General features: G+C 45.2%; 1 protein-coding gene and 1 non-coding gene across 3 annotated transcripts; one reads left to right on the top strand and one right to left on the bottom strand.

Moving 5' to 3' along the window:
• Positions 1-28,532: 28,532 nt before the first annotated feature.
• Positions 28,533-34,376, bottom strand: HLX (H2.0 like homeobox). 2 transcript variants are annotated; one of them, XR_006344975.1, is made up of 5 exons: positions 33,156-34,376; positions 32,200-32,379; positions 31,254-31,438; positions 28,812-29,413; positions 28,533-28,748 (listed from the first exon to the last, which is right to left on the bottom strand). XR_006344975.1 is itself a non-coding variant. In XM_043924038.1 (4 exons), exons 1-4 carry the CDS (start codon positions 33,745-33,747, stop codon positions 28,916-28,918), a joined length of 1,455 nt encoding a protein of 484 aa, XP_043779973.1. In that variant the 5' UTR covers positions 33,748-34,376; the 3' UTR covers positions 28,533-28,915. The 2 variants fall into 2 exon arrangements, 1 of the variants encoding a protein (XP_043779973.1); XM_043924038.1 differs by having other exon boundaries at positions 28,533-29,413.
• A 12,980-nt stretch (positions 34,377-47,356) lies between these two features.
• On the top strand, positions 47,357-47,428 carry TRNAW-CCA. Its single transcript has one exon. It is a non-coding gene; the product is annotated as a tRNA-Trp (tRNA).
• Positions 47,429-71,933: the final 24,505 nt, after the last annotated feature.

Genomic DNA, 71,933 nt, shown 5'->3' with positions numbered 1-71,933 from the left:
GATGCCCATCTTCAACCCTGCACACACCCAGCTCAAACCCCTGTGAACTGAGAAGGCTCTGGAGCTGCCCACCATCTTCTGTGATGACAGCTCGTAATTTATTACCCACAGCATTTCTCTTCAGGACGTGACCACTGCCTGTGTTGGAAGGGGACAGCTGAAGGCCCATTAATCTTCACCCTGGTGGGGAAGAGACTGATGGCAATTTTAATTTAACTGGATGTGTGAGGTAGATAGAAAAGACCACAAGGTAAAAATGACAAGATTATTAACTGCGCCCAGAGCCGTCTGTTTACCAAGCTGCCTCAGTAAATGGAAGCAGGTTGGTGAAACGTGGACCAAGGTTCAAGCAAGGTTTACAGAGGGGAGTTTCTGGCAGATGTGGGTAATGGCAAGCCTCCACATTTCCAGGGAGAAAGCAAAGGACTTTTGTGGTTAGAAGAGGAACTTGGGCTTCAACCAGCTTAGCAGGCAGGCTAAAGTTTAAAAGGTCAGGGCAAATTCAGAAATATTTCTCTCCCACACCCACAAAAAGGAAACGGTTGAACTTAATCACCAAGGTCCCCCTTCAAGTCCTCCCCTGACCGACCTCCCATTCCAGCTAACTCAATTTTTCCTCCTGTCCAGGTTGTTTAGAAAGGCTGAGCTACAGCTCCTTGCCTGAGAGAAGCGCGTCTTCTCCCACCACCTCTGTCCACCTGTGGAAGGAACGACTACCCCAGGCACCCTGAGGGGCTTTCTCCTCACTAGCCCACTGTCCTCCCAAAAGACAAAACATCAGGTAAAGGCGTGTGAATTCCTCTCTGTCAGCATCCACCATGGGTTCCCTCTGGAAGACATTTTCTAGGTGTCTGCCTTCCCACACTGGAGTCTAAGAAACCCCAGCATCAAAAAGCACTGCCCCCAAACACAGACCACAGTAAGAGGGGAAAGCCTTTGTTCTCCCAGGTCCTGGTCTGGCTCAGGCTCTGCGCACAGACACGTAACAAGGAGCTTTCAAACCCTCCTCACTGTCCCAGCTTTAGGCCTGAACTGACCCTGGTCCCAGCTTCCTTGAGGCCCTGCCCTCTGTCCCACCTCCAGGCCCAAACTGACTATGCCGAAGTATCCCTCAGCAGAACCACAGAGGTGGCCCCGAACAAGGACAACATTCATACTGAAAAACCAACAGGTAAGGACTTCCCTGCTGATCCAGGGGCTAAGACTCCTCACTCTAAATGCAGGGGGCCTGGGTTCCATCCCTGGTCACGGACCCAGATCCCACATGTAGCAACTAAGAGTTCTCACGCCGCAACTGAAGACTCAGCACAGCCAAATAAATAAATATCTTTTTAAAGCAATAGGTATTTAATACTATCTGGTTTACAAAGCACTCATCTAGAACATGATTCTCACATAGCTCTGGATGTGGGCAAGGCAAGTATTCCCTTCTCCATTTTATAGATGAGAAAACTGAGTCTCAGAGAGGTTTGGTTTGCTAAGGTCGTAAAAAGATACTAGAATACTTCTACTAGCGCTTATTTCACTTTAGTATATATATAGATATATACACACATACTCACATGTGTATAAGTGACTGTTCTTCTGGGCAGACACTATTGCCCAGATGCTCAAAAGTGATTGTTCCCTCTTTCCTTATTCACAGAACAAGAATTTTTTGCTTGGCACTGGTTGGAGATGCCTTGGTCTCCAGAAGTGGATCCAGCTTCTGGTCTGAGGATGAAATGTGCCCTATTTCTGACCCAGGAGATGAAAGAAGTCTGCTAGACACTTTCTGGAAAGACTTTTCTTCCTGAAAAGAAAGGGACATCTTGAGAGGTAGCTTTCCTGCCCCACATTGCCCATTTTCTCTGCTTTTGAACATGGACAGGTGAGGGCAAAATGATTTGAGCAGCTGCAACATTTTTGTGACCATGAGGAAGAAGGCCAAGCACCGCAAAGAGATGACATCCCAGAACCCTGATGTCTTTAAGCTACTAAACCAGCCTCAGTAAGTGCATATCACCACACTTCTAATATAAGACATTTTTAGCTGAGTATTTTGTTTACTGGAGCTAAAAGCCATTCCCAGCTAATATGCTCTCTGACCAGATGATGAGAAACTCAAGGACAGAGACCATATTTATGTTTGAGTCTTCTTTGGAATCTAACCCAGAAATAGTCACTTAACAATGCTTGCTAGGAGAAGAAAAGAAGGAAGAAAAGAGTATACTCCAAAGAGACATACTTTGATGTGATGAACTTAATGAAACCAATGAAGTAGAACTTTGAATTTTTACTTGGAGATAACCACTTGGTTCTATATTACTATTACTACCAGCATTATTCTTCCTTTTTTCCCAGAACAGTTCTCACTCTTTCCATACACCTTGACAATTAAAAATATGTTTTTTTTTTCATAAAACTGAACAAGTAAGTTATGCAGTTCTGCAATGAAGATAATTTTCCTATTTAAAAATAGAATCACTAAAAGGTATATTTCAAGGCAGTGAGGGAAAGATAATTATTCAATGAGTGATAATAATCTAATAATTATTTGAAAAGAAAATAAGATTCTCGGTAAAACACACCAAATTAAATTTCAGAGGAATGACAGTCTACTAATTACAAAATAAATAATTACTGAATCCATAAAAATATCTGAAGAACACATCAATGAACATTTACCTATAATGTCAACTTTGGAAGAATTTTGTAAGGCAGAACATAAAGGGAAAAATGCTTGAGTACATAAAAATTTACATTTTCTGAATATAAAAAACTACCATTTAAAAATTAAGAGAGTGACACTGGAAAAATATTTGCATTCAGAAAGTTACTGTCTTAATCTGTATAGGAATTTTAAAAGCATTCATGAAAGAAAAGAAAGCCAAACAAAATATGTACAGAGGGCATTAACCCAAAGATGTTTAAGGGAAAAATACCAATAATCCATAAACATATTCAAATATAAAAACTCACTGGTAACAAAAGATATTCAAATTGAAATGAGATCCACTTTGCCATTTTTTGCCTACCATATTGGCAAAAATGTTTTTCATTTTATCAAGTGTTTGGAAGAGGTTAGAAAATCATGCTACTCATAAGCTCCTATTGGTACCAGAAAACAGAAAACAAGACTTCACAGAAAAAAGGAAAGAACAAACCAGTAAACCTTTGATTCATAGTATTATTTTAAAAATTTATCCTAAGGATATATTTCTATGATGAATACAAAGCTTTGCATAAATATGCTTAGTGGGGCATTGTGTATAAGAATTAAAATTGGAGTTTTTAAATTGAACTTAAATTGGAACCTAAATGGATATGAAATACTAGTGTATCCGTGAGTGTTATTACAGAGCAAATATTGTTACAAGGACAAGCTCCCCACAATTATTAAGGAAAACAAACAGAGCAAGCCTATCATGGAATCAGAAAAGCATCTTGTTATAAAATGGAAGTTGTAATAAGGTAATGGCAACTTGTAATTATTATTTTATCTATTCTGAAATTTCCAAGTTTTTCTGTGAATTATATGTATGATAAACAAAAGCAGTTATTTTTGCATGAGAGAAATACTCAGGACTTCTCTTGTTCCAACATCAGAAGCCCAGGAGTGTGCTGTTTCCAGCAGCAATTCAAGTCATACGCCTTAGCTCCTCATCACATTACAGAATGGGCACAGGCACGCCTCACCAAGATGGAACATTAACAAAATAATTCATATGATCAATAATAATTTTTTAACGAAAATTCTGTTCATGAAATGGCAAGTTTTTCATATCCATAACCCTCTATACAGACATGACCTCATACTGCGTGGGCCAAAAAGTTCATTAAACTCAAACAAACTTTGGGCCAGCCCAATATAACCATCCATGAACCCTCTGAGGGACAGATGGGCAAACTGAGACCAGAGTGTCTAAGTGATCGGTCCAAGGAGGAAGTAATAGCCGCTAGGTTTCTGACTTCACGGCACACTTTCGCCCCTCTCTCAAGACCAAGTCTGAAGCGTGTGCTTGTGAGTCCTGTTGACTCAAGCACAGTGACCCTGAGAACCAGAAACCTGAGCACCTACTCCAGCCACTGCACAGCCTCAATTCCCAGCTCTCTTGGGCCCCTGAAGGCTTCTCCTGCGTCCTGTTGGCCTCTGCTTGAAGCTAACACCCGCCCCGCCTCCTCCTACGAAAGGTTGGACACTTGAAGCAGCATCCATAGACAGCCCAGGATGGGGCAGGGCTGAGGACAGTTTGACACAAAGCCTCACGGAAGAGCCAAGCCAGGCAGGGGGTTGTAGCTCAGCCAGAACTGACAAATTGGCCCCTCTCTGCCATTTCATCACCTGGGAGTCCTTCTCCTTCAGGCTATGCCAGGGACCAGCAAGGGGACCTGAAAATACAGCTATTACATGCTCAATCAATATTTCTTCTCTGATTGATGTCTAATTATACAGAATGATCTTAGAAACCCCTTTTGATAGAAAATAAAACAGGTTCATAATATACATCTATTTTTGTTCCATCTACTATCAAGACAGAGACACCTGAACTCTAAGCCCCAGGTTTTAATCATATGTCCCAGGTAAACTACACACCTTTTCTCCACGTTACCCACCCAGTCAATAGTGCCTGGCGTCCTCTGGGGCCCAGAGCCAAGGCTGCCCCCCTGAAGCCATCATTGTCCTGCCTGCTTCCCCACAGACCACTTGGATTCCACTGCCCCTTGGCAGAGCTCCTAGGGTGCACACTCACTACATACACTCCCATGGCACTTACGGACTGTGTTACGATCTGCTGTCTGTTCACACATCTCGTCCACTGTGCTCTGAGCACCACGTCCATTTCATCTCACTTCCTGCACCTGACACGGAGGCTGGTACACCATCACTGCAGAGGTCCTCCAGTGAGGTAGTTGCTGCTCCTCGGTTCTTTCAGGAATCCCAGCGAAAACTCCAGCAAGTAGGACCTCACAGCCAATGACAGGGAAGAATGAGAAATCATAGACATTCCTGCTTCAAGATGGAGCACATAACTGCAAAAAATGAATGAATGAATGAATGAATATATGCAAACATGCATGCATACATACATCTATGTGCATGCTAAGTCACTTCAGTCGTGTCTGACTCTTTGTGAACCCATGAACTATAGGCCACCAGGCTCCTCTGTCCATGGGACTTCCAAGGCAAGAATAAAGGAGTGGGTGGCCATGCCCTCCTCCAGGAGATCTTCCCGATCCAGGGATCGAATCCAGGTCTCCTGCATTGCAGGCAGGATTCTTTTCCACTGAGCCACCTGGGAAGCTCCACGTACATTTATATGCATGTGTGTTAGTTGCTCAGTCGTGTCTGACTCCATGTGACCCCATGGACTGTAGCCCGTCAGGCTCCTCTGTCCATGGAATTCTCCAGGCAAGCATACTGGAGTGGGTTGCCATTCCCTTCCCCACATACATCTATGCACACACAAATACATGCATACATACACATACGCATACATACATGTTTATACATATATATCTGTAGTCTGGGAAGAACCAAAGACAAGAGGAAGGTGTTCACGAGAGAAAGGACACAATTTGTTCATGAAACATGGTGCAAGAGCTGGGAATGGGCGAGACAACCCAGGTAGGCTATCCATAAAATTATGTTTAACTGTGATGCAAGTTCCACCAGAACAAGCTGGATTATTCTCATTTTTGAAGCACTGTATGAACCAACCCAGAAAAGGCAATGCCTGGTGGTGGCAGAGATTTGTTGAATGCATTGAACAGAAGCCATAGCATAGCCAAGTACGCAGAGGAGGAGTGAAAGAGCCTCCCCTTCTTTCACACAGGAGAGAACTGAAACCCAGAGGGGAAAAGAGATATACTTTGAGGAGTGTTTCCCATTAGCTGAAGAGCTGGGTCTAGAATCCAAGTCTCCTAGCTCTCAAGTCATTACACAAGGTAATCCCTCCCTCAAAAAAAAAGTGATATGGTAAATTAGGGGGAAAAAAATAGAAATTTCAGAGAACTAGGCTTTATATGTATATTGTGTATATTGATGGGGAGTATGCATTTTGGGAATATTAGACACTTCAAAGGATTTCCCAGGTGGCTCAGTGGTAAAGATTCTGCCTGCCAAGCAGGATGTGGTTTCAATCTGGGTCAAGAAGATGAATCCTGGAGAAGGAAATGGCAACCGATTGCAGTATTATTGCCTGGAGAATCCCATGGACAGAGGAGCCTGGTGGGCTACAGTCTATAGGGTCCAAAGAGTTGGACATGACTGAAGCGACCTAGCATACACACACACAAATACACTTCAGAAGCACTTATTTTGTTGCTGCTGAAGCTTTTCTATCTGGCATGTACAGTAAAGGAAAAGAGGGGCAAATTTAAAAAGAAGAAGGTAGCCTCTCACAGCCTCCCTCCTGCTCTCCCTCTCCCTGCCCTGCACCCAGCCTCTCTGCCCCAGGGAGTCTGAGCTCTGATCACCTGTCACAACCACTAGACTGCAGGGCAAAAAATGAAATCACTTCCCTATAACCCTGAGAGCAGAGGAGTGTCTGTGTTGCCCTTTCCTCTGCCTTCTTCCTAGAATCTCCACTTTGACTTTAGAGACTAAGTGATCTCTTTCCTCTGCCTTGAATGAAATCCTGAAACCCTGGGCTTACCCCTAAGCCTTGGAATCCACCCCCCATCACATCCTAGCCCCCAAACCTTTTACCATCTCTGACCCGTTGGACCACAAGACCTAAAGTCCTAACTGGGCCCTTTCCCAAACCTCTCCAAGTCTCAACAGCACATAAAGGCCTTCCTAGAGCTCTCAGCATATCATCCAAACACCTAAATTGGAAATAATAGGCAAGAGGGGAAAAAGTGGTCAGTGCTGAGAAGTATTGTCCAAGCTGGTTTTTTTACACATCTGGATTATTGCAATAATAACAAGAATTACCGAGGAAGATACCAAATTATCCCTGAGGTGCTGTTAAGAGCAGTTGCTTTTAAGTGGTTGATTTCATTATTATTTTCATAGTTGAGTAGAGATCTACATGTTTCATCTTAACCACCAAACTGGAGAGATCAAGCCCAGATATCAGTTCCAGCTTCACCACAAAAGATCGTGTGAGTTTAGGGAAGTTACTTTACTTCTCCCAGAATCCAGCTTCCTTAACTGAAAGAATGAAAATAACATACACCTCCTGTACATTACTTCCTATGATTAAATCAGCTACGGTACAAAGGCCTGGCACATAGTAGGTACTCGATTAAAAACTAAGTCTCCCCTTCAATCTTCCTCTCCTGCAAATTATTCAGAATGTATAATCAGAGCACGAGGAAACTACCACCACCTGGTGTACGGGCCTCAAAACTGCATAAGCAGAGTAACAAAGGTGGAAATACAACCCCAGCCCAGGAAAGGGCAAGCTAAAATGCAGAATAGTTGGAAAGCCCCAAACTTAAAATACATCAGTTATATATGGAGAGAGGTGATTGGAGATGCCAGGATGATGGACAGAGTTAATCAGGGCAAGCTTCCTGGAAAAGGTACATCTTATTTTGAAATGTAAGGGGGAAAAGGAAAAAGGATGTGGACTGATTTAAAAGAAAGAAAAAAATTCCCTGAGAGAGTGGCAGGCAAAATCTTTGAAGCAAAAGAGAAAGATCTTGGAGACCTCAGGGTGGCAAATGATGTCAAGTGGAGACTTTGGCACAGTCCACCCTTTTAAGCCTTTGAGCTTTTTAGTCCCTCAGTCGTGTCCAACTCTTTGAAACCCCATGGACCGTAGCTCTCCAGGCTCCTCTGTCCATGGAATTTCCCAGGCAAGAATACTGGAATAGGTTGCCATTGCCTACTCCAGGGGATCTTCCCGACCCAGGGATCAAAACTGCATCTCTTGCTTCTCCTGCATTGGCAGGCAGGTTCTTTACCACTGAGCCACCTGGGAAACTTTAGGCCTTTAGGACCTTTGAGCACAGAAGAAAAAAAGAGAACGTGGATGGCTGGGTGTAAGTCATCACACTGCAGGTACCTAGCCCAGAACAACCAGCCATGAGGACTCAAGCAGAGTATCTCTAGCCCGTGGATGTCTTCCTTTTGAGGTGGGACTTGCTCTCATGGGCTGAATACTCTGGAAGCAGCCATGTAAGACCATTGTGACAAACAGCCTTAGCAAAGGGTGGAAATCTGTTCCTCCTTAGGCACAGAGGTCACAGGCAGAGGAAATACCTTGAAGACAGCAGTTGTGCCTTGCCCATCTGGTGTCCCCACAGTTCCAAGCTCACGGCCAGTCCTGGAAGGAGCTCCCTACATCCTGTGCAGGTGGCCTCCCCACCTGGCAGGGACTGGAGGCTGGACTGTGCAGCAAAGTTCCTACCCGACTCTCCACTCCACTCCACACCGCTTTCTCTACACTTTATCCACGCATGTTCTAAGACAGGCAACACCCTCTTTCTCCTAGATCTTTGAGGATAATTCTCCTTCTGCCTGAAAAGCACCTCAAGGGTCCCATTTGAGACAAAACTTCTCCCAAAAAGCCTTCTGTGACCCCACTCAAGCACCCCAAAATCCTCTATCCTAGCAAGTGCCACAACATCAAAGTTCCTTGTCTTCACACCTGCATCTGCTTTTGACTCTAAGTTCCATGGAAGCAGAAACAGTGTTTCTTTTGTTCATCGCCATTTCCCCAGGGCCTAATACAGTGCCTGGCACCTCTAAGGTCCACAAGAAATATTTAAGGTGAAATTAAAAGAATATCCAGAAGCCACCATCCAGATAGCTTTGAATTGCCTAGAAATGAAGAAACTCAGGACAAGAGAGACTTCCCTTGAATTTCCCATCTCAGCTGCCCAGAAGCCTGCCCTTGACACTCCTTTGGTCCTGGCTAGTGCCACCTTGGCAGGCTGAGTTTGGTCAGTGTAAACCCATCTCCTCTCCTCATACCCAGGCTTCAGGCATCCAAATTAACCTGCCCCACATTTTACAGTGAATAGCCAGAATATACTGCCATGTTTGACCAGCCTTGCAACTGAACTGAATATGGTGCTTCAATCACATAGCTGGCCAAGACAAACCAAGGCCATAGACAATTGTCTCAGAAGACTTGATTTCTGAAATGAGAGGAGAGCTCACCCTGATTCTCTAACTTCAACAAAAAGAAGCCAAACCACAAAGGACTCAAGCTCTAACCTTAGGAGGACTCAGAGCCTAGACCATCACAAAGTACCCTTCCCAATGCTCCAGGTGACACCAGGTTAAAAGAAATATCTGGATGGGAAAGAAGACACATGTGGGCAACCTTTGGAAGAAAGGAGGGTTGAAAGCAAGAGGAGATGAGTACCCAGTCGTGGAAAGCAGGCAATGTGGGCCAACTATATGTATGCAACCCCAGGGATTTCTAGCACCAGCTGCCCAAATAACTTCCTCCTCCTTCACAGCAGCTGCCTTCGTGATCACTGCCCAGTGGAAGCAGCATAGGGGTACCCCCAGAGCAGAGAGCCCAGCATGCTCTGGGGAGGTGCCCTAGAAACATCCTGAACACAAGGACTTTCTTATGTCCTCACCCACTTCTCCCTGCTACCAGCATCACAAATAAAGAATCCTACCTCCCCAAATCTAGAGGGGCATGACAGTGTCTCTACTCTACTCTTCTGCAGAGCATGAAAGGTCACGGGCAAGGGCAGAGACAGGAGGGCTGGAATACAAAAGTCAGTTTCAGAGCAGTGGCCCCTCCCAATGGTAGACTTCAAAGTCAACCTTGATTCTGCATGAAGACACCAATATTTTTCTCTCCAAAGAGCACATCCTTCCCTTCAGCCAAATGTGACCATTTCTGCCAGGAGACCTCCCAAACAATTAAACCACTCATCCTTTGCAGGCACCAACAATATTATGCAATTCCGATGCCTCTTCCATCCGAACAGCCGTATGTGGTGGCTGCTGACTACTGCAGTATGAGGATTCGGCGAGGGCTGGCTGCTATCAGAGTTCAATCCTCTTGAATTCCACACCCCCCCATACTCTCATCCTTTATAATCCCCAACCCCTCAACTCCAGATGTTGCCTTCAAACATGGACCGTGACCTTGGCGGAGCTCTGCCTCACAGACTGATTATGACATAATTACCCCCGCCCTGTGACCATGGGTCTAGCCAAGCCTGACCCTCACTCTATCGATTCGCCCTGAGTCATTTATCAACAGGGTGGCTGATTCCCCATGTCTGAGTTAGCGGGAGAGGTATTTCATCAAGACATCTGACACCTCCCTTTGAAGGGTGAACGACAGAACATATGAATGCCTCTGATTAACATCTAAAGGCAGCCTGGCCGCCCTGAAATTGCCTCTCCATGAAGGGGGCTCTCCTTAAATCCAGCTGACTCTCCCGAAAGGGACCTCTACCATTTCAACTCATTTATCAGCAATTCCATCTGCTGCATTTGGGGGCATTCCATGTGTCCATGGTTCTGTCAATGTGGGGCCAGGGGCTGCTCCCTCAAGAGTGGCTGGCCTCCACGAAAGGCCGAATCCAGGCCTGTCATCTTGCCCAGTGATAGCTGGAGCAGCTGTTGTTTCTTCCTCCATCCTGCGGTGGATGCCACAGAGCCTCAGGGGCCCGCCACCTGATTGCCATGCTTGGAACTAAATCTGTGTGTGCATGATCTTTCCTTGAATCTGTTGGAGGGAACGATGCCCCTCTACCTTTTACACCAAATTGATTTAATGTCTTCTCGAGGAGTGATGAGCTCATCCTTGCTCCCATTCGACTTCAAAAGACCAACTGTCTCATTAACCTAATTGCCCGACTTTAAGTAACTAGCTTAAATTACCAACTAACGGATGGCATTTTCTGTCCAAACAAGACATTCTAAAACATTCCTACTGAAAAGAAATCGCTTTTAACCATGACGGATGAATGTCTCCTTTAGAGGATTATTACCATAATTATGGTAGACACACTTCTAAGCCCTGAGAAATTTTGAAAAGAAAGATACAAGTGGCAAATTTGTATAGATTACTGACTGTGGAATCCTTTCTAGGAGATGGCATTTTGAAAAGTTGGTCATTCACACAATCCATGCTAAATATAAAGACAATTAAATGGCAGTACTATAGAACATTTGTCCTTTGGGGAGAAAAAAGAAATCCCTCAGGAAAAAGAATACTGAAACTATTGGTAGCCCCTGTTGGTTACATTAAACCTAATAAAATTACTAATGATAAATTTCTCATCAATGAGTGTTCCCTACTGTGCCGACTTCAGTCCCAGTGAACGAGGCAGGGAAGTTGAATTATTGGTTAGACTCATTTTATTGGCTTGGGCTTTGGGGGGTGCAGTGGGTTATACGGGAGATTCTTTTCACGTTTTGCTTTTTTCTCCTCAAGAAGCAGCTGGTTTTGTCTTTAGTTTCAAATGTCCAAAAAAAAAAAAATCAAGGTGATCATTAGAAGGCAGGAATTTGTACATGGGAGCTTCCCAAAACACCTAATGTCAATCTCAGCCCTTGTGCCTGGAAGGACTGCCCAGGTCTCAGCTGAGGAAACAGTGGGGGAGGAGAAAAAGGCAGAATTGCTGTCATGAGCCTGACTGATGGGTGGATCCTGGCAGAGGAAGGGAGGGGGGAGCCTGTTAAGAATGGTAAAGGGAGAGAGGGGGCTTCCCAGTGGCGCTAGTGGTAAAGAACCCGCCTGCCAATGCAGGATATGCAACAGACACCAGTTTGAACCCTGAGTGGAGAAGATCCCTAACCCACTCCAGGGTTCTTGCCTGGAGAATTCCATGGACAGAGGAGCCTGGTGGGCTACAGTCCATGGGATCACAAAGAGTTGGACATGACAGAAGCACGCACGCAAAGGCTGTGAAATGGGTGGGCTGGGGCTGCTCTACAGAAGCCCATGGGCTCATGCTGCATCACACAGGCCTGGCCCCACTCTCTTGCTGATCCAAGTTCGGTTTTAAATTTCTCTGTGGAAATGGCAGCTACGGTATGCAAGCTGTCAGAATCCTCTGCCAGTCGCCAGAACAGCATGGGTTACTGAAGACAAGATAGACAGCATAATTTCCTGGGACTGAAACCTCCTGATGAAGAAAGAGGACTGGTGCTGACTTCAGAGTGTGGTTTCCTGAACCTCTGGAATCCTTTTACTGCTCAGTCCCTTTAATGTCAACCCAACAGCCCTTCTCTACCTTAGACGAGGGCCCTGGGGATAGCAAAGGGAAACCCAAAACCTGGCCTGAGACTTGGCCTCAAATATCTGAAACCAACTCCACTTTACTGGAAGGGCCCAGACTCAAGATTTCCATGGGAACACTGGAGCACGTGTCTGAGCAACTAACTCGAGCACAAGACCCTCCTCCTAGAAACACAGCTCGATCAAGATCGCAACCAAGCCTGCAGCTCAGCTGGCGTTGCTGTGTAGGCTGGTTATCCTCCAGACTCATTCTGTGCCCTCCCTTCCCTGTCCCCAAGAGGCTGACTCCAAGGAATCTCATCTCTCTCTCTTTGGCTAATGGGATGCAGCAGGGATGTGGGGTGAGAAAATGGAGGTAAGAGAATTTCTTCCAGGACGTCCCTGGTGGTCCAGTGGCTGAGAATACACACTCCCAATCCAGGGGCCCTGGGGTTCAAACCCTGGTTGGAGAACTAAATCCCACATGCAGCAACTAAGAGTTCACATGCCACAACTAAGACCCAATACAGTCAAATCAATTTCTTTTAAAAAACTACCCTACAAAAAAGAATATTTTTTCCTTCCGCTCCCTCCCTCTGGGGACAAGGGACACCATTATGATGGTGGCCATGCCATCTACCCACGTCACAGCTGGGTGTCCCCTCTTCCCCCAGCTCCAGGCTCCAGCAGCCCCATTCATTGTTTGGGAGATTTAACAATGGCCCCCAAAGATATGCACATGCGTGCTAAGTCGCTTCAGTTGTGTCCAACTCTTTGCAACCCCGTGGACTGTAGCCCATCAGGCTCCTCTGTCCATGGGATTCTCCTGGCAAGAATACTGGAGTGGGTTGTTGCTGTGCCCTCTTCCAGGGGATCTTTCTGACCCAGAGATCGAACTTGCATTTCTCACATCTCCTGCATTGGCAGGCAGGTTCTTTACCACTAGTGCCACCTGGGAAGCCCCCAAAGATAGCTAGTTCCTAATTCCTGGAACTCTGAATGCTACTTTCTGTGGCGGTGGGGACTTGGTGGATGTGATTAAGGATCTTGAAGGGAGATTATCCTGGATTATCTGGGTGGGCATCAAATGCAACAAGTGTGCTCATAAGAGGAAGGCAGAGGGAAGGCTGACACAGAAGAGGCTGTGTGACCAGAGAAGCAGAGTTAGAGTGACACAGACACAAGCCAAGGAAGCCCAGCACCCACCAGCAGATGCAAGAGGCAAAGGGTGGGTTTTCCTCCTGCACCTTCCAGGAGGAACGTGTCCTGCCAACGCCTTGTCTTTAGCCCCAGGAAACTGACTTCAGACTTCTGGCTTCTACCAGTGTAACAGGGTAAATTCCTGTTGTTTAAATCACTAAGTTTGTAGTCATTTATGACAGTAGGCCTAGGAAACTATTAATAGTACACCTCCCCAATCCTTAGGGAGGCTTCCCTGGTTACTCAGATGGTAAAGAATCAACCTGCAATGCAAGAGACCCCAGTTCGATTCCTGGCTCAGAAAGAACCGCTGGAGAAGGAAATCTCAACCCACTCCAGTATTCTTGCTTGGCGAATCCCATGGACAGAGGAGCCTGGTGGGCTACGGTCCATGGAGTCACAAAGAGTTGAACACGACTGAGCGACTAAGCACTGCTCAGTCCTTAGACCTGAGATTGGAATGGTTTCCCAGCTGTTACTAGATCCTCCGCATCTCTTGTGGGTTCTCTGAACCCTGCCCACACCATAGTACATAGTCCCTGTTGAAAAAGTCTCCAAAAATCTGCTGAGTGTGTCTTCTGTTTCTTGCCAGAATCCTATCTGATATAGTCCACTTTACTCAAAATGAATTTAAGATAGAATATCAAAAAAATATAGGGTACAACAAGATTTTGTTCACCAAGAAAAATCAGGAGACAAAGCAAATGTGGATAAAAGAAAATTGATGCCAAGATCAATATTAGGATCCAAAAGTGTACAGCCCTGAACACTTTTCAGGAATTAGCCTGCTAAGCTCCCCAGCAGCCAGTGCAAAGAGAAAAACCAATTTTAGTTTACTACTTCTTAAACTAGCCTCCAGTGGTCATGTATGGATGTGAGAGTTGGACTATAAAGAAAGCTGAGCGCTGAAGAATTGATGCTTTTGAACCGTGGTGTTGGAGAAGACTCTTGAGAGTCCCTTGGACTGCAAGGAGATCCAACCAGTCCATCCTAAAGGAGATCAGTCCTGGGTGTTCATTGGAAGGACTGATGTTGAAGCTGAAACTCCAATACTTTAGCCACCTGATGCGAAGAGCTGACTCATTTGAGAAGACCCTGATGCTGGGAAAGATTGAGGGCAGGAGGAGAAGGGGATGACAGAGGATGAGATGGTTGGATGGCATCACCAACTCAATGGACATGGGTTGGGGTGAACTCCGGGACTTGGTGATGGACAGGGGGGCCTGGCATGCTGCGGTCCATGGGGTCACAAAGAGTCAGACACGACTGAGCGACTGAACTGAACTGAACTGAAACTAGCCTGATAAGAGGAATCACCTAGATACCCTGGTAAGTATCCAGTTATCATCTTATCCAACACCTAGTAAGGCAGAATCTGGTAGAAAAGCAGTAGAAATTTGGATTTTTAACAGATCTTCAAGGTGAAGATAAGTCACCGCATCTATATGAGCACAACATGGGCATTGTTGACAGTGGAAACAATGTTAAAGATGTGGGAGGAAAAAAAAAGAGCCATTATCTGAAGGTTGGAAAGATGTCTGCTATTGAATACCCCTCCAGGTGGGTCAACCACTACTTCTACGCCCATAAAGCACACAGCTATGACAAAAGAAGTGAACTTAATCATGGATAATAAGATGGCAACTTTAACTGTGCCCTAAATGAAAATGCACACAGTAGTGAATTCCTGTATTGCCACTTCAATTTTGATTCTCTCTCAGCCTTTCCAAATACACCCCTCCCAATGTGCTTTCAGGGATCCCTGTGGTCAGGACTAAAGAGGCCACCTAGGCAAATGCAAGCAGATGTTCCCTTCCTCTGACCATAATGACTGGAGAAAGGAGTGTGTGAACTAAGCCAGTCCCACCAGGCCTTTTTCTGGGAATTCTGTGTTACAGACAGTTTCTTATTCAACATGGTTTAGTTTCTATAGCTGTGAGGGAGGCCTTGATACCAGGAGGGAAGCCAGGTTGAGCATGCAGTAAATACAGCAAGAAGGTGAGAAACCCACAGAAAACAGAACCAGAGCCCTCATCAAACCATGCATGAAACTGACTCTGCCATTATACTTTTTTCAGTCACGGGAAGCAATAGATTTCTTTTATTGGTTATGCTATCTTAAGTTGAATTCTCTCTTACTTGCATCTGAAAGCATCTTACTCAGTATACCTATTGTATTTATCCAACATTTTCAACTGGAAATTCACACCGAAACATTTATTTTTTTTTTAATAAAAAACTTCAAAAAACTAAATCCTTGGAGAGAGATAAATGCTACCCAAAGGAAGTACTGAATTCTTTTTACTGACTACTGAGATTTTAGGGAATAATTTTTTCTCTCCTCCTGCCCACTATATCAAAAGAATCACTAAATATTCTGATTTTTGTCCTCCTAATGATCATTAACCTTCACCAGGCCCTAGAGATGCAACCATAGATTAATCTTTAGCTTATTTTTTTAATCTGCTATTGCAATATCTTTCAGATACTTCCTGGAAAGTATTTCAAAGATTCAGTGACTTAACCCACCAGCCATCCTTAAGTCCCAAGAACCAAGATAAGCAGTCTTTGGGGGGCACTTCCAGGCTGTATTCAGAGCTCAGACAGGAGGGGGCTGTTGGGATCCAGGATGTTAAAGACAGAGGAATCAATGGAAATAGAATATTCAGTGGAACTTGATTACATCTGGGGGACTCTGGTTATCCTTTCCCAACCAGTTCAGCTATTCTGAACAACTAATTGATTTCTTAATTGGAATGGTTAGTACTTAGTCAAAAGCATCAACTAATTTTATCCAAAACTTGAAGTCTAATTCACATCAACATAAAAATACTACTGATATGAGGTTCTTTTCAGTGGATATAGAATTTCAGTTTTGCAAGATGAAAAAATTATAGAAATTGGATATCTTAACACTATTGAACTGTACACTTCAAAATGGTTAATCTGGTAAATATTATATGTGTATTTTACCACAACTGTGTTTGCGTGTGTGTGTGTGTGTGTGTGTGTGTGTGTGTGTGTGTGTGTCTATAACTGAAAGGGGAGGAGAATTAACTTTTATTGTCACCAAGTAAGGTTTGGACTTGTATATGTAATCATATTAATAATAATATCATCATATATGTATTAATTTCAATGTGACATTTACTGATTCTTGAGTGTTTTTCACTTATCTAATGTAATTCTCACAACAATACTATAGGGAAGGTAGTATTATTATTATTACTGTTATTATTACCCAATTTTCTCAAAAGGGAAGTGAGCCATGGAGAAGTTTTCAAACTCAGAGTCATCTGGGCTGAGTTAAGATATGAGTCCATTCACTTTATGCTCTTCATGACCAGCTATACAAACTGCCTCTCCACAGTTAATTATAGAGAATTGTTCCCCCATTTTACAGAACTCAGAGTTAAGAAAATGGACCAAGATCACGAGGATAGTAAGTGCAGAATCCAGGCACAAATTTCGCCTCTCTAGTTACAATGCCTATGTCAAACATGTGACCTTGAAGATGCTCTAAGGGATGGATCTCAAACATTATTGGCCTCAGAACTTCTTAACCATCTTAAAAACTGAGGATTCTAAAGGCCATCTGTGCATTTGTTTGTGTGAGTGTGTGTATTTACATTTACCTTATAGATTAGTGCTGTCCCATAGAACTTCCTATGATCATGAAAATATTCTTTATCTGCATAGTCCAACGTGACAGCCCCTGGTCACATGTGGCTATTGACCAGTAGAAATGTGGCTGAGGACATGAATATTTCATTTCATTTAAACTAATTTAGATGTAAACAACCACCCAACACAGGTATAGATACTAACCCAAGTGTGCTAGAAGTACATCTTGAAATGTACTAGAACATGAAAGCATCGCACCAGCCATCAGAGTCATGACATCACCACGCCTACTGTGGCTTTGAGGAAACTCCATTGTACACTGGCAGAAATGTCAATAACCCTTTATTGTGAAAATAGTATTGCCCTCGGGATTCTCTGAAAAGGTCTCAGAGACCCTTAAAGGTGCTGGGACCACCTTTGGAGTCTTAAAGGACTGACAAAAAGAGCTCAGCAATTCCAGGCTCAGGACAACGCTCCACCCACCCTTCCGTGGGGCTCCTTCTGCTTTTTGAGGGAGACTTCTGCCTCATCCCCGCCCCCTCCCCACCCCACCTCCCTCCCACCTCCCTCCCACCACCACCCCTGCCCCTGCCCCCCAGCCTCTGTAGTTGGTTTCTCTTGCTCATGGGCCCAGAGTCCTCAGCATGCTGGGGTGGGCGAGAGGCCAAGGGCCCAGTCTGGATCAACCCAGAGGACATAAGGGAAGGAGACCAGAGACAGTGGTTGGGTTTGCTGCAGGAGAATTTTTCCTCTGAGGTTCCAAGTCTCCAAAGCACTGGGGATCAAATCAAGAAGTAGAAAGAAACGCGCAAAGTGAAATTCAAGATGCTGGAAAAGATGGAAAGGCCTCTTCTCCCTGGAGTCTCCCCTTCTCCCCTCCTTCCGGCAGGCAGGAAAGGGAAGGCTGTTCCAGGCGGGGAGGAGAGGGCTTCAGAGGGTCTTCTGGGGCAACTCAATCAAAGAAATTATTTTCCCACAGACGAAGCCAAGAAAATCTTAATGGCTTTTTCCTGATTGAGGAATAAATCTATTAATTTATGGCCCAGCCCCAAACCAGTTGTGTCAACCCCACCCATCTCCTTAAAAAAAAAAATGTGAGAAATGCTTCAGACTTTCACTTATTTTCATGATTTCTATCTTCTTTCTCCTATTTCTTGTTCTTTTTTCACACACACTGTTCTTCCATACCCCACCCCGCTCCTCTCACTCCTCTCACTCCTCTTCACCTACTTTCCAATAAATTGCCACCTTTGTCAATGCCATGTTCCCATCCCAGGACGCACTAAATCTGAGGTGCTAAAGCTTCAGAGGTATGACCCTTCACTTCCCCCAGGCAAAGTAAAGACACCAGGGATAAGAATAATTACATGCCCTTGCAGAGACCTCAAGGTGCCTCATAGCTAAACGGCCTTCTGCATCCCGGAGCATGCGTTGCAACCAAAACTGGGGTCCAGGAGAGTTTTAGGGTACAGAGACCGGGCCCCAGAGAGGTACAATTATTACTGCAATTAACACGCGGGGCGGGGGAGGGGGGGCCATGAGGGGCGAGTAGGGGTGGTAATTGCTAGATGGCTGGTGTTTACCACACTCTGCCACCCTGCTCCTCTGACCTTGAAAGCCCCAAGCTCTGAGAGCCAGGGTGAGTGTCCTACCCCTTCGCAGAAACACTAGGAATGGGAAACTCTGGCTTTCTGTGGCAATTCAGGGCCCTGGCGCCTACATGACCCATTACTTGACATAAGTTCTTGTTTCAGTAGTACTACAGTTGATTTAGATAATGTATGCTATGGAGAAAGGGAGATGTAAATTACTCCCGACTCCTCTTGCTAACGGGTGTCCTTTGAAAAGTCTATTAAATATTCTTTGTCACAGTTTTACTCATCTGTACGATGGGGATAATATAAGACATCACCTAACCGGAGTTTGGTAAAAAGCAAATGAGTTAATATATAGGAAGTTTTTAAAACAGCGCCTGACACGGAAGCACGCCACAATTTTCTACGTGTTAATTGAAAAGTCGTTCCCAGTTTTATTGGTTAAACTATGTTAAGCTAAACCGCCCCTACAGGTGACTGGTTATGCGGTTACACTGCATGACCCCAGCCCTGATGACAACGTGAATAAAGGGACCTGTCTTGCTCTGGCTTCGTGCTCACTCTTCATGAGGGCCATTGTGGCCAGACACTCTTGGAGCTAACCCAGTAAGAATGAAGTGTGACCGCTCAGACCTCTACCGGGTCTCCCCGCACGACTGGTCGCCCGCACCATCTTCGCACCTCCGCTGGTACCCAAGGCCCCAATTCTCACCCAGTCTGGCTCTTTTAGGGGCCCTTTAACCTGCCACTCGAAGGCTGAGTCTAGGCCCCGACGTGACGCCAGGGGGAAGCGACCCCAGGGACCCGTGAGCAGTTCGCTCAGCGCATCACGTAGCCGTACGCTGGACTTGCGGTCCCACCCGCACCCAGGGCGCGATTCCAAACCTCCAGTATAGACGCGCCCCTCGCGCAGGCCTCGGGGTGCGGGTGTCCTAGGTTCAAGCCCACCTCCCGCCGGACTTTCGTTTTCAGCCGCGCCCTTGGGGGAGGTTTATGGCCTGAGTGAGACGGGAAGGAGAGACTCGTGGGTACCAGACATGGCCCGGCGCCTGCCGCCCCAGTTCGCGGCCTCGGCTCATAGGGCCCCATCCTGCTGGTGCGCTGGCCTCTGGAGCCAGAAAGTGTACACAGACCATAAATTTCCCGCCCCGCCCGGCGCGGCTCTGGGAAGCCGGGGACCGCCCGCCTCTCGCCGCCTCCCCGCGCCGGGCCCCTCACTCGGGCCGGGGTGACTGCGGCGGGCGGCAGAGCGCTCCTGGGAGCCGCGGCGGCGCCTGCCGGGGTCGCCTCGCCTCTCTGCGGCCGCTAGGGCTACAGAGCAGGGCTAGGAGCCGGGCCACAGCTTCCAGGAGTCTCCTATACGCAGCCGAGGAAGTTGGGTTGGAGAGATGAAGCGGAGCGGGAGACGGACGAGGCCTGGGGGAGGCCAGCAGAGGATGGAACGAGGAAAAGGTGACTCGGAGCGCGGCGGGGAAAGCGTCTTTGACCTCAGGACCACCTCTCACTGGAGGCGGAGGAGAACCGCGCACGTGGGGATCAGTCGCTTAGCGCTGTTTTTGTGGTAGGCCCTCACCTCCTGTGGTGGTCGTCCGCTACCCACCTGGCTTGCGCTCTCCCAGGAGGTGAAGTGACTGGAATCTTAACAGATTTCTACGTGGTTGCGTCGACATTCACAATTTGAGGTGGATATTGGATAGAAGGATCCCAAAAGTTCATCATAAAAGAGAACAAAGATTTTCTTTGAACGTTTGCTTTGTAGAGAGACTCCCAGAAGCCCACCAGCTCAGGAATTGGAGCAAGAAACTTGTGAGTTTCAGGGTCAGAGGCTCGGCCACGCCCCCTGCTAATCGAGTACCTACCTGGATCAAATTACCCCATCTCTACATCTTACCCTTTAAAAAAAGGAAGAACAGTGTCTTCCCGCCCAGTGTTGCTGAGAAGGGTAAATGAGATGCGAGCTTGTCAATTCCTGCTTAAAGAGTGGGCGAGGATCGTTATCTGCTTCCTCCATTTTCACTTGCACGCCCAGACTGTGGATGATTGCAAGTCGCGAATAACGAGGCATCTCCAGCCAGAAGAGATGAGCGGTGTAATGATGGCATAGTGGTGATCGTTTACTAACAATCTTCACTTGTAGAGATTGGTCTCCCCAAGACCATTCTTCTGTGATAGGAAAACCGAAAAGGGTGAAAAAGATGTGAGAAAGGAAGGTTCCGGCTTCTAAAACTTTGGGTTCGGAGGACACACCTCCGGGAGCCTTCAGATCGCTGCAGCCTGCGCGGGCGCCAGTCCCTAAACCAGAACCCGCCCAGCACGTAGTCAGGGCTTAAATCGCAGGCGCGGATGTTGATGGATGACCGGGAGGCTACTCACGGCCCGTAGGTCGCAGGCACATCGTCCTCGGCTCCTAAACAATGCCTCTGGGGAGGAAGTCACCCTTGAGGGTCTTTTATTTTGTTTTTAGGAGCCCATTCCTTTTTTAAAATCATAAAGTAAATCACTGTCTTTCGTTACATTTTGGTTCATAGACGAGGCTGGAGCCCACCACCTATGCAGGCAGATCGCTCCTGTAATGTCACATACCCTGCCGCTCACCTTGTCCGCCATAATGGCCCCGGAACCAAGCCAGCGTGGCCCAGCTCCCCTTCAGGTCCTGAGCGGAACCTTGAACCATCTCAGGAACAACGGAAGATCGGAGCACAGAGGGAAAAAAATGGGAAGGGGTGGGGATGCCCAAAGCGCAGAGGAGGATAAGGGAGAGTGAATCCGAAGGAAATGGGAAAGCTTAAATCACATTCTTCATTCAATTTTTAAACTGTGTATATGACTCCTTTTTCTCCCCCAGCTTTTCATCCCATTTGTTCAGCCACAAAACTGAGCTCTCGGCGCTGGGGACAGAAGCCAACGCAGGCAGCGGGGACTCTGCGGGAGGCAGCGTCCAGGAGATCTGGTTTACTTCGCTGCGGAGAACCCGGAGGCAGCCTTAGAGGGACCAGCTCCCCGGCGCTGCCCACCCGCGCGGGGCAGATATCTGGACCAACCTGGGCGACGTCGAGGCCTGAGGGCCCGCACTGACCTTGGCCTCGGGGCTTGGCCGGCGGGTTGAGTATCCAAGAAGATAGAGGACTCGGGACCCCCCACTCGACCCAGAAGAGTGGTGAACGGGGCGGAGTCAGGCGACTCCCCGAAGCCTGAGGCTTTGAGCGGGATCTGCTTGCGGGGGGGAGGTGTCAGGGGAGACTGGCCCGCGGGGCGCCTCGTGGACACTCCCTTGGAAGGCGTGCAAGGCCTGTGATTCTCTCCTTGGAGGGATCCAGAAAATAGCTGGATGCAGCGACCCTAGCCTGTGGGGATCGCTAGAGGCGCAGTCTTATTCACGCATTAGTTTATTTGTTCGTTCATTTCTTCTTCTGCTCACTTCTTGAGCTCCCATCACGTGTTGCGAACTATGCGGTGTGCACTCTTCACCCCGATTCTGACAAATGCAAATAAACAGCCCTGACTAATCAAAGTGAGGCTGAAATTCACTGACCCGAAAATCGTCCCAGGCGAGTAAGGGGGTGGTGAGGGAATCCCGCGGAATAGCCAGGCGCTGCTTCCCGGCAGAGCTAGAGGTGCAGATTCACTGAAGTCAGCTCATCACCCCCACCCCGTCTTTCTGACTCTGCACTACCTTTCCTTGATCCCAGAGATGCTCCCGTGGCCCCATCGCTCTGCGTCGCGAGGCCCGAGTGAGGTCCGAAGGAATCACAGAAAGCTTCAGTGGCTTCAGTTTTGATCTGCCGACCGCTAGCAATACGACTGTGGACGAGTCATTCAGCTTACGAGATGCTACCAACGGTGTCCATCTACACGCAACTGCCGGGATGACCTGGAGCTAACAGCTGTGTTGAGCGCTGCTCGTGAATTCGTTTTCTCGCTGCTCTGTGACGGGCTTAGTATCGCGGACCCTTGTGTATACTCAGCCAGATGATTGGGGGCTTCCAAGTCCACTCCTCCCGGGGTCACCGCTGGGTAATTCCGTATTTTGTTCTTAGCTTCCTCCTGTGTTTACAGTACTAACCAGGCGATCACATTGTATAGAATCTACTGAGTCTATAAATAATCACAAGGGCGGCAGTAATTGTGTTATTCGTTTATTCAATAAACACTTTCTGAGAAGTCTTCCCTGTGCCAAGCTCTGCCATCGCTGTAGAATTTCTTCAACCGCGCAGCAGAGCCCAGCCAGGTGCTCAAGTGCATTTCCCTGTTTAAAAGGAGAATTGATGTCCGGTTTCCGTTTTGAACACCCTCCCTCTATGCAGTTAGTTAAGAACGTAAAAAAATTCCTGAAGTGCCATGTGTCCTGACATGATCTCAGCAGCGGGCACAAATATTTCCCTCCTTGAGCCCCTGACACTTCCCTTAAAGCCAAAGTGTCAGAAAATTCTAGCTTCTTTCCCTTCCAACTCCCAAAGGAAAGTCCCAACCACACCCACAAGAGTCCTACTGAGTGCAAAGAGCACAGGGCCAGGAGTACCAAGAGGAAGAAGTGTCAGTGGGCATCTTGCAAGGCAAGCCCTGCTGTCATCTAGCAGTGTGTCCAAACACTCTGGGCTACTCCTTAAAGGATTTCCCCAGGGACACTGTGTCTGCACCACATTAAAGATCCATCTATGCATGTAATTTTCTGAAGAGTAGGGATTGTCATGCATTTTTTTCCAACTGTGCAAATACCTCCAAGGACCTCAAATACTGCAATGGATAAACGAATGAATGAATATAATAACATCTAAGCATAGAGTGTCGATTTGATGCCGCTCACTATTCTCATTTCACATTTGATAATGCAATTAATTGTCAGTGACTTACAAGTTAGATAACTTTGATTATCTCCTCAGGTAATTTCATTTCCTGCTATACAGATGAGGACACTGAAAGTCAAATGATTAATTTCCCAAAGTCTCACAGTTAGTTATTGGTGAATGAATCAATGTTTCTTGGGCTAGTTTGGTTTCCCCTATTCGGGCTTGGGATCAAGTGTGTGTGCTCTTCTTGACACGCGTGACTTGGTGCCCCACCCACCAGCCTCTTCCCATACCAGATCCCCAGAAAGTGTTTGTTGGGGTCACCCAAGCTGCCAGCTCTGAGTGCACATCAGGTGGTGCTCAAAAGAGGGATGATCAATATCTGCCCCGGCTGGGACCAGGTCCAAGAGCAGGGAAGAGAGAAGGAGTTCATGTGGCTGGGCAGTCACCATCAGACTTCGAACCCTGCGCTGCCCAGAATCCCAACCATCAGCAACAATCGACGGGAGCGGAAAAGCACCAAGGATGAGGAGGTATTCTGTGAACAGGGCGCGGCCGGGGGTCTTAGACACTATTAGCAAAGCTAAGCCTGTACCTAGTGGGCGCAGGCTGAAGGGCAGGGGTGTCAATCCCCGGGGAAGCCCAGACCTGCGGCTCTTGAAAGACCCCTCTCCTTTGGCACCTTAAGAGGCACTAACCCACGGCCAGACCGAGGGCTGGCACTCACTCTCTAGAGGAAATGGGCAAACGTCAAGACTTCTGGCCTTCGTGGCCTCATCCTTCAAAATGAAGTAATCGCACCTAGCGGGGACTTTTATCTTCGTTCCCAAAGTGAATGAGGGCAAGGCAGCTAAGGAACCCAGGGGCCTAGGGCTTCTCCAAACTCGGAGGCCCCCAGCTGGCCTCGCAGAATACGTTCTCCGTTAGAACCGGGTGGGATGGGGGACTGTTATCTTAGAAAGTGCACCCGGTGTGAGTAGTTGGGATTCCCAGGGGGCGCTGCAGGTTTTGATATTCCCGAGTGTGAGAAGCCGCCGCGGAGAAGGCGGGTCTTTGGGACGCTGGCCAATCCCACCGCAACCTCGAAGGTGAGGCTGTGGGCCAGATGTGAGCAAGCTAAACCGGGGTGTATCTCCCCCCACCACCCCAACCGCGACCATCTGCAGTTAAAGTCCTGCTTAAAACCCAGTATTTACATCTTCACAAAGACCACGGAGTGTGCAACCCCCTTACCCCCACTCCACCCCCAGGCTAAACTGGAGAAGATCCGAGAGCCCTGAGCATTTAGGGTCCTCTCGGGCATCTTGAAGTAACATCACTGCGTCGTAAGGGAAGGAAGGCCTGAGCTCTTAGCCCCTCTATCCGCTCTTCCTTCTTAAGAAAGGACGAAGGTGGAGGGAATCTAGGGCGCGCTCAAACCGGAGGAGGTTGCGAGGACCTCAGCCTCTGACTTCTCCCCACTGCTTGCTTCAGAGTCGCGCAAGGCGCATCCTGCACTCTGAGAGTCTGTTTGAGGTCTTCGGTGGGGTCAGATCCTGGAACAGGTTAAAGCTCAACAAGCTAGAGCTCAAAACTCAAACGCCCGCAGAAAATCCCCTGCTGCAGGCGACCCCAAAGTTCCCGGAGACTGTGGTTACAGGAGTACCCGGGGGTCAGCTTCCCGTTAGCTAACGTCGGCTTCCGGTACCTAGAGCAGGAGCTACCAGCAGGCCGAGAACTCAGCGCTCACCTGCGCCAAGCTGGCCGCGCACTGGAACCCTTGCCAAACCCCAATGTAGACCCTAGTTAAAGGGAGCAGGGTAGATCAAAGAGCCACTGGGACCTTCTGAGGTGCGCAAGGATTTGTGACATCGGGAGCCTGAGCTACTGCCCCCCCCCCACACACACACACCCATCATACGCGCAAATTCTAGCTGGAGGAGGGGGAGAAGGGGAGATCAGGGGGATCTCCTTGTCGGGTATGCTGGCCACAGCTTCAAGACCCCCCTTGAAGTGCCGCAGGGTCAGACAGTGTTAACCTCGGTGGGAAAAGCACGCGATGGCTACACGCTCCCAACACCTCCCGGCGTCGTGGTCCTGCCCACCCTCGGCTGAGGTTGACAAACGCAGCGGAACGCGGCGCCTGCTTTCAGGGGCTTAGTCGGCGAATCTTGGCGCAAGAAAACCTTTCTAGAGACAAGCGCTCCACCCACCCACACTGGCAGAGAAAGGCGGTGTGAGGCTCCTGACTTGGCTTGGCCATTTGGAGGAAAACGCGGAACTTGATTTGCCTGTTTTACCCGCGAAGCCCTGAACTAGCCAGTAGACGGTCCCTTGTGCTCGTCTGCGTCTACGTTTCTGTGTGCCTAGGAGGGCCTTTGTATTTGTGTTTGACCTACGTGTGTAAAACTGGGTGTGTGCGCGCGCGTGCGTGCAGCCGAAGGGCGTAGCAGATCCCCCTCGCGTCCCAGGGAGGCGCGCGCAGGTCGCCAGCTCTCCGCGCGCCCTGAGCCGCGCCTTGGTAACCTTGCTCCGAGGGCTTGGCGCCGCCAGGACTCCGGAGCTGGCGACGCGGGGCCCTGCTCTGGGCAGAGTTATTACTGCTTTGAGCAAAGGGCGAGGCCTGGGGGGCGCGCGGGTAGGGGCAGGGGTCGCGGCTGTGCTCAGCTCTAGGGCCCGCGCGCACCAGCTCACGCCACGCCCCAGCCTGGCGAGCCTGGGGTCCGCGGACCTTGCCCGCTCAGCCTTCTCTTCCATGCATGCGAAATATCGGTCTTAGTTCAACAATTTCTAGCCTCCCTGGCCACTCTTTTTAGCATCAAGCGCCACCGGGAAAATCCCCGTATCCCGGGCCGAGCGAGTAGTCCCGGGATGAGGCGGCCTGGCCCGAAATGCGGTTTTCCATCCAGCCACTCTGCCCACCTAGAGAGACCCTCCGAAAGGGCAGCTTTTCTTTAAAACGAACTTCAGACTTCTTCTCCCGGGCTTATGATACTCCCTTCTTGATGAAAATGTGGAAGAACTCCGCAGCCCAGAGTACAGATCCGCCAGATTTTCCTGTGCAAAATACTCAGGAATGAGAGGTGGGTGTGGTTGGGGAGGGGGCGCCTCCTGCGACACTCTCCCCCGCCCCGCGAGCATCCCGACTCCCGCTGCCGGCTCAGTTTCTTCCCAGCCCCCCCCCCCCTCTCGGCTCCATCTTGCCCTCTAGTCTGGCGGGGACCTGGCCGGGATGAGGACGAGTGCTACCTGAAATCACACCACTGCAGTCCCTGGGAGACGTTTTCCTTCCGTTTCAAAAGCTGGGGAGGCAGGCTGAGAAACGCTGCGCGGGTTTGGGAGCCTGCAGCATCCCGCCGGCCTCGGGAGGGGCGGGGTGGCTGCTGCGAGCAGAAAGCACCACCCCCGCCTCAGCTCGCCTTCCCAGCCAGAACTGAATTTAAGTGCCTCAAAATTCAGTGTTCCTGGGATGTCCCGGTTTCAGTATTTGGGGAATGGGAGGAAATGAATCTGGCTACTGAAGGCAAAATAGAGGTACAGAGACAATCCTACAGTTCAGGCAGCAGAGCCTGTGCCTGAAGGCTTGAAGGGATCAACCTAACTTAGGGTGAGACTGCCATCACCCCCCAAAACAAGTGGCCCATTTAGGGATAACAGCTGGATGATGTCCCCGTTTACCTTGAGGTCCCTTCCAGGGCACTCTACCTTTCTCTTATCTTTCCTAGGCCAGACCACCCCAGCAGTTCCTTCTCCCCACTGTGAACATTCCTCCAGGAGCTCAGCTCCACTGGGGGTACTGACTGGCTGACTGAGGCAAGGAATGGTCAGCCTTGCATCCCTGGGCTGCACTCTGGGACTTGTCCAGGTAACCAGCCGAGCCAGGCCAAAGAGAACTAAATTTGGGGGCTCCACTCTGTCCTTGGGCCCAGAAGTCTAGAACAGAAGTCTTTGTGCTCAAGCAAATGGGTCAAAATGGGGAGGCAGCTAAGCCAGACCAGGGAGACTCTTGGAGCTCCAACCAGGGCTGGGTCTAGGAGCATCCTAGGTTCACTATCCTCAGCATCTCTTCAGGCGCAACATTCTCCCCCCAATGGGCCCCATGGGACAACTGGCTTCCTGTGACGGATGGTGGGTCTGTAAGAGGGCTATGCCCTCACCCCAGCTCAGTGTCAAACAGACCAGGGTGATCAGGTTTTGTCCACAAGGCCTATTTGTTCTAAAATCTCCTGAAATAACATTTTACCAACTCCAGACATTTCTTAGTTTCAAGGGAAAGGGGTGTGGCTGTCTTGGAGAGAGATTTGACTCTTCAAGGTTTCAGAAAAAAACAAAAAAAAGAGGAAAAAACTGAATGGCCCATCCCAGAAGCAACATGGAGGCAAAAATAGATTTGCTATATTCCATTTGCAGTATGAAGGGAAAACTGCCTTTCATCTCACAGCTTGGGGATGGTCAACTGTAGGGACCCATCTATTGGAAGATCGTGTGTGTGTGTGTGTGCGTGTGTGTGTGTGTGTATACATGCTGATGGGGGAGGTACAGATGATGTGCAGTGTTTCAGGCCCTTCACTGACCAAATGTGAGCCAGAAGGTCCAAGTTCTGGTTTGGGTTCCTCCTCAATCTGGGACAAGGGAAGTGACCTTGAACAATCACCATTCTGCCGTGCAATACTTTGGCAGCTTTAAAATCATCATAGGCTCAGTCTTCCAGCCCTAGCCACTGGCGGACAGTGTGTGGTCCTTTTCTCTGGACACTGCGAACCTGCCCAGTCCCCCTACTCCATGCACAAGCAAGGGGTGGAATTGCCTCTCTAGACTCCAGTACCAGCGCTGGAGAGGTTGACCTTGTCCCCCACTACCCTCTTCTCCACCAACCCTGCTTACACTCTGCTTACAGCTGCTGTGGAAAGCTGGTGCACACACTCCTGGTAAACCATCTGTGGGACTGGCCTATCAGATTCTATGGCAGACTGGGCTCCCAGGCCATACTCTGGTGCATGGATCGCTAGATCATGGCAGCTGGCGTGGGCTACGGACTGATGGAACCTCTAAGCCTTTGCCCAAGTCTGCAGAGAGGTGGCTCCGGGGTTGTAGTATGCTCCCCCCAAGCTCTAGTCCCCCACCTCCAGCGGCTGCGACCAGCAGTGCCCGGGGCTAAAGTCCAGGTCGGAGAGCCCAAAACGCTAAGGATCGTCTCGCCCCAGCAAGCCAAGTGGCCTTTACAAACCAGGGTAAACATTTTATTTACAAGTTTGTGGCATCCTAAGTGCATCGCGTCTTTGCACCGTGACCCCTAGTGAGGGGAGAACTGTTTAGTCCAACGCTTCACAGTGTGGTCTGCTTGTATCCGAGCAGGAGTAGTTCGTCTGGCGCTGGGAGCCTGGCGGTGGCGGTTGGGGTGAGGGTGGGGGTCACTCTGACTCCCCTCGGCTCTGTGCCGGGTGGGCCGCACCCACCCGGCGCGCGGCGATGCGCGAGAGGCCGCCGCTGCGTCTCGAACCCCGGGGCCCCGCCACCACTGGAGAGTAGGCACAGAATCCAGCCCACACTGGAAGGCTGGGGGTCTGCACGCAGGGCTCCTCCAATCTCGTCCAGTCTAGAGGCCGCCGAGGGGCGCCGGGACGGGCTCGGGGCTTTTGGGGGCGCTGCTGAGGGCGGGCTGGGGTGCGGGGAGCAGCTCTGAGGCGCCGCCGCTGCTGTGACTGCCGGAGCTCCCGGCGCTGGTGGTGCTGCCGCTACTCAGGCCGCCGAAGTTGAAGCCGCCGCCGCCGCCGCTGCCTCCAGGGCCTCCGCTGCTGGCGGCCAGGAGGGCGCCGGCCGCTGAGGCCTTGATGACCGTCGTTTGGTGCAGAGACCGCTCGGCCCCTTCAGTCCGCTCCGTGTCGCTGGGGGCCATATCCAGAGACTCGGGGTCGCTGCTTTCGCTCTCCGCCTCGCCCTCCGAGCGGCTGGGGCTCCGCTCCTCCGGCTCGCCGTCAGCAGCCGGGGCTCCGCCCGACGGCTTCTCGCCCGCCTCCTTGTCTTTGTCCTTCTGGGCCTGAGCCTCCTTGGAATGCCGCCACTTCATCCGCCGGTTCTGGAACCACACTTTCACCTGCGCCGCGCCGCGCCGCACCGGGAGACAAAAAGGGACGTGGAGATGAGAGGCAGGCTCGCTCCAATCCGACTCTCGCGCATCCCAGACCGTCTCCCCAAGGCAGAAAAGCATCACTGATCGTCCCCAGCACCTCTACCACAGGCCAGGTACTGGGCTAGGAGCAGGGACCCAGAGACAGCCCAGGGAAACCAGGAGGACCACCAGGGATCCTGGCTCAGGGAAGCCGCTAGGACCATTTCTCAAAATGTGGCCCTCCGACCTGTAGCCTGAAGTCACCTGGATGCTTGTTGGAAAGGCAGGTCCTTGCACCTTATCCTCAAATTAGGGGCATCAATACTCTAAATCGATGCTTCTTAACCCCATCTGAGCCGGGACCACCCCCTCCCACGAATCTGGTTAAACTATGGACCCCTGGCCCAGAAAAATGCACATATACCCAAGATTTTTCACACAATTTCAAGGGTTTGGTGGCCCACTGTTAAGAATCCTTGCTAAGCCCACTGCTCCTCTACGGCCTTTACTGAAGGCAAGTCAGTACAGAATATTTCTTTTTAAGGAGGAACCCTGAGAAAGAAAGGGGAACGGGATTCAAAGAGTTAATCCCAGTGGCATGGGGGCACCAATGGACCTTCAGTAAAAGAGCATTTTCTTGGTGTGTGTGTGTGTGTGTGTGTGTGTGTGTGTGTATTTAGAAACTGGTAAGGACCCTGCCCCTGCCTGAGATAAACTAATCCTTCTGAGGGCTCAGAAAAGGCTGGCATTAAACCTGTGCAAAGTGGAGGAAGGGGGTAGGGATGGTTCAGAGGATCTATATAAATATATAATCCCCTGGGGGACCCAATGCTTTCACACAAGTTCCAGCTTCCCTTTTAAAAATAACATCCACAGCTGGTGGAAAACGGCTGGGCTCTTCCAGTGTGTGTGCTGGGGAGGGGAGTTGTGTAATGAAGGACAGAAGGGGGGTGGGCTAAGGGAGCTGTGAAAAAATGCCTTTGGCTTCTGCCCTGTTCAGAATATTCAGCACCCAGGAAGCAAGGGCCACTGCTGTGAGGTATGGAAGAACTGTGACTCTTTATTTTCAAAACTTAAAAAAAATAAAAATCCAGGTCTTGGAACTTGAGAAAAGGAAAAAATAAAATTGAATTCAGGCACAACAGATTTGCTATTTGAAGGTTTGCCTTAAAAAAACAAACAAACAACTCAAGTAGGCAGAACCTGGTGTAATGCTCTTAGGTGCTCTAAGAAAATCTTTTTTTCTTTCTCTTCCTCACTGCCCCCCTCCCATCAGGCCGTTAGAAAATGGGACTGACTGTGGCCGCTCCAAGTGGACTTCTCACCCTACTGGGGCTAAGTAATTCCGTTTGAAATGATGTTTTCACTTCCTCACAACTGGGGATTTCACAATCCAGCAGCAGCAGAAGGAGGAGGAGGGAGGGAGAACAAGAGGAGGGAGAAAAAACAACAACAACAACAACCTCTTGACTGGATTTTCATCACTTCCGAAACTGCCCCAGACGGCCAACTGCGCTGCATTGGAGTAGGTAATTATTATCTCCTGCGGCCTATTTGCTTTCTCAGCAACAGGCTTTTCCTTGGCCAAAATAAGCATGCGGCAGCTTGTGACATATATCTTTAGGGTGGGCTATTCTTTCTGCTCTTCTCCCCCACCCTCTTCCACTCTCCCTCGCAAGTTGAGAAGTCCACGAAGTCTCGTGAAATTCAAGACCTAGTGTTTCCACCGCAAAAGGAGAGTCAGGCCAGGCGGAGGGGCCTTGGGACTAGGCCGCGAGCTGCTGCCCCACCAAGGGCTGTGCGTCCGGGCGCGGAGCGGGCTTACCTGCGCATCCGTGAGACCCAGCATTGCGGCCAGCTGCTTTCGGTCTGGCTTGGTCACGTACTTCTGAATCTCAAACCTTTTCTCCAGACCTTTTCTCTGCAGGTTAGAGAAGACTGCCCGAGACCACGAGCGCTTTCTCTTGTACGTCTGAGGCATGGTGTCCTTCGTGAGCACGGCGTAGGGACCTGCCAGCAGGGGGGAGCCGCAACAGGAGAGAGACAGGAGGGCCCGGTTAGTGCTCCGTCCTCGGCCTGCGCGCCTGGGGCTCACACGATGCTTAAAATTGTTTTGCCTCAACAATCGGCTCGACTCTGAAAGCCCTTTCACGCAGGCACGGAATGGCCTCTCTAAAGAGGAAACTTAGGGCTTTTAAGACCATAGGCGGAAGGCCTAACAGGAGTGTGGAGTGGACAAGCCCGGGATTTCGTCGGTTAATTCCAAAGGAAAGACATAAACCGAAGCGTGGCCATCAGTCATTCTCAGAGTGGGCGAAAATAACCCTCGGGCCTAAAGGATCCAAAGATGACAGCCTCGATTCTCTACTTGTGTGTGTCTGTGTGTGTGTGTGTCTGTGTGTGTGTGCACTCACATCCGTGCCCAGGTGCACAAAAGTGTTTGAGGTCACTCCAAAATGTGTGTATGTTAACAAGCAACACCACTTGCTGCATTTTCAAACCACCCTCTCGGGAGAAATGACTAGGGAAAGGCCCCTCCCCATCACCCCCACCTGCCCCACACACACTTTCTTGACTCCCCAAGCTCCCCCATCCCCCAGGCTACAAAAGACTGATCTAGCTTCCTGGGAAATCTTTCGCTTTCTCTCTGAAAGCGGCAGCGTCCAGCATCAACTCCAGGATTGCTAAACCGCGGCTTGCACGTGAAACTCCAACAGATGTGCGGGCGGTCGACCTAAGCGTGAGGCGGGCGCTCGGGAGGGTTTCCGTACCTGGAAACGTGTCTTGAAACTGATGTTGAACTGAATTTCTCGGGTTCGAGCTTAAGGGACTCAGGATGGCAGAGGCCTCATTAATGGGATCTAGAGACGCGAAGAACTGGCCGGCGGAGGGCTGCAGGCCGGGAAGATGCACCCCCGCGGGCCGCCCTCCAGTGAGCAGCGACGTGAGATCTGGGGACAAGGGAAAAGAAGAGGTGTTATCCCTCCACAGACCCACACTCACACTCTCTGGGATTTGTTTCTCTCTGCCGCCCAACACCCCCTCCATTCCGCTTTCCTGGAGCGAAGTCGTGAGAGATCTCTGTCTCCAGCCCCCAAGACGCCTCTCTCCGGACACTGGCCAAAGGGCAGTGCAGGAAATGTTCCTGTGTGTGCCCTGTAGGTCCATATCCATGCGTATAACTAGGAAGGGCTTTTGGCAAAGAGGCCTAAACAAGACACATTCAGGTGTTTCCCAAGAATTCCAAAGAACTAAACCGTCTCCCCCAAAGAAGCCCTCACTCTGCTCTCTCCTCTTGGGAGTTCAGTCAGTATTGTTCATCTATAGTCCTTCGGTGGAATCGCACCAGAAATCAGACCAAAGGAAGCGAAAATGTTCCCCAAAAGGGCTTTTCCTGTCCAATAATATAGTTCTCTCTCCAGATATGTGATTAAAGAGACACACAGATGATAGTCCTTTGAGCAAATATTTACACCGATCATTTTTATGAATATTGATTCTGTGACCGTATGTTTTTAAAGCATCCCTGGATTCTTCGTGGTATTTTTTTTTTAATGTAGAGCAAGTGAGTTCTAAACCTAATGCTTCACAGTCTCCTTACAATTCATTTCCTTTTCCCTCATTTTACCAACTTGTTCTTAATCCTAAAAACACTCAAAGGCATCCCAAACCGCCCCAGGGATCGGCGAGTGCGTCAGAGGCCTGCAGCCTCTCTCCCAAGACCTACCTCTTAGTGTGTTGCCTTCCTTGACTTTAGGGTCAAATTCTGCAGACAAAATGCGGTCAATTCCAAACTTGAGGTCCTTGCTGGAGGGGGCCGGGGCGGAGCCGCTCTGGTGGGGATTAGGGACCACCCGCGACCCGGAGGCCGGGGGCTGCAAGGCGCCAGCCCGGGGTGGAGGCGGAGGCTGTTGCTGCTGCGGCTGTTGCTGCTGCGGTTGTTGCTGTGGGTGATGGTGGTGGTAGGCGGCTGAGAGCGGGGACAGTCGCTGAGGGAAGCCAGCAGGGACTTCGGAGGGCGCCACCACCGGCGTGGGTCGAAGCGGGGATCTGGCGGCAGCTTGGAAAGAGGCGTGCGGGTGAGCCGATCCCAAGTGCGCGGTGAGGGCAGCGGCCGAGGCCCCCGCCAGACCCTCCGGGGTCGCCCCGGGCTCCCCAACACCCGCGTGCAGGATGTCCGCGATGCAGAAGGAGGGTTTCTTGACGGCGGCGGGGTCCAGAGGGAAGGAGCAGCCGCCGGGGCCGGCAGAGGAGCAGTAGGCGGCCGACCAGAGGCTGAAGTTGGACGCGTAGAAGGGAGCCAGCCCGGCGGCGAACATCCTGGCGGGGTGCGCCGAGAGGCCGCCGCGGCCTGGCTCGGCCGGGTGGATGGGTGGGTGCGCGGGGAGAGGAGCTAAGTCCAGGAGGAGGCGGCAGCCCCGCCGGGGACGCTCCGCTTATTCGTCTCCGTCCGAACTGCAGACAGGCCAGGGAGCCCTAGCGCCACTGAGGGCGGAGGCGAGGGCCGGATCCCGGCCGGCCGGCCACAGCTCGGCCCCTGGCCTCACTTTAAAGGCGGCGCGGCGCCCGCGCTCCCCGCGGGCTGGAAGGCGAACCAGGGGCGCTGGAGCGGCTAGGCGGGCGGGGGCCGCGGCTGCACGAACGCCAGGGAAGCCGGGGAGACGGGAATCGGGCACCGAAAGAAACACCCAAACAGCTAAGCCTTAAGAGCTGAATTTAAAACAACAACAATAATAATCCGTTAGTTTGGAAAAAAAAAAAAATATGAGAGGGGGGGGAAAAAAAACTCCTCTCTAAAAACTCCCAAAGTTTTGGCAGGAGCTTTCGAGTCAGACCCAGGGTAGGACCTCGATCCGAGCGCTCATTGGCCACGCTGGCGACCAATGGGGAGTGGGAAACGGAGGGGAACTGGGGAAGGGGGCGTGGCCCGCCCCCTCGGCCACGCCCCGGCCACGCCAAACTGTTTGCTGCTGCCGCGTGGGCTGAGCTGCGTTAGGCGCGCACTCTGCAAAGAGCAGGGGCCCGAACCGCTGTTCCAGGGAGTCCTAACCTCCCACTAACTTCTACGGCTCGGAATCGGCACCAGGCGCGGAGAGTTGGCCACAGCGCTCCTGGAGCGCTCTTTCAAGGAAACTGGTGCTCCTGCCTATTTTCGAGGGTACAAAACCGGCCTCCTAGAACGCAGACGGCGCCCAAGGTTTCCCTCCTCTCTTTACTTCTCTCGGGCCCGATTTTTCTCCAGTCGGCCTCTATCCCCGAGAGTAGGTGTCCTCTACCAAGCTCAGTCTTTCGTGGGTCCCGGCCCCCGCGCGGCCCTGCCCTGGGCTATCGCGCGCCAGTGCAGCGACATTAAGCCCCCCCACCACCACCACGCCCCCCGCAACTGAGCACCTCTTCTGCTTCCCGGCCGCGGAGATCCTCAGGGAAGAGAGGAGGGGCGGTCGCAAATGAGCTTTATTCTGAGCTGTCACACACTGACAACTTGAACGAGTAACTTTTCAAACAAAATAAGACGGATGTCTCCGAACGCCTCTCTTGGACGCAGCCAAACCTTCTCCCCACTCCACCCCCCGAGCCTCAGGGACAACAAAACAGGCCGCCGTCCGAAACCCGGGAGCGCGGCACGCGCGTCCCCTCCTCTGCTGCACCTTGTAGGAACTGTCACCCTCCCTCCTCCGCCACATCCCCGATCACGTGGCGTCCGTTGTTTTGCAAGTGCCCACAAGAGTCGATTTCCTTGGGGTTATGCTGCTTTCATTTGCTGCGACTGTTTCCCCAGGGAACCCCTTAGGCCTGGTCGCAGGAAAAGCTGCAGTGGGCGGACTATTCGCACTTGGGGTCTTTGCAGCACGGAGTCGGTGTAGTGGGGGTTTTCTGCAACATCAACGTCTCTATTTTAAGAATTCGTTCTCTTTTAAATTAGAGTCAGAATGGATTTCCCCACCCCTCTCCCAAACAAACCACAGGCCACCCAGATGAGTTCTTCTTGCACATTTTCAGGAAGAAAATAAAATGATACTAATAATGAAGCCACGAAATCTTTTGTTTTCGATTGTCCTAATAAGCATCTTCTAATAGAACTTCCGTGCTTCTGTGGCATTTTCCTCCCCAAACTTTCAGTATCGTTGCCATAAAGCTTCTGTGGCATTTTAAAGTTTCACTTTGGTCTTTACCAAAGAAACCCAGGAAGACAACTGAATTTGCCATGCCTATCTCGAGTTCGGGGTTTGGGCTAGCGGTTTCTGGTCACTGGTTGCAGATGCTGTCATTTTAAGCTTTTGGCTTTCTTCAGGAAAGTAACAATCACTAATCAATTATTTGTGACCAGTCAGCTTTGAGAACAACACCGCCCCACCCCAGTCCTCTGTCTCTCCCTCCCTCTCTTACTCAAGAGGTTTCTTGCCCTGCTCCATGGAGCCGGGAGAGGTGTTCTGTCCAGAGATTGAAAGGGGGTAGGGGTGGGGTGATCTACTAAGGTCATGGGCACCTGGGGCAAGAGAAATGCAGGAAGACCAGCCCTTTTGTTTCTAGCCAGAGACAAAGAGGTAGATGAGTATAAAGCCACTTGAGGTGTTGGACCCTCCTTAAAAGGCTCCAGCGCAGGCTTTGCAAGGAACACGCTGAGGATTGCAGGGAGACTCTAGTGGGAGGGCGCGGCCTCTGTATAACTTCGCTGCCCTCGGGGAAAGACACTAGCGCCAGTGTGTGTAGGGGCAGCCTGAAGCCCTCTCTTCCTCTCTTTTTTTCTGGTGTCACTTCCAATTCCGCTGCGAGCACTGAAGCCACGGCCTAAGCACAAACTCACAGTTCCAAAAGAGGTGCATTTAGGCCTCACCCCAGGCAGCCCGCCCGCAAACACGACGCGACCCTCGGGAACCGGCGTGGGATGCATGCGGGGCGGAACGTCGGCTCTGCGGGTTTCCAGCGGCGCCCACTACCCGCATCTGCAGCATTTCAAGGCCCGGAGTAGGAGGGGCAAGGATGGGGCCCCAGGGCGCATTTTCCCCGAAGACTCCTAACCCTGCCGCCCACTCCTCTTTGCCCGCCAAGCCCGCACGGCCTGATTGTAAATTGCAACGGGACCAGCGTGCCCTTCTTTGCTCTCGGTTTCATTGCAACCGCATCAGGGCCTCTCAGAACCCCTCGGAGCTCCCGGAGGGAAACGCGAAAAAGGAAACCTTTGGGACCACCTTCTGCCTCCCCTCCACACGCCTTTGGCCCAGGCTCCGACTCTGCGAGCCCCTCGCCCTCTTTTGAGTGCTCAGAATCTCCTCCTCCTCCCTACTCCCTCCACCCCTTCAGAACCAAGAAAGCAGCAGGAAACCCTGGACTCGCCGGAGTTCAGGTCATCTCCTGTTTTTTGATGGGCTCAAACTCCGGCTAAATGAGCGGATGTGCCTGCGAGATTGGGCTCAAAATAGAAGCGGCCTTAGTATTTTAGGATACTGCAGAAATCCTTATTTCTTCCGGAGAAAAACTCTATAATGACTCCTAGCACTTCCCCTTTCAATATTTGTGCAACTTTATCTCCACCGACAAGTTGCTCGGGTGACGCAAATCCGCCCTTGTGTATTACAACTACCAAAATAAATGCGCGGAAATCAATTCCCTTCTAGCAATGAAAATATAAATATACAGCTGCGACTTTCCCCTTTAATCTTTGCTTTCCGAGCGGCTCCGGGCTGTGGCGAAATGAACCGGTCCAGAGCAATTGAGACAGGCCGAGGCCCTGGGGGCAGAGGCTAGGGCTCCGGGGGCCTGGTAGCCGCGGATTCCGGGTTCTAGCAGAAGTGAAGAGGGCCAGACTGAGCCAAATTAACTTGAGCTTAAATTTGGCAGCGCTGTCTTTTGAGGAAGCTCAGATGAAAAGACGTTTGCATAGCTACACTGGGCAAATTACAATTGACAATAGAGCAACAGAGGTAGTGGTTTATACTAAAAGGTTTAACAACTTTGGGCGGTGGGGGACGGGGAGGAGGGGCGCTAGAGGCGGAGATGCCACAATGGCATCGGATCAGTTCTTTAATGCACAGGACCCTTCCCTTCTAAATCAGAGGTTTATGCATTGACTGAAGCAAGAGATGGGTCCCATTGCCCTCCGGTTGTACTGTATTCCAAGTCTCCATCCTTAAACCACCAATGCAAATTCTTGTCCTAAACTTGGGGACACAGATACACACCCACTGAGCATAAAATCTCAAGGAGAGTAAATGTTGAGCTTTGCTTATTACATAACATAACTCTTCAAGGGCTTCAGCTGTCCAGTTGTGTTTTCTGCTTTTGTTCTTGCTTTTGGACTCTGAGCAGAATAACGCACAAGTTAATTGCTCTGTGGATTTGGGACCCCCTTACACACAATTTTAAATACTTTTTCAAACAAAGGAAAGGATGGACATAATTAAATATTCACAGTCAAAATGAGAAGAAAACTTAGCTTACTCAGCTCTCAGGATGTGAGAGGTTTGCAGCAATGTAGGAATCTGAGTATATTCTGCCTGTCATTCTGCCAGCCCAAGATTTACAGACTGCTGGGCCAGCGCTTGCATTTAGTAGTGGGTGCAGGCCTTCTGTTCCTTGTGGATGCTATGTACTAGAGTTTAGGACTCTAGAGAACACACACACGTCCCTTGGATTATTCTAAATAGGCCATAATGCCCTTGTTCTGGAGACTTTAATATTCCGGAAGTTAATATAGTTCCTGAGTTTTTAAATGTAGTTAGACTTTGATAGGGGTTAGGAAAGGTGAATAACAATGTGGTGGGACCACAAAGTCCATAGCCACTTGATTTATTCCTTTTCTCATTTCCCAGGTGAAGCAGACTCACAGGTGGCCATCTCTTTATGTGGCCATAGCCCTGCCCTTGACCTCTTGCCAACAGGACTGGTTTTGGAGCTGCAGACAGCCTTTTGGGTCTGGTCTCACTTAGCCTTTCTTCTCACAGAGTTTCCCACATATTTCTTTTATCCCATGAATAGGATATACCACTTCACATACATGTACCTCCTCCCTCCCTCTTTCTCTCTCTCTCCCTCTCTCTTTCTTACACACACACGCACACACACACACACACACCCAATCACTGGGGATCTTAGAGATTGGGGTGAAGGGCACGACAGGCAGTTTGGGGTTTTCTGCTGATGTAAAAAGCTGTATCTCTGTCTGTCCAAGTCATCTCTCCACAGTCAGCCAAGAAAACCCTCAGACCTCATGAGACATAATGATAGAACCCATTTCCACGTGGCATTTATAACATAGACTCACATATATGTGCAGTGAAGTCATGTCCTCGTAAGAAGAAGTTATGAGAGACCATCTTAACATGGAAGCAATTTAGTACTTCATTCAACAGGTTTCTGTGTGGTAGCCAGAACCACTCTCACTTCTCCTCCACATATTAGTCACTTGCCTTGTAGAAGCTGGATTTGCTGCTTGAGTTATTAAATCTGAATAGCTGAGATTTGACTTCTAGGGAGTGAGTTGAATGTTAAGGTAGGAGAAGCAGGTGTGGGTGAAAATTGTATGTTAAAAAACAACTCTGCTGTTGAGAGGGAGAGAGAAAGGGCATTCCCAGAAGAATGTTTATCTAGACAAACAAAGCTTTCCTTTCCTTTGAGATAATATTCCCAAGTTAGAGCATGGGTTCTAAGAACAGAGGAGGGACTTAATTACTCCCAGATTAAGAGGTGGGAGTGAGAAGGAATCCTCTGAAGGGAGAAGATTCTCAGTTTAATGTAGATAGAGCCCAAGGGTTGTCCCCATCTCAGTGGTGCCAGTTCTGCGCTTCCAAAATTGAGACAGCTCTGAATTTAAGGGCGGAATCCTGCCAATCCTGTTAGAGCTCAAGTCCCTGCATCACCTCATCCCTCAATGAGCCTGCTTCATACCAAAAGTTGGTTCTCTACTGACACCTGCTGGGCCATCCCTGCATCGCTGTCTTGCAGCGCCCGTCCTGTGCCAGCACCATTGCTGTGATGAGAGCTGACTCTTCCTTTTGCAAAAATGCAGGTTTCTAAAATTGGCTTGGACCAGCAGCTGCTTCCTTCCATATTGCCGACAATATGGAAAGATCTTGTAGGATGTCTTTGAAATCACCAGACAGGGTGAGGGAAGTTGTCAGCCTTCAGTTCTAATACCTTATATTTTACAGATCTCAAGGCCAGCTCACATTTATTATCTTACTTATTTTCTAAAATAACCCATTGTAAGAATGAAGAGGAGGTATTATTATCCCGATGTGAGTTTAGGAAGTTGCTCCTCAGAGAGGTTAAGTGGCTTGTCTAAGGTCACATGGTTAGGAAATGGTGTTGCAGGGAGCAAAGGCTACATTTTCTGACTCATCAGCCAGAGCTACGCCCCTTGGCCAATTTCTTTAGGGGAAATGGTTTATTCAGAGGAAAAGCTCTCTGCCCTCCATCTGAATGTGCATCAGTTTCAGGCAAGGGGCTAGAGTGTATAATTGTGTCTAACGCGGGAGGTGTCACAGGAACACTGTTAAACAAGAACAGACTAGTGATCACACCACTAAATTGTGATTAGAGGTATTTGGAAGACCCTGGGTTCACATTGTTTCTCTCCCCTTCTCCTCAAGGTAGCTGAAATTCTACTCTTGGAAGATTTTCCTCTTTGGAGATGAGGCATTTTACTATAAATTCATGTATCTGATCCTTTTCATTGTGCACCAATCTGAGGGCAAAAAGCCTTTGCGGGCGGGGAGGGGACAGAAGGAGACTGTGAGCATGACAAGCAGACAAGGGCCCAGGCCTTAGTGGAGCAGAGGGAAGAGCGTGAGAGCATTGGGCAGGGGCTCCTTGCAGGAAACTAAAGAAGGAAATTGCAGAATGGATTTCTTTTTAATTTTTATTGGCATATAATTGCTTTACAAATTTGTAGTTTCTGCTGTACAATGAAGTAAACCAGCTACATGTATACATGCATACACCCCACCCCATCCCACCCCTTCTAGGACATCACAGAGTACCAGGCTGAGCTCTGGTACTATGAGATATGCAGAACCTTCCGACTAGCTGGCTATTTTACACAGGGCAGTATATATATGTCAGCCCTAATCTCTCAACTCATCTCACCCTTCCCTTCTCCCCCTGTGTCTACATGTCCTTTCTCTATGTCTGCATCTCTATTCCTGCCCTAGAAATTGGTTCGTCTATACCGGTTTTCTAGACCCCACATATATGCATTAATATTAGAGATCTGCTTTTCTCTTTCTGACTTGCTTCACTCTGCATGACAGACTCTAGATCCATCCGCATCTCTACAAATGGCATTTTAGAGTTCTTCTAGGGTCTGTCCTCTGTCTACAAGTTCTCTAAATAGTGAGAAAGAAACAAAGATGGGTACTTCAAACCCCAGAGCTCTGCCATTCATTTTCCCCCAGCAGCACCAAATAGTTCTATAGGATTTCAATGCCCAACTGAAATACACACAAAAAAGATAACCTTTCACTTCTGGATCCCAGAGATAGAGCAGTATAGCTGTATTCTAGTTATTTGATGTTCTTTTATATGAACCTTGGGTATTAAAAAGTGACTATAATACTCTTTTCATGGATCTTAAAAGAGAATCAGAATCATAAGGAAGTAGAAAGGCAAGTCTAGGGTCACAAAGACCCCAGTGGAAATGGGATCTTCCTGCTAACCAGTATCCACCTACCTCAGCCTGGTTACAGAAACTTTGTTCCTGAGAGAAATAGGGGTGGCCTGAAGTGTAGATGGAGGTAAAGCTGGGGAGAGAGGATGAATTCAAAAAGTTTAGAAGATAGAGTAGACAGGATACTCAGTGACATCATTTAAACCGTCCCTGTTAGAGCACATACTGTATTAGAACATGGATATAACCACATTCAATCACAAATTCGTAGATGGGGTGCTTGATGAGAATTTAACACTCAGCTTTATGGTTTGTTTTTTTGTGTGTGGCTGCTTCCTCCCTTGGGAGACGCTGACAAAATTTTCATGTTTCTTCCAAGTGATGAGTTGTGTTTGAATTTATACTCTTGAACTCAGGTTCTCACTGTTCTGTTTGTAATCAGACTCAGATAAATAAGCTGGTAGGTTCAAAACAGAAGTATTTACAAAAGCCCAATTTGATAATTTGGGGTGGCCATGAGCCTGTTGGGGAAGGCAAGGTTTGTAACATAATTGTATTTCAGTACCCTCATTTTGTAGAGAATAGAATACAATTAATATTGACTTCCCAGGTGGCTCAATGGTAAAGAATCTGCCTACCAATGCAGGAGATGCAGGAGATGTGGGTTCGATCCCTCGGTCGGGAAGATCCCCTGGAGGAAGGCATGGCAAGCCACTCCAGTATACTTGCTTGGAAAATCCCATGGTCAGAGGAGCCTGGTGGGCCACAGTCTATGGGGGCAACAAAGAGTTGAACACAACTGCATGCTCCCTGTCCACCACCACCAGGGATTTAATCTTCAGGAGGTTTATCTTATTATTCATTTAGTTGTTAGCCTTAACAGTGCTTTACCAGTAAAGTGAGAAATCCCAACGCTCAGAATATATGAGTCCTCTTGGTGATGAAGAAGAAACCAGTACAGAGCCAACTGTCACTTTAGAACATGAGTTCTTCCCTTGATGGGCCCCACTGTGTTATTTCTTCACTGTGTTTTTTCAGAATCCACAAAGGAAAGAAGTTTTATTTCAAGAATGCTAACATTTAGACCTCTTTGGTGGTCCATTGGTTGAAAATCCGCCTGCCAACGCGGAGAACGTCGGTTGGATCCCTGCTCCGGGAAGATCCCATGTGCCCTGGGGCAGCTAAGCCCACGCCCCACAACAGAGAGTAGCCCCTGCCGGATGCAACTCGAGAAAGGCTGCATGTAGCAATGAAAACCCAGTGCAACCGTAAAGAAATATTTTTTTAATTCCTTAAAAGAAAAGAACACGAACATTTCAGATGCTCCCCCAATATCACCAAATGGGAAACCGTGTAAGCAGAAAATGAACGCAAAGATGAAGCTGGCCCGCACAGGTGACACACGGGTTGACTCTTCTTTCCCACGTGGAAGAGGGTGAATGGCTGACAATTCTCCACCTAATTCAGGTGCAGGCTCTCCTAAAACGTTGGCTTGGCGTTGAGTTCACATGAATAACTCCCTGACTCTTCTGTGTATATGGAGCCCCCTACTCAAACCCTCTACTTGTTTGTTGCACTTGTACGTCACACCGGACCTGTCCCAAACTGAGCTCATTATTTATCTTCACAAACTCTTTCGCCTCCGAGCTTCTTGGTAAAGGCACCACAGCCTCTGTTTGTTTTTTTAACCCAAATCTGATAGTCACCCTGGACTCTTTTTCGCTCATTCGTCACATTTAATCAGTCTTCCAGCTCTCGAGGATATCAAAAACCCTTCCACTTCTCTCTGTGCCCTGACCCCCACCTCAGTCCAGCCACCATCCATCCTCCCCTAAACTATCATGGAGCCTCCTACTGGCCTTCCTGCAGCCTCCCCCTTTCAGTCTGCTGTCTATTCCACAAACCAAGGGATCTACTAACAACTCATTTTTAACCATATCCCTCCTCTATCCAAAGCCCAACAGTGGCTTTCCGCTGCCCTTAGCATACAGTCTCTAATCCTACACATCTCCTCCAATGCTCTGCGTGATTACAGCCCTGGTCACTGGCCCAGCCCCATCTGGTTCCACCGTCTTCACCTTCTGGATGAAGCTGAGTTAGCCTTCTCTAGGTCCTGTGAGCACACCACACCTTCTCTACTGTGGGGTCTTTGCAGGACGTTGTCCTCACTAAACCTCTGTGTAGCCCACTCATTTACCTTTCAGCTGTCCGTGTAAAGGACGCTTCCTCAAGGAAGGCTCCCCCGATTTCCCAGCTAAGTTAGGCCTGCTCCTCCTTTGGTCCAGCCTGTAGGTCTAAGTACCTCTTGGAAGTGGTCCTCATCACATTTTTTTTTTATATTGTAGTGGTTTTTGTCATACATTGACATGAATCAGCCATGGATTTACATGTATTCCCCATTCTCATCACATTTTTAATCATTTGTTTTCTACCTGTCCTCTGCTTCTCCTCCAAGGACAGGACTTATGTTTATGTACCTAACAAAGTGCCAGATACATATTAGGTGTTGAAGAAACATTTGTGGACAAGTTTATGGTTGAAATAATGAGTTGGCTCCTTGGTTCCATATCTCAATTGATTCATCTTAGTCTCTCCCATCTACTCCCGCCCACCCATTCTCTTGCCTTTGTTCCTTTCTATGTATGAAACTAAGTCAATAGAGAGGTGGGAAGCAATGCTCCCTTCACTCGTTTTACTCATAACTTGACACTTTCCTTTTTTCTTACCACTGAATGGGGCTGTTGACTTAGTGGGAGAGTCTGCTTCCTCACTCATGGGTCTTCCGCTTACCCAAGATATTTGGCTTTATACAGCAGTACCAATAGACTGCAGAAATATGAAAGGCAAGAGGTTAAGTAAGTCCCCTTCTCTCTTTGCAATCAGTTTCATAGAACATTGAAGGTTATGAAAAGTTTTCAGTAGTATAGGAAAATGCACTACATGTTCAAGTATTTTTATTAGCATTATGAGCTGAACTCTACTAATACATGCATATGCATAGAGAAAAGATAGGTGGGTATCACAATGAACATCTGTTATCTTTTTATTTGTTTATTTTATTTATTTGCTTGTTTGGCTGCACCAGATCTCAGTTGTGGCACACAGGATCTTTGTTGCAGCATGTGGAATCTAGCTTCCTGACCCGGGATCGAACCCAGACACCCTGCGTGAGAGTTCAGAGTCTTAGCCACCGAACCACCAGGGAAGTCCCCATCTGTTACTTTTCTGATCAGTCTAGCATGCTCCCTTTTGGAAACAACCCAACTTCTTCCCCAGAGTTTGAGTTGTAAATTATGGGACCCTGCACGGGACAAGTATGTGACAAGTTTATGAGAGTGGGACCAATCAGAGTCCTTTTCCAAGATGGATGGAGATGATGAGAAACAGGATCTCTCCCTTTCCCCAGAATTACCAGTTCAGAGAAAAATACATGTCTGGATGCCCAGCTTGCCATTAGGAGAAGAAAACCTATCCGAGAGAAAACCCAAGAAAAATTGAGAGACAGAGGCTTGAATGTCAGCATCTAACGTTCTGTGTGCTGCTGGGTGGGATTCACGGCCTTCCTTTGCAAACTACACTATCATGCTATCTATTTCCAGGGTTTTGTTGCTCCTGTTGAAAATCGTGGGCTTTTATTTGATTTTTCCTCCATTTTGTTATTGCTTTTGATTTGGATAACATTCTGTAATGTGAATGTGTGATAATATATCATCCCTATATTGATGGGCATTGACTAGGTTTCTAGTTGTTTCTCCACTATGATCACAATCAATTCTGCAAGAAGCACCATTGTGTGTTGGTCCTTATATACTGATTACTCTATTTCTATTTTTTAAAAAAAGATTCCCAGAAATAAGGTTGCTGGGTCAAAGGGGACATAAATGTATTTTAATTATATTTTAATTAGTTATTTACATAATTAAATACTGTTATATATTTTTATCTGAATATATATGTACACATATTAAGTAGATGTTGTCAGATTGCTTTCTAAAATAGTTGTAACAATTCACATTTCCACTGTTAATTATAACATTATCTTTCTTCCCCACAGCCCTGCCAGTAACAGACATTTTTGGTTCTTTTAAACTTCTGCTAATCCGATAGATATGAATTGATATCTCATTATTATTTCAATTCACATTACTTCTCACGAGGGTGCCCAATTCTCCTATTCTCTTCTTCCATAGATGTTCACAAACTTTAATAATTGCATCTCTAATTGGTAAAAACACGTAACTCTTTGAGCACCCCATTTTCAACATCCCCTTGTCAAGAGGAATCCCAGCTCCACAAGCCCTTACACTAGCCTGAAACCTCTTTCTCTCTCCAGCATTCAGAGCACATGCTTTTCCTTGCCTCCCGTGTTTAGTATCAGGCTGCCCATGATCAGAATTCAATGAGGGCAAAAGTCTGTGTCCGATTCACAAGCGAAATGAAATCCCTCAGTTTATACTCAGGTGTCGGTGAACTACTAAAAATGAATCGCCCTGAATACTTAAAGTATTTGACCAACTAGGTACGGTTTGGAAACAGGCCTAGGAAGGCCTTGATCCAAACCATCTCACCCTCCACTCCACCCTCAGCCTGAACATCCAGGTCACCTTTTTCCACTGCAACTTGAGAGTGGAGTCTATTTTGGTGGCCGGCGGAGCCCCAACTCCACCTCGACGACTCTGGCTCTGAGAATGCCTCTCAGCTTCAGATGTCTCTTTTTCTCTCTCTAGCATCTACCCCGCCTCCCTCCACCCCACCCTTCTCTTCCCAGCAGCCACATGTGATGGAGAATTCACAGGAAAAGTGCAATCTGAGGTGATCAAAGGCTTCCTTGGTGGCTCAGCTGATAAGGAATTCACCTGCAATGCGGGAGACCTGGGTTCGATCCCAGAAGCCCAGGAAGCCTGGGAGTGGGTTTTTAAACACTCTCCAGCAGGAACCCAGAAGCCAGCATCTCAGACGGCAGTGAACCTCAAGCTTTGATGAAGGCATGGTGTGGACAGTTATCCCAATCTGTGGGAAAGTTAAAAAGGTTTCAGCTATCCTCTCTCTTCCTTTGCCCTTCTCTCTCTTCTCCCATCAACTGTCCAATTTAATCATCAAAGTCATGGAGAATCTTCTGAAATTTCTCACAAAATGATCCAAAGTGAAAGTCACCCAGTCATGTCCAACTCTTTGCGAACTCTCCAAGCCAGAATACTGGAGTGGGTAGCCTTTCCACTCTCCAGGGTACCTTCCCAACCCAGGGATTGAACCCAGGTCTCCTGCATTGCAGGCGGATTCTTTACCAGCTGAGCCACAACGGAAGCCCAAGAATACTGGAGTGGGTAGCCTGTCCCTTCTCCAGTGGATCTTCCCGACTCAGGAATCTAACCAGGATCTCCTGCATTGCAGGCAAATTCTTTACCAACTGAGCTACCAGGAAGCCCAAAACCTATTGCCAACAGCCCTGGGTCAGATAGACACAAATAGTGAGTGCTAGTGCCCAACAACGAACTAAGCACTTACAGACATTCTCTCACTTGATTCAGAAAACAAGCCGAGGAAGGAGCTGTCCTGAGTGTTGGGGAAGCAGAGTTTTAAATGCTTAAGTAACTTCCCTAAGGTCACAGGTAAAGTAGTGTACTCTGGATTTGAACTTGCTTTTTTGGCCACTACGGCCCATTCTCATCTCTTCTCCAGCCTTTCTTCTTCTTGTTGTTCTTTCTGTAGATAGAGTCAGGAATTTCTCTCCCAGCCACCATTGCCCCCTGCTCAAGAATCCTCTCCAAGGGGGACTTCCCTGGTGGTCCATTGGCTAAGAATCCACCTGCCAATGCAGGGGACATGGGTTTAATCTCTTGGAAACTAAGATCCCATATGTCATGGAGCAAATAAGCCCATGTCCCACAACTAGAGAGTCTGTGCACCACAACTAGAGTCCACACGCATGACACAGTGAAGGTCCCTTGTGCTGCAGCAAAGACCGAGGCAGCCAAATAAATAAATAAAAATATTTTAAATTTTAAAAAAAGAGAAAATCTTTTTCCTGCATTTCATATCTGAAATTCTCCATCTCCGTTGATTCAGCCAGATTCCCTTCACCAAATCAAGTGTGTTTTCTTTTCCTGCCTGGCCCTCGGATTTCATCTCCTTTCACCGTCCCTTATCCCTGTGCTTCAGCCTCACTGCCCTTTCTGTCCCTACAACACGCTAAGCTCAGTGACTTCGCATTTCCTGTTCTTTCTGCTTAGGACACCCTTCCTTGACTTTTTCTTGACTTGTGCATTTTGTGTCACTCAGAACTGAACTCAACTGTTATCTTATAAAAGAGCATCCTTGCGACTTCCCTGATGGTCCAGTGGTTAGGACTCCATGCTTCCAACGCAGGGGCGTGGGTTCGATCCCTGGTCAGGGAACTAAGATCCCACGTGCTATATCGTGTCGCCTAAAAATTAAAAAAAAAAAAAGGTCATCCCTGAAGCCCACTTGTTACTCTCTATCACACTATCCTATTTTCTTTTCTTTTTTTTTAAAATTTATTTCCATTCATAAACAACTGGAACTGTTTTACTGTTTTTCACACATGTTCATTGTTTATCTGTCTCCACTCAACTGCAAGCTCCATGAGAATAAGACTTTATCTGCCGGGTCACCACTGTTTCTCTTATAAAATGCACCAGGCACATAATATATGTTCAACAGCTTTTGTTGGTTGACTGATAACCAGAGTGCACCTTAGTATCTTGCTCATTCTAACATCTCCGCTGAAAAACGTTCATCCTCCCAAATCTACACCCACCATTTCTTTCACAATTCAGACTAAGCTCACTTGTGAAGATCATCTTGATGAGTCCCTCCTGATGACACCTGTTCAATGTCCCTTTTGTAAAAATCTACAGAAGCTCTGATTCCATCCTCACCACTTTCTCATGTGTCACTTTTCAGATGCCTTGCTGTTTTCAGATGTCTTATACATCCTATTTCCTAGGGGTGCTCTTTCTCTAAATATTTCAAGGAGATGAAACATACTAGGTAGTTTTAAAGGAAAATATAGATGTAGCTATCAAAACAGTGTATTTATAGCTTTGAATGCTCTGATTTGCAATGTTTTAGTTTTCTATACGATATCACAAATTCCCACCAATTTATTGGTTTAAAACAAAACATCTGTTATTAGACTACCAAGGTTCTCAAGGCCACTCTTTTAATTCTGTAATTGATCTTCCATGGACTTGACATTTTCACACGGTTTTCAGTTGTTTTCCATTTTCTTTACCTAAACTGCTGTTTCTTGATGTTCACTCATTTCTTCCTGATGACATTTTAATGTTTTTCTACTGGTAGCTGTGAACTTTTATATATTGAAGATGCCTTATGACTTTTTTGTCATAGTCCCTTATCCCAGTTATGTGACTTGCCTTAATTTGCTTTATCCCTGTCCCTTAACCTCCATGAGAGCTTGGGACCTTGCTATACAAGCCCAGGGTCCAAAGGGTCCATGTCAAAGGTCCTCACAGCCTCTGCTACACTCCCTGCACTTGGGGAACCACGCTTCCCTCCTCGTCAGCCTTGTCCAGTGACATCTGATTTCCTGTGCTTCCTCTTGTAGTCTAAGGTTACATCTGTATATAGCAGTAGCCTGCTGTGTCTACTTGCAGACCTAGTTTCCTGGCGACTGAGTGAGTCTGCTTAGTTTCAGATTCAGCTATTCTCAGTTAACCTCTCAAGGCTGAACTGAACACGTCAAATATGTGAAACAAGGAGAGGGGACAGTGACCCTTAATCTATCCCCAGACAAAAATCTGTGGCCAGTCATTTGATGAGTTTGGTAGTCACAACTCATTACAGATGGCCTTGAAATATGTTTAGTACAATTGTTTAACGCATTTGATTGTTGTTTAACAAATTAAATCATTGTTTAACAAATAAACACAATGTTATTCTTGTGTCTATTGAATTTTTAAGTAATTCTTTTTAATGCTCTCAATAGTGTTTCACTATGAGAGCTGTTTGTTTCTTTGAAGCTGGAATGTCTTAGTACTTTTCTAATATAGACATTATCTAATAACTGTAGAAAATGTAGGTTTTATGGAAATATCACAGAAAACAATGTAACTTCACTCGTATGAACAGAGACTGTAAAAGGGGGAGTATAATCCAGAAGAAAGGAATGTAAGATTCTCAAAGCAAACTCCACACTTAACAATTGTATTTACATAACCCCAGTGAAAGAAAGGAAGATGCCAACATGGGTATATGAGGAGGAGGGATGCTCTTCAATAGGTTTCAATTTTTAAAACATCATGTACCAAAGCTTAAAGTTACCAAGATCAAGACCAAAAGAGTGGTAGGAATTTTCTAAATGTAGTTGCAGAATGGCTAGAGCCCATGGTGAAATTAGATTTCTAAGAAAGAAAGAAAAAAAAAAATAGGACTTCTAAGTCTGTGTCTAAAAAGGATGAAAAAGCACCAGGCATCAGTGAAAATCATGTGATATCAGCTGATAACAAAGAGAAATCAGAAGTATTCAACTCATTTTATTCACATCTTCAGGGAGAATGATTTTCAAATTTTTTAAAGCTAATGTAAAGTTGGAGTTCCAATACAGTATACTCTTCTATGATCTCTTCTTCCTTGGAGGTACTTAAAAAAGTAGTTACCTTAAATTAGTTCAGTTCTTGAGCCTAGAAATACTATATCCCAAAGTGCTAAAAAGCATTCAGATATGATATTAAATAGTTGCTAACTATATTGTTGGGAAATTGTGAGGAATGGGAGAGGTACCAAAATCTAGAGACAAAAATTAGCCCAAATTTTAAAGATTTTTAAATGTTAGACTGGTAAAGATGATGGTGTACTCTAGGTAAGTTGATAATTTGTCTGATTTTGAAAAACATGATTCCATATGAAAGAATATGGATTTTTAAAAGAACAAGTCATGTCAAACTCATAACATCTTTCCCTAAAAAGTTATTAACTTGATAGAATAATTCATTCATTTCATTCACAAATATTTATTGAGCCAGGTTTTACACACCAAGAACTCTTCTAAGCAACCTAGCAGAACAAAACAGATAAATCCTTGCTTAAAAAAGCATGCATTCTACTGGTGTAGCAGGCAAAAACTAAATCAATATGTCATATGTATTAATGATGATAAATGCTGTGGAGAAAAATAAAGCTGGGTAAGGGGTTAAACATAAAAGAAAGTGAAAGTTTCTCAGTCTTTACGACCCCATGGACTGTAGCCTGCCAGGCTCCTCTGTCCATGGAATTTTTCAGGCCAGAATACCCAGAGTGGGTAGCCATTCCCTTTTCCAGGGGATTTTCCCAGTAGGAGAATTGCATTTTGATAAAAGCAAAACATTCAAACAATATATTTTAGGACAAGATGGTGAAGTGTGGATTAATGATGTGATGCTCCTGGTTGAAGCTTTCAACCAACCCTGCCACACAGTCGTTGACATAGACAAAAAAAGGTTGGTTGAAGAATACGCCTCAGACTATTTCTGGTCCAGTCCTGATCAATGCTGCTATCTATGATTTGGAAGGAGATATAGAAGGAGCTTTATCAATGTGCAATGCAACAAAGCTAGGAAGAAAATTGAACAAAACCAACAGAAAGCCGAAAAAAGGGCAAAATAATGGTATAAGACCTCTGAAAATTCACTCCCTTATAAGAACAGCAAGAATACAGGCAAAAATGGCCACAATAAAAATTTTCAGAAATTAACCAAAACCTTGCAATAATTTGAGAAATATTTGAGAAAAATAGCTGAATCTTGTTAGTAACAGTGTGATTTGTGGCACTTTACCTTGCCATATTCGGAACCCCTTCTCCTCATTTATGCAATAGCCATGAAAACCAATAACTTCGCAACCATACTACAATGAAAACCAGCAGCCTAGCAGCCACTTGACTAAGTTAAATAACTTTGGACTTCCTCCAAAGTCCTATCTCCAGAGAAATGTCACTATTTGACCTCTCTGGCAGTTTACTGGAAACCTCCACTCACAGGTGGAGAAGACAATGGCACCCCGCTCCAGTACTCTTGCCTGGAAAACCCCATGGACGGAGGAGCCTGGTGGGCTGCCGTCCATGGGGTCGCTAAGAGTCAGACACGACTGAGCGACTTCACTTTCACTTTTCACTTTCCTGCATTGGAGAAGGAAATGGCAACCCACTCCAGTGTTCTTGCCTGGAGAATCCCAGGGACGGGGGAGCCTGGTGGACTGCTGTCTATGGGGTCGCACAGAGTTGGACATGACTGAAGCGACTTAGCAGCAGCAGCAGCCACTCACAGGACTGACCTTTTTTTCCCTAATATTTTCTCTTTTTAAAAAATTATACAAGTTTTAGGTGTAAAGCATTATAGTTCTTCATCTATATACACTACAGAGTGATCACCATTACAAGTCTAATTAACATCTATCATCATACATTTGACCCCTTTCACCCACTTTGTCAACCCGCTAACCCCCTTTCCTTCTGGTAACCACTAACCTGCTTTCTGTGTCTGTGAGTATGTTTTGGTTTCATTTCATTTGTTCATTGGCTTTGCAGGTTTTATTTTTTTTTAAGATTCCACATATGAGTGAAATCATATGATATTTGACTTTCTCCACCGGACTTATCTCACAGAGCATAATAATCTCAAGGTCTATCTATATAGTCATAAATGGCAGTATTTCATTCATTTTTATGTTTGAGAAGTGAAGGGTGAAAGTCGCTCAGTCGTGTCCAACTCTTTGCAACCCCATGGACTGTATGGTCCATGGAATTCTCCAGTCCAGAATACTGGAGTGGGTAGCCTTTCCCTTCTCCAAGGGATCTTCCCAACCCAGGGGTCGAACCCAGGTCTCCCGCACTGCGGGTGGATTCTTTACCAGCTGAGCCAAGAGGGTAGGTATTTAATTTTCTTTGAATGCCTTGTAGAATTTGCCACTGAAGCTATCTAGGCCTGGGTTTTTGTTTGCTGGTAGTTTTTTGATGTGCTCCAATCTTCTTATTCCTGGAGGAGGAAATGGCAATTCACTCCAGTATTCTTGCCTGGAAAATCCTATGGACAGAGGAGCCTGGCAGACTACAGGCCATAAGGTCACAGAGTTAGACACAAATGAGCAAGAGCAATTGCCTCTTTAGCAACCCAATTTTCAGTTTCCTATCCAGATTTTCTATTTCTTCATGATTCAGTCTTGGGAGATTGTATGTTTTCAGAAATTTATCCATTTCTTCTAGGTTGTCCAATTTGTTGGCATATAATTGTACTAGTCTCTTATGATTTTCTTGTATTTCTGTGGATTCAGTTGTAATTTTCTCTCTTTCACTTTTGATGTTAATTACTTGAGCTCTCTTTGTTTTTTCTCTTGTTAACCTAGCTATTTTTTTTTTATCAGTTTTGTTTCTCTTTTCCAAAAAACAACTCAGTTTCATTGATCTTTTCTATTTTTTTAAACTGTCATTGATTTTTTTTTTTCTTTTTACTTTGATCTTTATTATTTCCTTCCTTCTACTAATTTTGGACTCGGAGTTTTTTCTAGTTCTTTTAGGTGTAAAATTAGATTGCTTATTTGGGATTTTTCTTTCTCCTTGGGGTATGGCTCTTTGCTATGAACTTTCCTCTCAGAACCACTTTTGCCATACATTTTGGTACATCATGTTTCTGGTCTCACTTGCCTTTGATTTCTCCTTTGGTTTCTTTGAGGAACATTGTTTACTCAATAGCATGTTGTTTAATCTCCATGTTTTTATGAGTTTTCCCTTTTTTTCCTTGTGGTTGATTTCTAGTCATAACATCATGGTTGGAAAAGATGTTTGATGTAATTTCAGTCTTCTTAAATTTATTGAGACTTATTTTGTGACCTAACTTGTGATCTATTCTGGAGAATGTTCCATGTGCTCTTGAAAAGAATGTGCATTCTGCCATTTTTTGGATAGAATGTTCTGCGTATAAATCTAAGTTTATTTGGTTAATGTGATTGATCCACATCTTTATTACATATTTACCTTATCCAGTGAAATGTTTATTTTTTATTATAAATTGGTGCTACTTCTTTTCAGGTTAAGGAAATCCCTTAATATATCTTGTAGGGTTATTTTGATGTTAGTACACTCCTTTAGCTTTTGCTTATCTGGGAAACTCTGTTTCTTTGTGGATTCTGAATAACAACCTTAATGTGTAGAGAATTATTGGTTGGAAGCTTTCTCCTCACAGCACTTTGAATATGTCATGCCTCTCTCTTCTGGTATGTAAATTTTCTGCTGAAAAATCTGCTATAGCTGATGGGATCTTTCTTATATGTAACCACTTGTTTTTTCTCTTACTGCTTTTAGGTTTCTCTCTTTTTCCTTAACTTGTGCCATTTCAATTATAATGTGTCTTGGCATATCTCTTGGGTTCATCTTATTCAGAAAGCCAGAAACCAGTAGGATGCCATATTCATCATGTAGAAACAAAAAAAAGATTTTTAAGAAAGAACTCTGTGTCAAGCAAAAATATCATTTAAAATTAAGTAGAAATTAAGCTATTTCTAGATACATAAAATATGAGACAATCATTGCTATCAATCATGCCTTACAAAAAATACTAATGGAGATCCTTCAGAATAAAATGAAAGTTTTTTTCATGTTTAAAAATGCACATGAAGAAATAAAGAGCAATGGTAAAAGCAACTACATGCTGCTGCTGCTAAGTCGCTTCAGTCGTGTCCAACTCTGTGCGACCTCATAGACGTCAGCCCACCAGGCTCCCCTGTCCCTGGGATTCTCCAGGCAAGAACACTGGAGTGGGCTGCCATTTCCTTCTCCAATGCAGGAAAATGAAAAGCAAAAGTGAAGTCACTCAGTTGTGTCCGACTCTTAGCAACCCCATGGACTGCAGCCTACCAGGCTCCTCCATCCACGGGATTTTCCAGGCAAGAGTACTGGAGTGGGTTGCCATTGCCTTCTCTGAAAAGCAACTACATAAATAAATATAAAAGACAGTATAAGTGTAATTTTGGTTTGTAACGTTTTTCTTTAACTTATTTAAAAGATAACTGCATAGACCAATAATTAGAAAGCTATGTTGCAGGTTTACAGTGTATAAGATATAATTTGTATGACAATGATACCACAAAGGAGAGCTATTTAAGATCAAAGTTTAGGTATATTATTGAAAGTTAAGTTTGTAATAATTCAAATTAGGTTACTAGATTGTTATAAATTAAGATGCTAACTGTAATCCTGAAGGTAACCAGTAAGAAAAGAACAACTATAAATATATGAAACATATGTATATACAAGAGAATTAAATGGTGTAGTAGAAAATGTCTAACAAAAAATAAGAAAGAAAAATATGGCATCAGTGGAGGAATAGAGGAACAGAAAAAATTTATGACATGTGTAAAACAAAAACAAAAGGGAGATGTAAATCTTGCCTTATCAGTAATTATATTAAATGGAAATGGATTAAATACTCCAATAACATGGCAGAAATTGGAAGAACAGATTTTTAAAAGCATCATTTACCCATGCTGTCTACAGAAGACACATTCAAGATTCAAAGACACAAACAGGTTGAAAGTTTAAAAGTTGAAAAATATACACGTTATTTGAATAACACCAAAATGATACGGAATGCCTATCAGCCAAAACAGATGTTAAGGCAAAAGTTATTACTAGAGCTAAAGAAAGACTTTTTACAATGATAAAGTGTCAGTCTATCAAGACATAATTATAATCACATATGCAGTTAACAGTAAAGCCCCAAAATATGTGAAGCAAAAGCTGGCAGAATTGAAGGAAGAAATAAATAATTTAACAGTAATAGGTGGGGCTTCAATCCCACATTCAACAAAGGATAAAACTAGACAGAAGATCATTGAGAAAACTAAAGATTGAATAACACTATAAATCAACCAGGCCTAACAGACATCTATAAAACACTCAAGCCAACAACAGAAGAATATACATTCTTCTTAACTGTACATGGAACATTCTCCAAGATAGATAATGATAGGCCATAAAACAAGTCTCAATACATTTAAAAGGATATAAGTCATAAAAAGTACGTTCTCAAACCACATGAAACTAAAAATCAATAACAGAAAGAAATTTGGGGGATTCACTAACATGTAATAATTAAACAATACACTCCTAAATACCCAATGAATTTTTTTAAAAAATAAATCACAAGGGAAAATAAAGAATATTTTGAGATAAATGAAATGGAAATACAACATACCAAAATTTATGTGTGCATGCTCAGTCACTGAACTGTGTTTGATTCTTTGAGGCCCCATGGACTGTAGCCCACTAGTCTCCTCAGTCCAGGGGATTCTCCAGGCAAGAATCATGGAGTGAGTTGCCATTTTCTCTTCCATGGGATCTTTCTGAAACAGGGATCAAACCTGCATCTTTTGCACTGGTAGGCAGACTCTTTGCCATTGAGTCACCTGGGAAGCCCACCAAAATTTATAAGGTATAGCAAAAGTGGTACTTAGAGGGAAATGTATAGCTATAAATGTCTATTCTTTAAAAAAAGTAAGATCTCAAGTCAAAAAACTTTAATTATAAGGGAAAAAAAGAACAACTAAACCCAAAGCTAGCAGAAGGAAGAAAATAATAAAGATTAAAGCAGAAATAAATAAAATAAAGACTAGGAAAATAATAAAGAAAATCACTGAACTAAAAGCTGGCTCTTTGACAAGATTAATAAAAATTGCCAACTTTCAGCTAGACTGACCAAGAAAAAAAAGTCTCAAATTACTAAAATCAGGAATGAAAGAAGTGACATTATTACTTACCTTATAGAAATAAAAAATAAAAAGGAATATTATGAACAATTATATGCCAACAAATTAGATAAAATAACTAGCATCCTAGGATGATATAACTACCAAAACTGACTCAAGAAGAAACAGAAATTTTCAATACATATATAATGAGTTAAGAGATTGAATTAGTAATAAAAAAAATCTTCCCACAAAAAAAGGAAAACTTGTCAAAAAGACTTAGATGGGTTAATTGATCAGTTCAGTTCAGTCTCTCAGTCATGTCCAACTCTGCAACCCCATGAATCGCAGCACCCCAGGCCTCCCTGTCCATCACCAACTCCTGGAGTTTACTCAAACTCATGCCCAGCGAGTCAGTGATGCCATCCAGCTATCTCATCCTCTGTCGTCCCCTTCTCCTCTTGCCCCCAATCCCTCCCAGCATCAGGGTCTTTTCCAATGAGTCAGCTGTTTGCATGAGGTGGCCAAAGTATTGGAGTTTCAGCTTCAGCATCAGTCCTTCCAATGAACACCCAGGACTGATCTCCTTTAGGATGGACTGGTTGGATCTCCCTGCAGTCCAAGGGACTCTCAAGAGTCTTCTCCAACACCACAGTTCAAAAGCATCAATTTTTCGGCGCTCAGCTTTCTTCACAGTCCAACTCTCACATCCATATATGACCACTGGAAAAAACATAGCCTTGACTAGACGGACATGTGTTGGCAAAGTAATATCTCTGCTTTTTAATATGCTGTCTAGGTTGGTCATAACTTTCCTTCCAAGGAGTAAGCGTCTTTTAATTTCATGGCTGCAGTCACCATCTGCAGTGATGTTGGAGCCCAAAAAATAAAGTCTGACACTGTTTCCACTGTTTCCCCATCTATTTCCCATGAAGTGATGGGACCAGATGCCATGATCTTAGTTTTATGAATGTTGAGCTTTAAGCCAACTTTTTCACTCTCCTCTTTCACTTTCATCAAGAGGCTTTTTAGTTCCTCTTCACTGTCTGCCAAAAAGGGTGGTGTCATCTGCATATCTGAAGTTATTTATATTTCTCCCGGCAATCTTGATTCCAGTTTGTGCTTCTTCCAGCCCAGCATTTCTCATGATGTACTCTGCATATAAATTAAATAAGCAGGGTGACAATATACAGCCTTGACGTACTCCTTTTCCTATTTGGAACCAGTCTGTTGTTCCATGTCCAGTTCTAACTGTTGTTTCCTGACCTGCATACAGGTTTCTCAAGAGTCAGGTCAGGTGGTCTGGTATTCCCATCTCTTTCAGAATTTTCCACAGTTTATTGTGATCCACACAGTCAAAGGCTTTGGCATAGTCAATAAAGCAGAAATAGATGTTTTTCTGGAACTCTCTTGCTTTTTCGATGATCCAGCAGATGTTGGCAATTGATAAATTCTATCAAAAATTTAAAGAAGAATTAACATCAATACTTCACAAACTCTTCCAAGACATAAAAAAGAGGTGACACTTCTCAACTTGTTCTACGAGATCAATATTACCTTATTATATCAAAATTGGACTAAGACATCTCAAGAAAAGTACACAGCAATCTCCCTTATGAATATAGGTGCAAAAATTCTCAACACAATACTGACAGACATAATCCAGCAACATATAAATAGAATCAAACGCTATGGCCAGGAGGAATCCAGGAATTCAAAGTTGGTGCAACATATGAAAATGAAACTTTATTAGTAAAAGTAAAGGGAAAAAGCATGCGATTATCTCAATAGGCAAAACAGCCTTGAAAAAGAGTAAATTTGGAAGGCTCACACTTCAGATTAATTTTAAATCTTACTACAACGCTATAGTAATCAAGACAATGTGGCACCAGCACAAAGACAGACATGTAGACCAATGGAATACAACTGATAGTACAGAAATAAACCTTTACACAGGTCAATAGATTTTGATAACAGTACCAAGTCAATTTAATAGAGAAAGAATAGTCTTCAACAAAGGGTGTGGGACAACTGTATATCATTTGGAAGGAATGAAGCTAACACACACTATATACAAAAATTAGCTCAAAATAGATCTAAATGTAAGAGATAAAACTACAAAATTCTTAGAAGAAAACATAGGGCTAAATCTTGATGATGTTGTGTTGGGCAATGGTTTCTTATGTGACACCATAATATATTCAACAAAGAAATAATAGACACAGTGGACTTTATCAAAATTTAGACATTGTGCTTCAAAGGATAGCATCAATAAAGTAAAAGCAACCAATGGAATAGGAGAACATATTTGCAAACCATGTGTCAGATGAAGGGCTCAGTGGTAAAGAATACACCTGCCAATGCAGTAGACAGGGATCGATCCCTGATCCAGGAAGAACCACATGTCAAGGAGTAACTAATTCCATGTGCCACAACTATTGAGCCTGTGCTCTAGAGCCTGGGAGCCAAACTTTTTTGGCTCCACATGCCACAATTACTGAAGTATGTGCACCCTAGAGCCCATGCCCCACAACAAGAGAAGCCTGAGAAATCTGCGCACCTCAACTAGAGAGTAGCCCCGACTCGCTGAAACTAGAGAAAAGCCCACACAGCAACAAAGACCCAGAACAGCCAAAGGTAAATAAATAAACACTTTAAAAAGAATATATGAAGAACTCTTACAATCAACAATAAAAGACAAACAATCCAATTAAAACAACAAAGGATTTGATGAGATGTTTCTCCTAAGATAAGCATATAGCCAATAAGCATATGAAAAATATTCAACATCATTAGTCATTTCAGAAACGCAAATCAAAACCACAGTTATCACTTCACATCTACTAGAATGACTAAAATTTTTAAAAATACAATAACAAGGATTGTTGAGGATGTGGAGAAATTGCAACCTTCAGATGTTGCTGATGGGTTATACAATGGGAAGGCCACTTTGGAAAACAACTTAACAGTCATCAAAATGTTATAAGCAGTTATATGACCTAGCAATTCCATTCTTAGGTATTTACTCAAGAACACTGAAAACATATGCCCACACAAAAAGGTTTACATAAGTGTTCACAGCACATTATTCATAATAGCTAAAAAGTGGAAACAGCACAAATGTTCATCAGTTGATGAATGGATAGTCAAAATGTGGTATAACCATTCAATGAAGTATTATTCAGTCATAAAATGAAAGGAAGAAACCTAATTGTGGTAATGATTGCACAATTTTGTGAATGACAGGGCATTCATTTTAAAAAACACTTGCACAGCTACAGATTAGGGCAATCTGTTTTAGCAGAAGTTTATATGAGGAAATTCTGTGAGCTAACTACTTAACACTCTTGAAAACAAGATGTTTCCCCTCATTTTGTTGCATTTACACATGCTATTTTTCTCTCTAAAACATTCTTCACCCCCACCCCATACTCAATGTTCTTGGAGAACTGCTGCTTGTCCTCCAGAACTCATCCTATAAGACAGCTCTTCCTGAAAGTCTTCCCTGACCTCATTTCCATTCATTATTTGATGAATATTGGGAATTTTCCTCTGGAGTCCCAAAGCAGTTTGCATTTACCTTGGTCACAGCCCCTGTCCCCCCACATTACACTTGCCCCTATATACTCACACCTTGCTCAGGGTCCCTTCTGAGCAGGGACTGTCTTATTCATTCTGTATGCACCATTCCTAGCACATGGACTGACAAACGGTAGTTTTTCAGTAAATGGTTTTCAATGACTTACTGGGCCAACAGTGCTACTGAAACGATAAATAAAAGTGTTAACAAAACAAAATGATTGCATTTACAATATAAAGTGGAGGTGTAGTTCTCTGAACTCACTGTGCATTGACCAAACCATCAGATAGATTCCTACAAAAAGAGAAAGACAACAGCAAACAATGGAGGGCTCAAGGAATAACATAGAAGGTAAAACATAGGATTCTATCTCACATAAGGAAAAGATATATAATTGGCATGTTGAGTCCAATAAGAGAACCAAGGACTATGCACAGGCATGATGCCTGTCTTATTTGGCCATACATTTGGAAAAGTGTTGGTATAAAAGAAAAAAATGATTCTAGGTTTTCAGATTGGGGGAACTGGGACAGGGAGTTAAGGCAGTCATTAATAGAACCAGAGAGAAATACTATCTCAAAGCAAATTTCAGTTCAATAAATCAAAAAAAGATTTTTTAAAATTCCAAATGATCTTCTTTGCAACTTCCCTGTCAGGCACACATAAAAGTAATGGTAATAGTAGTTGCTAAATAGTATTTATTCTGGAAGGCTTCCCAGGTGGCACAGTAGTAAAGAATTTGCCTGCCAATCCTGGAGACATGGGTTTGATCCCTGGGTCAGAAAGATCCCCTGGAGGATGAAACGGTAACCCACTCCAGTATTCTTGCCTGGGAAATCCCATGGACAGAGGAGCCTGGTGGGTGACTGTCCATAGGGCAGCAAAGAATCAGATGCAACTGACCACACACATTTATTCTGGTGCCAGGCTCTGCATCAAATCCTTTACTTGTATTATATCATTAATTCTAATAATTTGAGCAAAATACAACAGAAATCGTTCTTACTGCTGCTTTCTTTAAATAGATATTCGACAATGTCCATTTTAATCTATTCTATAGAAGAAATCCCCCCAGAAGACAATAGTTTCTTTTTAAAGCGGTTGAATATGCATGCACATTAACATTTTTCTAGTTTATTATTTTTTATTTTTTATATTGATTAGCTTTTCTGTTATTGCTATTATTGCTGAATTGAATGCTTTGGTTATTTTTTAACCTTTCATTTTCTGAAAAATAAATGCAAGTTAAAACTACAAAATTTCCTGAGTATGAATGCTTGCTTAGTCATTCAGTCATGTCCAACTCTTTGTGAACCTTTGAACAGTAGCCCACCAGGCTCCTCTGTCCATGGAATTCTCCAGGCAGGAATACTAGAGTGGGTTGCCATGCCCTCCTCCAGGAGAATCTTCCCAACCCAGGGATCGAACCTGCATTTTCTGCAGCTCCTGCATTGCAGGTGGATTCTTTACCCACAGAGCCATCGGGGCTTTGGTCATATCTCATTTGTTTTGATAACTGACCTTCTTATAGTTTATTTATAAGTAATTTTGATTTACTTTCAAACTCAAGAACTTAGAAGGACGTTTAAACTTTTTCAAATAGTGAGATTTCTGTGCATGAATGTGACAATCATTTCTGATTATTTTTATTTTTAATGCATTGCACACAGAGAATGCAACTGATATGATTTCATTCACTTTGGAATTTGTTTCTATTTTCTCTGGGGCTCAGTATATGTTCTAATTGTTTTTAATATTCTTAAAAATAATATGTGTTCTCTATTGAATATCAAGTTTTACACAGATCTAGTAACTATGTTTGTAATTTAAAATGGTACTATATTATTACTTATTTTATATTTTTCATCTTATTTTTTGTATATATCAGTTTCTTCTTGAATTTTTATTGGTTTTCTTTTGTATATTTTGATGTTGTTAGATGTTGATGCTAATGTCTCGTTTTCTTTTTAACAGTTTTGGCCCTAAATGTCATTTTTGTCTCATACTAATACTCTAATACTATCTTATTTAAATTTAATTCAAAATTTTTGAATAGTGTTATATATTCCAGCCTTGAAAAGAAAAAAAGGTATTTTCAGAGAAGTTGCCTTTTCACTCTAACTTTCCTCAGCTGCAGAATTTCCCTCCCCAGACACAAGTGTTATCAGTGTGTTAAATGTAAATCAGTATTTGGGGAGGGTCTGGTGAGACATCAGCTTCCATCTTGATTCAGTCTCTGAATATTGTTCTAATGGGGGGAATGCAGCTAGAATATGTTCTGCTGCATCAGTCTAGAGTTGCAAATCCTCATGTGAGGCCCAAAGAGAATATATTGTGATCTAGTCACTTTGGGCCTTGTGGTTTAGGGAAGCCCTTCAATATTCCTGGCCCTAGACTATTTTTTTCAATACTTTTTGGTCGGGTGAGAGAAAAGGGTGGCAGGTGCAAAAGTGTTGCCATAGGTTTGAGCCTTGATTTAACCTGTCTTGAAGTTTTCAATTATTTTATTTTTTTGGCTACAGTGGGTCTTCATTGCTACATGCAGGCTTTCTCTAGTTGCAGCTGGCAGGGGATTCTCTCTAGTTGCAGTGCTCAAGCTTCTCATTGCGGGGTTTTCTCTTGTTGCAGAGCACAGGCTCTAGAGCACGTGGGCTTCTGTAGTTGTGGTACACACGCTTAGTTGCCCTACAGCATGTGGGATCTTCCTGGACCAGGGATTGAACCTGTGTACCCTACATTGGCAGGTGGATTCTTAACACTGGATCACCAGGGAAGACCCAATTTTTATTTCTTGAAATACCCATGCATGCAGATCTTCTGACATTTTAAGACAATATGATTCAATTGATTGATCAATCAATCAATCACCAGTGTTGGCTGATGCTTATTTGTCTTAATGTGGATAACCATTAGATACACAGCCAGTTCTTACCCTGGGGAGCTTAAAATTTAACTGGGGCTAAAAATACTTATGAAACAAGTAACAACACAAAGAACATAAAACTAAGTGTATGCCTCAGGGTGATCCTGTTGGTCTTAGCCCTCTTGGGATAGTTTATAGAATAGTCAGCTAACTAGAAAGCTAGACAGACATATGCATGCATGCTCAGTCACTCAGTTGTATCCAACTCTTTGTGATCCCATGGACAGCAGTCTGCCAGGCTCCTCTGTCCACAGGATTCTCCAGGCAAGAATATTGGAGTAGGTAGCCATTTCCTTCTCCAGGGGATTTTCCCGACCCAGGGATCAAACTCACATCATTTGCATCTCCTACACTGCAGGCAGATTCTTTACCACTGCACCATCAGGAAAACCCTTGAAACAGACATAGATATAGTAATATATATTCTTTATATAACATAATTTATAGTGCTATAGAACTCATATATGTGCCTATTTCTACATATGTCTATTTCACAGAACTCTGGTATATCTTTTTTTTCTTATATGAAATTCAAATTTTCTTTTTCTTGTATATATTTCAATATTTATTAATACTGGGGAAGTATATATTCATTTTAATGAAGAACATTTAAGAAATGGGATTAGCACTTTATATTTTAAATAAAACCACTATTTTTAAATGGAGCATTTGTATCTTTAAATAGAGCATTATTTCCCGCTGGCCATTTCTTACACATAGTGTTTGAAAAACAAACCCCTGATGGTAATGGGACTCACACCCAAAGCACGATTTATGTTAACCGATCATGTACAGTTGCTGAATATTTTGTGCCACAGATGGAGAATTAAGGCTTCTCCCTTTCATTTTGCACTCTTAATCCCTCCCCCACCCTGCCCCTACCCTTTCTTAATCTTGTTCTGTCTTTTTCTCTCTCCACCCCACTATCCTTCTCCCGCCAGGTCTGAAGAATTCTTCCCAGCGAGCACTCTGCACAAACCCTCCTCGGTGGGCCCCCCTCCTGAGAAGTTAGGTGGCTGTGTCAGTGCCTCTGATGCCTATTTTTACACTCGTGTTTGTCCGGAGTCTGACGTGGTTTATCACAGTCTCTCCAAAGACCCATTGTTCAGCACTTCAAGAAGAATGTTGTTATATTGACTGTTAGTGCGTCAGCCCGGCTCTCTCTGGAGGAGCTCTTGGATGAAATTAGATAATTTCCATTAGAAGACTGTGCATTATTAGTCCCTGGTGCCAAACCGGAGAAGGAGCCAAGATGACTATTTCTGGCCAGGCTCACCTCAGGAAGGAACCTTCTCAGCTTTAATGGGATTTTGCTATTGTTGGTTGCCTTCTGTTTGACACCAGGCCAGCCCAGGGTTGGAAATTGTTTAGAAAGCTGCATGAAATATAATAGAACCCCAGCCATTTGCTGAGGCACATTCCTACACAGTGTTTATTTTGAAGAAGGGAAAAAAATATATTGTCCTTGGCAGACAACAATAAAAAAAAAAAAAAAAGCAGTAACTTGAATCTCTGACCATATGCTTCTTGTTCCCAGTTGTGTTTAAAAACTCCCTGCCGGTATCGGAGAATTTCACACTGAAGTGGTAAATCTCTTGTAATATTTATAAGCATCTTCATTACAGACCCAGGAAGATATTTAAAGTCATCAAGGCCTTCAAGGCTGAAGCCATTTGAAACGGGGGGGTGCTGAGGAGAAGATGGAAACTGAAAGAATATTCCAGACTCACTCTGGTCTCAGTCTGGCTCCAGATGTGGACCCCCCAAAAATCCCACCGCCCTCCTATCTAGCCAAAACTTTTCACACCCAACAGCTGTAGGAGATGAGCCTTTCTGAACTGCTTGTGTTATAAGCAGACTTAATCACTGAAGAAGTAAGGACAGTAGAAATAAATGCCTCTTTAGTCTTGAGGACATTGTAAAAATCAACCTTTGATCACAATGGTAGGGAGTTTCATTTGGCTTTATTTTTGTTTCCATTCTCAAAAAACTAGCTCACCATCAGAGTCAAATTTGGAGAAAAAGTTGTCTCTGTTTTGGCAGAACTATGCCGTGAACTGTCTAACGATATTAAAAGTTGGACATTTTTAAATGAGATTGAAATCCCTAAACTTCTTTCTTACAAGTTTGCTTAGTGTCACACACTTCGCTTTCTTTGATGGTCCAATTCTTTTTGGGGCTGTGTGTGTGCATGAAAATCGTAAACAGAACAAAACAAAAGAAAGGAAAAAAACCTAAGGTGGGGTTTCAATAGACAATTCTTCAAAAAGCAATTCAACTCCATTTATAAGAGTTCCTTGGTTGAGTTAAAATGCAGCTTCCCAAGACAGCTTAAAGATAAAATCTTCAAGTCTAGGAGCTGATTCCATCAAATGACATTTAGATGTCCTCAGACACGTTGCTTCCTTTCAAGTATTTGGCCTTAACCTTGACCTTTTCCTCTTTAACTCATTTAATAAATAATATGTCCAACAACATCTTGACCATCAACAACAATGGGAAAGAGGGGAAGCAGAGCTAATTAAAAAATACTCACCAAAGCTGATCACCAAGTCAACTTCTGGCATAAATGTCACCCCTTTCCCATGAAGTCTTTCATCAGAAATGCTGACCCATGGCCAAAACTGACTGAGAGGGTGACAGATGGGCCCTTCACGAGGGTGAACTGGAGAGAAAAATTTCAAAGTACATGCAGCCAGTAAGCAGACTCTGCTCTGGCCCTGCCTAGACAACGGGGTCCTGATTTCACCTGAGGGAGGTGGGTGCACCCATGGGTACCAGCAATGAGTTTCAAGGGGAGGGTAGAATTCTAAAACAATCCCCAAATTCCAGTCCCCAAGTGTGTATGTCCTATGCAATCCCCTCCCCTTGAGTAAGGACAGAACCTGTAAACGGGGTGGGATGTCACTCTTTGACTAGTGTCCCTTATATAGAAAAGATGAAGAGACTTTGCTGTTGTAATTGAGATCTCAAATCAGGCGAAAGTGAAAGTCGCTCAGTCATGTCTGACTTTTTGCGACCCCATGGACTATAGAGTCCATGGAATTCTCCAAGTCAGAATACTGGAGTGAGTAGCCTTTCCCTTCTCCAGGGGATCTTCCAGGGATCAAACTCAGGTCTCCCGCATTGCAGGCAGATTCTTTACCAGCTGAGGCACAAGGGAAGCCCAAGAATACTGGAGTGGGTAGCCATTCCCTTCTCCAGGGGATCATCCCTACCCAGGAATCAAACCAGGGTCTCCTGCATTGCAGGCGGATTCTTTACCAACTGAGCTATGAGGGAAAGGGAGATTATCTTGAGTGGATCTGACTTACAAGGGGAATTGGGTCCTTGCCCAGGAGACATTCTCTTTCTGGCCTTGAAGCAGCAAACAGCTCTGGTGTGAACTCCAGTGAGGAGGGGGCAGTGTCCAGGCACTGAGGAGCCCTACACCTGCATGGAGTCGAATGCTCCCAACAGTCTGAATGAGACTGGAAGTGGGTCTTCAGCTCCACAGGAGAATGCAGCAGGCTGACGGTCTGATTGTGGCCTTGTGAAAGCCTGGGCAGAGGACACAGCTAAGCTGTAGCCAAGCTCCTGACACACAAAAACTGTGAGATAGGGATGGTGTTGGTTTAAGCCACTAAATTTGTAGTCATTTTCTATGAAACCATAGATCACTAATACAAAAGCTCTGCAGACAGCTTGACCAGTTTTGAAATGCTGGACACTCTACCTGACGTCTGCATTGCTACAGGCAGGTCATCTATGCGTGTGTCCCTACAATGGTCTGGAGGCTTTTCAGGATACTTGCCTGAGATCTCCCAGTACCTGCAGTTGGATATGACTGCCTTCTTGCAGTTCCAGAGGCCCTAAGGGACCATTCACTGGCCATTTCCTTTTCTTAAGGCAACATCATGGACACTGGGGGAAATAACATATTTTGAGACCATACTAGCCTGGGTTTGAGTGCCTCTCTTGATATGTTTTAAGCCAGGTAACTCAGTCAAGTCATTTACATTTACACTTTTTTGAGTCTCAGATTTCTAAAATGGGAATGATAATATAACTTCCAGAGTTTTCATGAGAAGTAAATGAATTACCTATATGAAACACCTGGCCCAGAGATTGGACTCTAGCATGTGCTAAATATGTCCATTTTCTTTAAGACTTAGCTTAAGATCTACCAGAAAGCTAGCTTTGATTTTGCCTCTGCTGCCTGCTAGCAAGTACTTAACTTTACTCTACTTCCACATTATCATGAATAAAACAAAAATAGCATTAGTACTTATTGGATACCATTATTGTAAGGATATAAATAAAATAATCCCTAAACAAACCACTTATCACCTGCATGGTACACAGTAATGTTAGTGTTTTTCATTATCATTCCTCTTCCACTTACCAAACTGGAATGCATCACTTCCTTCTCCATGGTCTCATGAGCTTTGATTGGATTTCTAAGATACCACTTCTCATATTCTCAGATATGGGTATTGTAAGAAGCTGTATGTATTTCTTTCTCTCCCAATCTACCTTTTGCTTTCTGGGGACAGAAGCCATGACTAATTCATCTCTGTAAGCCACTCAAAGCCTTGCCTATTGCTTTCCAAATAGTAGATGGTCAAGAAGTATTGACTTGGGACTTCTCTGGTGGTCCAGAGGTTAAAACTTTGCCTTTCAATGCAGAAGTGTGGATTCAATCCCTGGTCGGGAAGCTAAGATCCCACATGCCTCATGGCCAGAAAAACAAACATAAAACAGAAGCAATTGTAACAAATTCAATAAAGACTTTCAAAATGGTCCACATCAAAAAAATCTTTTAAAAAGTACTAACTTGACCAAATTTTCAATTGACTTGGACGGAGCCAATACTAGATAAAAGCTAATTATAGAACCCAAGCAAAGTAGTGACCTTATAGGCTCATTTGGTCCCTCCTGCTTGGGAGATCAAGTCAGCCAAGATGAACGTGTCTCAAGCTTTGGTGGAAAGACCCCTATGTAAAGAGTTGGCCATATCATTCATTAACTAATCACTCGAACATGAATTTTCTGGGAATGTGTGTATCTAGTAGATGCTGGATGCTCAGACACTCAGCTGTGTCCGACTCTTTGTGACCCCATGGACTGTAGCCCGCCAGGCCCCTCTGTCCATGGGGATTCTCCAGGCAAGAATACTGGAGTGGGTTGCCATGCCCTCCTCCAGGGGATCTTCCCAACCCAGGGATAGAACACAGGTCTCCCACACTGCAGGAAGATTCTTTACCATCTGAGCCACCAGGGAAGATACAGTGGTACAAACCAAGAAGTAGAAGACAGATTCCTTCTCTCAGAAAAGCCTCCTGATCTGGCAGCTAGTACTCTCCCCCTGGGCTTTGCAAGTGGCACTAGTGGTAAAGAATCTGCCCGCCAATGCAGGAGACGTAAGAGATGGGGTTCGATCCCTGGGTAGTACAATAAGTACTAATGCACTATCCCCCTAGACTGGGAGCTCTCTCTCAAATATCCATCTCTCCTTGCTGAAGTTCTGCCCACAGTCTCCACTCTGAACTCAGGAGAGGGTCCGGAGGACAGCTGTTCCCCATCCTCAGCCACGTGACCCTCACATAGTTAAAGCCCATTACTGAGTCACCCCTCAGCTCTAGCCTCACTTAAGCTGTGCCTCTAAAGCAGGGATATTGATGACGACCTGACTGGTAGGGCGACTGTGAGAAATAACTCATTAAAATGGCTGCAGGGTGCAATGAAAAGGCCAGAGAACAGGGCCAAGCGGCTTCCCCCGGCACTCCATTCATTTTCCAGGGAAAACAATTCTGGATCGGAGCTATAAAAAGAACGCTGAAGATAAAGCGTACCTCTCTCCCCACCTCACTATTTGTCTTCTATGAGGATCCGGGCACTTGCCGGGCCTCCTTCTCAGCCTTTATCACAGCACATTTCTCATCTGTTCTTTTATTCATGCTGGGCCCTTTTCATTGTCTCCTGCTCAGAAACGTGTGATAAGGATCTAGCTGACTGGCATTAGGAAACTCAGCTGTTCAACAAAGGAACCTGTCATTGTGCCCCAGGCACTTCAAAGCTCTCACAATATCTTATTTTAATTATTTGCTTTAAAAAAAAAAAACTTTGAACAATGTGTTTTGCATCCTAGATTGTCTGTGGGAAAATATATTTCTCGTTAGTTGGAGCCAGAGCTGCTGACAACTGTGAAAATCACTACACAGTAATTCATGCTAAAGTTTGTGAAAATACTTGAAATTCTTTTTTAAAGAATTAGAAGTATGCTTCTAATTGTGTACCATAGCACTGATTAGACCTCATTGTCGGCATCAGTAGAAGCTAGGGATCAGGATGGTGCAACTAGATTATCCAGGTTCAATATTACCACATTTTTGCTTAATATTAATTCAATGTGACTGTGTAGTATTACTGTAGAGGTGAAGACAGTGGAAAGAGCTTTCATTCTCATAAGGAGGGCCTGACGTGTCTACCAGACACTACAATAACAAGGGCCTGATGAATGGGATGGACAGTTGAGTGTAAAGTTCAAGTGAATTTTAGACTTGAATTCCCAGTTCAGGCCTCACATTTCCATGCTTAACACTACAAAGGGCTATTTAACAGATCAAGTTAATCAAAACAAAACTGATCAAAAAAAAAAAAACTGATCATGCACTATGGACACCAGGAATTAGGAGGGAATAGCAAATGGCAAGGAAGTATAAATTGAGAGAAAATGATAAAGTGGCTTATTGTGATCCATTCATAGAAGCAGAAGGAATAGCGCAAACTCAGCAAAAATGGTTATTCTGGACTTTTCTTCATCTCAAACACCACCCATGGCCTTCTCCAGTGGCGTATGATTAAGACTCACTCTTCTAGATCAGGTACTGAACTGTAAAGTGAGAACAAGAAAGGTCCCTATCTTATTCGAACTGCTTACCAAGCATCTAACAAGGTGCTTCATACTCAGTCATTATGTGTTGCATGAATGAATCAATAAATAAAAACCTAAGTCTAAGAGGCATCTTGAAAGGGACTCAGCATTTCTTCCATCAACTCCTTGTTTTGTTTTGGACACTGGTAGCAGATATTTGATCCTATTTCTCTGTCCGTGGCGCACCATCATCATCAGTCTTTGCAAGTCTCCTCTCTTATTTTACTTCTACTTTATTATTCTTTCTTTCCTCTGTTCCTTCAGCCTGAATCCCATTTTTCTCTCTGCCATAAGCACCCACCCCAGAGTATCTAATTTATGTTCTTAGTTATGTGCATATTTATAAATATCATGATATTATTGTGTGTGTTTAATTTACACATAGTATTAGCTGTGTTATTTCATTACATTTCTTACTCTTGTCATGCAACAGTATCTTTTAAAGATCTACACATGTTGTTTTATGTATATACATGTTTTTGATTTTGACTGCTGCATTATATACCATTATTTTTGTATATCATCTTACACTCACCCATTATCTTAGTAATGGATATATGATTGCCTTTAACCCCCACTATTTTAATCACTCTTAGTAATAATCAATCCTTTCCCCATTTATTCTGTTGATAACTTATAATTTTAATATAATTTGAAACAAAGAAAGGTTAAAAGAATAGTGCACAGAACTCCCATCAGTCTACCCAAATTTACCAACTAATTACATTTTGTCCCATTGGCTTTCTCATTACCAATTTATCTATATCTATAAGTGTACTTTTTTTGATCATTTAAGAGTAAATTACAGATATGATCAAGTCCATCTATCACTAAATTTATCTACTAAAAAATCAATGGTCAAAAAATAAATGAAAAAGAATATCATGAAATACCTCAAGACAAGTGAAAACTGAAAACACAGCACCCCAACTCTATGGAAGATACCAAAAGCAGTTCTAAAAAGGAAGTTTAGTGATACAGGCCTACCTCAATAAACAATCTTATCTACCATCTAAAGGAGTTTAAAAAAAACCAAGTTCAAAGTCAATAGAAGGAAAGAAATAATAAAGATCAGAGAGGAAATAAATAGAAATTTTTTAAAAACTATAAAAGATCAGTGAAATAAAAAACTGGGTTTTGGCAAAGATAAACAAAGTTGATAAATCTTTTGCCATTTTATTGTTATGAAGTGCCTCTCTTATCTCTGACACTATGTCTTACTTTGAAATTTATTTTGCCTAATTTTAATATAGCCATTCAAACTTTCTTATACTTTCGTTTGCCTCACGTGTCATTGTCCATTCTTTAACTTTCAATCCATCTATTTTCTTATACTTAAGGTACCTCTCTTGAAGATAACAGATACTTTTGGTCTTGCTTTTTTATCCACTCTTACAAATTTTGCCTATTGGTTGGCCTATTTACATTTAGTTTAATTATTGTTGTGTAGGATTCAGGTCTACCATTTGCTCTTTGCTTTCTGTTTCTCCCATTTGTTGTTTTTTTTTTCCAATTTTGGGCTTCCCTGGTGGCTCAGAGGTTAAAGCGTCTGCCTGTAATGTGGGAGACCTGGGCTCGATCCCTGGGTTGGGAAGATCCCCTGGAGAAGGAAATGGCAACCCACTCCAGTGCTCTTGCCTGGAGAATCCCATGGACGGAGGAGCCTGGTGGGCTACAGTCCACGGGGTTGGACACAACTGAGCAACTTCACTTTAACTTTATTTAATTGGAGGCTAATTACTTTACAATATTGTGGTGTTTTTTGCCATACATCAACATGATTCAGCCACAGGTGTACATGTGTTCCCCCATCCTGGACCTCCCTCCCATCTCCCTCCCCACCCCATCCCTCTGGGTTGTCCCAGAGCACCAGCTTTAAGGGCCCTGCTTCATGCGTCGAACCTGCACTGGTCCTCTGTCTTACATATGGTAATATACATGTTTCAATGCTATTGTCTCAAATCATCCCAACCTCACCTTCTCCCACATAGTCCAAGAGTCTGTTCTTTACATCTGTGTCATCTTTGTTGTCTTGCATATTGGGTCATCATTACTGTCTTTCTAAATTCCATATATATATGTTAATATACTATATTGGTGTTTCTCTTTCTGACTTACTTCACTCTGTATAATAGGCTCCAGTTTCATCCACCTCATTAGAACTGACTCAAATATGTTCTTTTTATAGCTGAGTAATAGTCCATTGTGTATATCTCCCATTTGTTTTTTATTTCTCTGTGCTCTCCCTTCTTTTGGTTAATTGAATATTTTTTACCATTCCATTCTTCTACTGGCTTTACCTCCTTGCACTTTTTTTTGTTTTTGTTTTTGTTTAGTAGCTGTTTTAGGAATTCTTAACTAGTTACTTAGAGCTAACATTGCATGAAATATAAAAAAACACATCCTTGCAACAGTAAAGTTCCATTCATCTACTCCCCTTCAACCTTTATGCTATTATTTCATACATATTACAAGTCTACACCTTATAACCCCCATATATATTTTAAATTAAGAGAGAAAAAGTACTTTTAATCCAACTTCTGAATTCTTTATTTTTACTACTAGATTTTTCATACTTAGACCTAAGTTCTAGCCCAAGCCCAAAGGCCCATGGACCTGGAGAACCAATAGTCTAGGTCCCAGTCCAAAAGCTGGCAGGCTCAAGACCCCAAAAGAGCTAATGTTTCCGCTTCAGTGTGGAAAAGGCTGATGTCCCAGTTTAGCAGTCAGGCAGAAGGAATTCTTTCTTGGCCTTTTTGTTCTATTCAGGTCTTTTAACTGGACGTG

This window comes from Cervus elaphus, chromosome 14, assembly GCF_910594005.1.
Source record: "Cervus elaphus chromosome 14, mCerEla1.1, whole genome shotgun sequence".
NCBI classification, from domain to species: domain Eukaryota; kingdom Metazoa; phylum Chordata; class Mammalia; order Artiodactyla; family Cervidae; genus Cervus; species Cervus elaphus.
The sequence above is the reverse complement of the archived record's forward strand: the minus strand, read 5'-3'. Positions and strand labels throughout refer to the sequence as shown.

Bases quoted from the DNA above. Each gene is read 5' to 3' on its own strand.
- HLX (XM_043924038.1), bottom strand. From the start codon at position 33,747: ATGTTCGCCGCCGGGCTGGCTCCCTTCTACGCGTCCAACTTCAGCCTC. The intron at 32,380-33,155 runs GTAGGTCTTGGG...CCTTGTCCCCAG, and splicing joins GGAAGGCAACACACTAAGAG to ATCTCACGTCGCTGCTCACT. The intron at 31,439-32,199 runs GTACGGAAACCC...CCCTGCTGGCAG, and splicing joins GTTTCAAGACACGTTTCCAG to GTCCCTACGCCGTGCTCACG.